The 72,089-nt window shown below is 42.9% G+C and overlaps 3 protein-coding genes across 3 annotated transcripts; all 3 read right to left on the bottom strand.

The window, feature by feature from the left end:
• Window positions 1-47,811: 47,811 nt before the first annotated feature.
• LOC311307609 (homeobox protein Hox-C4) lies at window positions 47,812-49,215 on the bottom strand (the record flags this gene model as incomplete). The annotated part of the gene is made up of 2 exons (XM_084436439.1): window positions 48,720-49,215; window positions 47,812-48,194 (listed from the first exon to the last, which is right to left on the bottom strand). Exons 1-2 carry the CDS (start codon window positions 49,153-49,155, stop codon window positions 47,812-47,814), a joined length of 819 nt encoding a protein of 272 aa, XP_084292565.1. The 5' UTR covers window positions 49,156-49,215.
• Window positions 49,216-60,253: 11,038 nt separating this feature from the next.
• On the bottom strand, window positions 60,254-61,878 carry hoxc5a (homeobox C5a; the record flags this gene model as incomplete). Its single annotated transcript, XM_084461982.1, has 2 exons — window positions 60,254-60,462; window positions 61,476-61,878. The coding sequence occupies 2 exons, from the start codon at window positions 61,876-61,878 to the stop codon at window positions 60,254-60,256; spliced, it is 612 nt and encodes a 203-aa protein (XP_084318108.1).
• Window positions 61,879-63,693: 1,815 nt separating this feature from the next.
• LOC311307103 (homeobox protein Hox-C6a) lies at window positions 63,694-64,935 on the bottom strand (the record flags this gene model as incomplete). The annotated part of the gene is made up of 2 exons (XM_084435865.1): window positions 63,694-63,998; window positions 64,539-64,935. The coding sequence occupies 2 exons, from the start codon at window positions 64,933-64,935 to the stop codon at window positions 63,694-63,696; spliced, it is 702 nt and encodes a 233-aa protein (XP_084291991.1).
• Window positions 64,936-72,089: the final 7,154 nt, after the last annotated feature.

The following is a 72,089-nucleotide window of genomic DNA, read 5'->3' as shown; positions in this document are numbered from 1 at the left end:
TTTAAAGTTAGAATAGAGAGTTGGAGTGGTTGGGAGAATTATTGATTCTATATGAAAACATTATATTTTTCTCTGTTTTGGCCTCCCATCCACACGAAAATGGTAGAAAACCTTCTAGGTCACTGAAAAAATGGAACTTTTGGAAAACACCTTCCAATTTCAACCAACGACAGCGTAGGGCGAGAGGTAATGTTTTTGGTGGTGTGTGTTTGTTTTTTGTTTGTACGTTTATTCATTCGCTTGTTAGCAGGAAACTCGGTGGAATAGCATGGTCCAACTTAGAAATCATAGAATTTTGGAGCAGATCCCAATCACGGGGCAGATCCAAAAATTTAAAAAGAACTTTGAGACAAGCGTGTGGGGGTGCTAGAGACACAATGTTTGGACTTGAGGTCAGGAGCGAAAAATTTGCCCCATTCATTGTCAATGGGGGGGGGGGGGTGGGGGGTTGAAACAGCTATATCGCCACGTGTGAAAGTCACAGAGACACGTGAGGAAAATGTGCACATGTGCGCGTGCACAGAGCCAAGACAAAACTTTGAGCAAAGCCAGCACCCCGTGTATGAAGAGCTAGAGACACTGGGTTTAGACTGGGGTGTGCGTGGCGTGGGGAGAGCTCAGAGTGCACCGAACTGCCCCCTGCCACCTTTGACTCGAGGCGGGCGCCACAGAACCGCCCAAACATGGCCGCCCATTCAACTCTATTCATTTTTACCTCAGCGACAGCGCAGGGTGATAGGTAATGTTTTCAGGCATGTGTGTTTGTTCATTTGTTTGTTTGTTAGCAGGATTATGCAAAAACTACTAGACCGATTTTCACAAAACTCAGTGGAAGGGTGTAGCATGGGTCAACTTAGAAACACTTACATTTCGGAATGGATCCAAATCACAGGGCAGGTCCATGGGCCGCTCAAACACGGCTGGCCATTCCCTCCATTAATTTGGACTTCATTGTCAATGGGGGTGATTGAAACAGCCATATATCGTGGGAAGGTCACAGAGACATGTGGTTTGAACTGTAATAAAGCTCTCGATTTAACGAATGCAGCAATCCCAAATGGTCATGGCTCTTCTCTGTCCTGGCCCTGCAGTGGTGGAACGAACTGCCCATTGACGTCAGGACAGTAGAGTCGCTGCCCATCTTTCGTCGCAAGCTCAAAACTCATCTCTTCAAGAAGTACTACTACGATCCTCCCTCTTAAGCACCTATTGGATTTTAGATTGCTATTCTTGCACTTTGTCTTCAGCACTAGATTATGCTCTTAGTAACTTGATTTAGAAAGGAGATGCAATTGTGATTGCTTTTCCTACGTTAAATGCAATTATAGTTAGTCGCTTTGGATAAAAGTGTCTGCTAAATGACTGTAATGTAATGTAATAATGTCTTGCTCGCACGCATGTGTACAGTATGTGCACAAAGCACAAAGCTTCTATTTTTATATGTATTGAGCATGCGCCAGGAACAGAGCAATGAGTTATATACTTGTTTATGGTTGTTTCATGTTACTCGGTTTAATTAACGTACTGTAGCTTTAATTAATCATTGCTTTCGCCATTGTTCCGTTTATTTTGCCAAGACTAAAAGCGCCGCTTGCTCAAGACGACGCTCAGTTCTTCTACTGTGTTTGATGTGACACTTTCGCCACAAACATGGACTGGCATGTTTATGTGAGTTTGAGTAAGTGTTTCAGTGCTTCAGGATTGGTTCACTGAATGCATCAGCATGTTTATATTGACCTCATTGACACACACACTCCATCACAAACTATAATTCTGCTCTGGAAACAGTACTGGATGATGCAGCCCCCCTGGTGAAACGCATTGTCTCTTTTCACAAATCTTCCCCCTGGTTCACTGAGGAGTTACACTCACTGAAAGTGACGGGGCGCCGTCTGGAGCGTCAATGTAAGGAAACCGGTCTAACGGTTCATGCACAGCTGTTTGAGCAGCATCAAAGAGTCTACAAAGATGCTCTGAACACTGCTCGGTCCTCCCACTACACCCATCTTATCAATAATGATGCTGGAAACTCACGTTCCCTGTTCTCCACTGTCAACAGGCTTCTCCAACCTGCTTTTTCTGTGGACTTGTCATCAACGGAACAGTGCAACAAATATTTGCACTTTTTCCAGAATAAAATCAACACCATAAATAATACAATCTTATCCCCCCCCCCCCCCCCCCCCCCCTCCCAAACTGTTGTGTCAACCGCACCTATACGACCAGTGGTTAGCCTCTCCACCTTCTCCACTGTTGATGCAGCAGGCGTGACAAAGTTGGTTGGCCAGATGAGGCCCACCAAATGCTCTCTTGACCCACTCCCAACGTCCCTGGTGAAGAGCTGCCTGCCTGCCCTGGTGCCATCCCTTATGGCTATAGTCAACAAGTCCCTCGCCACTGGACTCGCTCCACCTGAACTGAAACACGCTGCAGTTACACCAGTTCCTAAAAAACGGGGAGCAGATCTTGTGGAACTCAACAACCACCGGCCTATATCCAACCTTCCCTTCGGGGCCAAACTTCTTGAGCGTGCTGTGTCTAGCCAACTGCAACAACACCTTGCAAGAGAACAGCTGTTGGAGCCCTTCCAGTCTGGTTTCAGAGCTAGGCATAGCACTGAGACTGCGCTGGTCAGGGTCACAAACGACCTCCTGGTCTCCGCTGACTCTGGAGCTGCCAGTATCCTCATTCTCCTTGACCTAAGCGCCGCTTTTGACACGGTCAACCACGACATCCTCCTCAGCCGAATGGAAAACCTCATTGGCCTGTCAGGCCTGGTTCTGGAGTGGTTTCGTTCCTACCTTACTGGCCGCACTCACTTTGTGGCTATTGGGTCAAGCAAGTCGGACACGATGACGGTGCGCCAGGGAGTTCCTCAAGGATCGGTTCTGGGGCCACTGCTTTTCTGCATCTATATGCTACCACTCGGCAACATCATCCGAAAAAATGGGTTTGGATTTCACTTCTACGCTGATGACACCCAGCTGTACGTTTCCACCAAATGTGAGACCATAAATGCTGCCACCACCCTTCTCACAAGTTGCCTGACCCACATCAAAGCTTGGATGCAGCAGAGCTTTCTCCAGCTAAACTGGAAAAACAGTCATCCTGGTTGGCACCAAGGCCACCATCAATAATGCAAACACGTCAGCCTCACTATGGATGGTGTCACAGCCGTTCCCTCCAGTGAGGTCCGCAACCTTGGGGTGATATTGGATCACCCTGTCCTGCCCTATGCGCACCCTCCACTCCTCCAGCTCCATCATTCTCCAGCAGCCACCATACAGGCTCAAAACCATGGGAGCCAGGGCCTTCAGCTGTGCTGCTCCACGGCTGTGGAACACACTCCCAGACCCAATCAAAGAGGCAGAGACTCTCAAGACCTTTAAAACTCTCAAAACACACCTTTTCAGACTGACATTTAAAGACTTGTGTTGATCCCCCCCCCTCCTAGTCCCCCCCATACAGATTTAATTTTTCTTTGTATTTTATTATATTTCATGATCCTTTTTTATGTAAAGTGCTATGAGTTCGAGAATTGCGCTCAATAAAATCCATTTATTATTATTATTATTATTATTATTAAACATGTACACACACACACACACATGCACCCTGAAACCCCTCAGTAACTTAAAAACTGTTCACATTTCACATTTTTGAAGATAGCGCCCTATATGGGTGCTATGGTGCTTTGGCACGCACTGTTCTATTTTTTGGACCATGAAGCAGGCCAAGAAGATTGCAGACGACACCTCCCACCCCGGCCACAATCTCTTCGTGACACACCCCTCAGTCAGGAGGCTGCGGTCCATCAGGCCACAAATGCTCACCACAGAGGCAGCTTCTTCCCCACGGCCTCCAGCCTCATCAACGAGGCTGGTGTCCCTCTCTGAACCCCCCACTTCCCGCCAACCATCGGCCCCCGCCCCTGCACCCGGACCCTGCCACCGTTTAGAGACACTTGCACATGACCACTGAATGTAGTGCCTGAGCGTTTCCGAGTGTTGTGGAGGTGTGCATATGTGTATGTGTATTACTAGTTAAAGCATGTGTGTATGTATATATGTGTATTACTAGATATATCTATATGGCCTGGATGTATGTATGTATATATATGTATTTATATATGTGTACTCCTAGACATTCATATTTATACAGACTAGATGTATGTATGTATATATATTCTTTATTCTATTCTAAACAGTACACATGCAGTACATATGGATGTATACAGTCCCTGTTCCCCCCTCTTTTCTATTCTTACTACTCTGCATCTAGTGCTTTTCTTTTCTTTTTTCTTGTATTTTTTACATTTTAATTTCCATTGCTGAAATACCAAATTTCCCCCTTGGGGGATTAATAAAGTATCTATCTATCTATCTATCTATCTATCTATCTATCTATCTATCTATCTATCTATCTATCTATCTATCTATCTATCTATCTATCTATCTATCTATCTATCTATCTATCTATCTATCTATCTATCTATCTATCTATCTATCTATCTATCTATCTATCTATCTATCTATCTATCTATCTATCAAATGAAACTTTATTTGTATAACGCATTTCATTTCATGCACAGAGGCAACACAAGGCACTTTACAGAGAGCAATGGGGTGGGGTGGGGTAGGCATAGGTCCCACCCCTACATATTCCAGAGGGAAGCAAAAAACAGTTTCACCCGGGGGCCAGAAAAGTGAGCTGTAAAAATTCTTCCCTGACCTCTCTCAACGAGACGATCGAGGAAGCTCCTGGAAAATGTTTGTCTGTTGGCTTAGAACATATACAGAGCAGTAAACATGGGCTAAATACTTCATAAGAGAGACATGACTAACAGTAGAGTGCACAAATAGTTACAGAGAAGTTGTCTACATGGGAGGCCAATATGTGTTAGCTATCCCTGTAGTCTCTAATATGATATTTAGTTTTTCTCGATTGCTTTGGCTCATTTCTTGGAACAGAAATTATATTTTCAAAGCTCTAGATGCATATGGTTCAGCACAACACCATAGCTCAGCGGCAAAAGGTCATATCTCTCCCAAAACAGTTAATTCATGTGTCAAAACGAAATCCTTTTCTCATATACTGTATATACACATTACACTTTACACACTCACTGTATATACACTGACTGCACTTCCTGTCTTTGCGCTGTCCTGTCTCGTCCCTGCACCCTGTCCAATTTGTCTCCGTATTACTGTATGCACCATGACTGAAAGCAAATTCCTAGAATGTTGAAAAACAAAAATGGCAATAAAACAAATTCTGATTCTGATTTCACAAGAGCACACAAACAATAATAGATGCACAAGCTTTGGGAATCTCAATGACATACGTTTTCAGTCTCAGTTCAAGGATACAAGAAGCAGTGTCTCCTCCATATATGGCGCCTTTGTACCCAAGCTGTATAATAGCATCCTTAAGCAGTTGACACTTTAAAACCTTGGTAAGGAATGCCTCTTCCAGATTGTGATTGAACATACATCCTCCTTCTAAAATTATGACTTCTCTACTGTCTTCATCGACAACAACATCTGGTGTATAAGATGATATTTGAAAAGGCATCATATTCACTATTGCGCACACACACACACACACACACACACACACACACACACACACACTCACTCACCTACCTCAGTATTGGGTCCAAAGGTAGTTAGATCAGCAAAACAAATGAGTCAATGAGGTTTCAGAGGAGCTTTCCCAGGAGGCACATCCATCTCCGTGGTGACTGGCGGGTTTGTCGATGGGCGCCAAGACAGTAAAGCAATGGCATTTGGAGGGCAGGCTGTGTGTGTGTGTGTGTGTGTGTGTGTGTGTGTGTGTGTGTGTGTGTGTGTGTGTGAGTGTGTGTGTGCGTGTGTGTGTGTGTGTGTGCGTGCGCACAGAGGTCAGTGTGGGTGCGTGTGTGTGTGTAAAGTATGTGTGTGTATGAGTGTGTGTGTGTGCGTGCGCATAGACGTCAGCGTGGGTGTGTGTGTGTGTGTGTGTACAGTATGTGTGTGTGTGTGTGTGTGTGTGTGGGTAAGGGGTCAGTGTATGTTTAAGGAGGTCAGTGGATGGTTTTAAGGAAAAGGGGTTGTTGCTCCAGTCCGTCCTGAGGAGCCAGGATGATCATTATCATTAGAGCGTTCTGATCAGGACTCATACAGTACAGCCATAATCTGCTCCATCTCTAAAAGCCTGATTGATGGGCCCCTCATAGGCTATCTGGGAGAATGTGTCTCTCACTGCTCATAGACTACCACAGGTCTGGTACAGCAGGATGTCTCTGTCTCCCTGCTCATAGACTACCACAGGTCTGGTACAATCTGGACACTATACTCCTAGAAAAGGCTTAACAACCTTAAAGTCGCACTGAAATGAAAAAAGCATTCTGTCCCATTTTGGTTCACATAATTGGTCATAGTGTTCACCTATTCAACGATGTATCAAAATTCTACTTTTGTTGTAATATTATATCAAAGTATATAATTTCTTACTTCCTGGAAAAACGGTAGGTCACGTGCAATGACGACAACAGGTACCTTAGATTTTAGGCCAATAATCTCACGACATCCACCTGTCAATCAACGCTATCCTTCTATCGAATCTGTCTAAAGTTCTTAAAACCCGTCCACTTGTCAATGTTCCAATCAAATTCCTCTAAACATATGTCCCACCCTCATAGTCGGAAATACGTCAAACTAGGGAAGTTAGATGATCTCAAATGTCCGTTTCAGTGCGACTTTAAAGGGTTGTACTGTATTGTTGTCTGTGGGTGAGCCCACTGAAAAACCCTCTGAGAGCCTTTTTTAGCTCTCTATTTCATCAAGAAAATAATACAATCATTTCCAGAAACAAGAAATGGCTCTACCAGGTCCAAAAAAGGGTTCTCAAAGGGAACATTAAGAGTGATTCTCTAGTGTAGGCTCCTCATCAGGGGAAATAAGGCTTATCACATTTCGGACTAAACCAGACCTAAACCAGTCTTTAATCACAAAGAAAACTTCAGATATAGCCAGTGAAAGTATTCGTTCACATCTTCTCCCAGCACCCCCATCTCTGCTGTCTCATCCAGGAGCCCTGCAGGGAAACAGGGGGAAAGGGGGAGACTAGCCCAGACAGAGACGTTTGGGTGGTGTGTGTGTGTGGAGGGGGGGGGGGGGGGGGGGGCAACCTGCCAGCATCCTGCATTAGTGATGCCCTCTCTACCCTGCAGATCCACAGAGGGAGGGAGAGAGAGAGAGAGAGAGAGAGAGAGAGAAAGAGGCAAAGAGGGAGAGAGAAAGAGAGAGACTCATAGAGGGGCAGATATCGATAAAGACAGAGAGGGAGGCAAAGAGAGAGAGAGAGAGAGAGAGAGAGAGAGAAAGGGAGGGTGGGCAGACAGCCATGGTTGCAGCAAATCTGTTCTTAGTCCACATCACAGAGGCCCATTGTCACTAACACCTCTCATTGAGTTAGCTCTGTAATAAGGGCAGTAGGTGGAGACTGCCAGGCAGACGTAGAAATGGAACTGGGCCCACAGGAGTCACACAGAGAGGGAACCCAGCCAAAAAGGCCGGGTTGACAGGAATTAAAGGCCTACAGCCTTGTCGGTCCACAGGGTCCAGTCGGCTAGCGTATGCCCACTTATCATTCCACGTATCCACCTGTTTTTGGCGGGTCAGAGTTCACACATAAAATAAGGCTGTCAGACTATAGTCGTGCTGTACTGTACACCGCTCTGTCCGGGTCAAACCTGTTGCATTACCCCGTATGTTGGAGTCCCCGGGGGTGTGGGGGGGGGGGGGGGAAGGGGGGGCGCCGACAAAGGTACGCATACATACGGGGTGGATGGCGAGCGTTGAGTAATCGCCATGTGTGTATACACGCGCGCTGCCATTGATTTTTTTTTTTTTTTTTTTTTACTTCTTCTCTCAGCTCTCCCTCCCCCAATTAGCTCCTTCTTCTTCCCCAGCCTGTTGTTCTCGGGTCCCTGGGCTGTCAGGGGGGAGACTGGAGACCGGGGCTTCGGAGAGCTGTTTGTTTGCTCTGCTAATTGCTCCTGTTGTTTCCTTTCATTAGCCGGTGCTGAGCTATACTGCAGGCTGCCTCACCCGACAGCTCTCCTATACACGGCAACGTCTGGGCTCGCAGTAGCAGTTACTGTAAATATTAGCCGAATGTAGCGCTGCGCTAACATATGGCCGTGTACGCGGAGGCGGAGTAATAGGCCGAGGCCTGTGTATGCGCGGTTGTGGAGTTGTAAAACGTTTGTGTATGAAAGGCCCCTATGGGCTAATTCTTGTTCTTGTTGTTGTGACTGTTTGTTTTTTTATGTGGTCCAACCAGAACGAACACAGAGTTCTCATTCACTAACGAATGGGAGAGGCTGGTCTGTTCTGGATCTAAGGGACCTGACCTTTAGTCCCAGGCCCCCGTATGGGTGTGTGTTTGTTGTGTGTGTGTGTGTGTGTGTGTGTGTGTGTGTGTGTGTGTGTGTGTGTGTGTGTGTGTGCGTGCGTGCATGTGTGTGTCCATTGTAAATTCTACATCAGAGGGCTGTTTTATGAAGTGTGAGAGTGTGTACATGTGTGTGTGTGAGTGTGTGTGTGTGCGTGCTTGAATGTGTGTGTGTGCGAGTGTGTCTGCAGAGCCCCCCTTCCCGCTCCTACAGAAGCCCACAGCATCGCAGCACACACCACCGCGGCTCCTTAATGACTGCCATCCCTCTCTGTGCCATGTTATTAATTAGCTCAATGATCCTTGCCAATGGGACCTGCGCCTTGGATTAGAGCCCCCCAGCACCCAAGCCCCCGGCTGCTGTTTCCGACAAAGGTGAGGGGGGGACGATGGACCGGGGGTGGGGGGGGTGGGGTTAGGCTGCAGTGTGTCTGTGTGTGTGTGTATGTGTGTTGGGGGTGGGTGGGTAGTGTGTGTGTGTGTGTTTCTGTGAGGGGTTAGTATCTGCATGCTAGAGTGTGCATGTTTGTTCGTGAAGGAGGGGGGGGCGGGGGTAGGAGTGGGGGGGGGCGTACGAGAGTCTGGGGGATAAATCATGTGACCGGGGAGGGTAGGGTGGGCGCCACCTGGCCCGCCACGCAGCGCCCGGTGTTCGGCTCCCCTGTGCGCTACAAATCCCAACACCGCCGCGCTCAGCAAGTCACCGAGATTCATGGCGCGCCGCGCGCCCCGAACGGTGGCGCCGGGCCCTCCATTATGTACTGAGTTAATACACCCGCACGATCCATCTGAGAGAGACTCCGGTCCAGCAGTCCTCGCTCTCTGCTCCGTCCGGAGCTCACCGTCTGTGATTGCGGAGGTGGTTTTCCTCGTTTGTGTGAGTGTGTGTGTGCGTGTGTGTGTGTGTGTGTGTGTGTGTGTGTGTGTGCACTCTCCCCCCTGCTTTTTCCAAAAAAACAAAATACTCATCAAGGGCTTGACCAGTGTGCCGTGCAAATTTGCATTAATATGATTGTCAGACTGGAGAAAGGAGAGGGGGAGAAGGAGGAGTGACTTTCCAGATGCCTCTCCACGCCACTGAGTAAATGAACATAAATGTCACTGTCACAGTCAAATGAAGAGAAAGCGGGTTGGGGCGGGCGGCGGCGGCAAACGGCGCCGTTCGTAGGAGGAGGACGACTGGGACATGTTTTGCATACAAAGGGCTGAAAACAAAACTCAATGAGGAACGCCTGCAGTAACTGTAATAATATCGCTAGATTATGCTCTTAGTCACTCGCTTAGAAAGGAGATGCATTTGAGAGTTCTGGCGAGTAGTAGACTACACCAAACGCCATTACTGTAAGTCGCTTTGGATAAAAGCGTCTGCTAAATGGCTGTAATGTAAATGTAATATGCTGGGTCTGTGAAGTACGTACCTCACATTCGTCAACAGTCAACTGTCGTGACGACCAGCTCGTCCGGAATAATATGTTGTTCGAAGTGCTTCGTGAGACAAAGAGGCTCCCGGATTCGTACCGTTTCCCTCGGCCGTGTTAAACGCCGCACTCGTCCGCCCGGCGCGAGCACATTACCGCCGGCGCGTTTACATGAGAGCCGTCGCCGCCGCCTCCTAAGGAAGTGACACGGACAAGGAGTGAGGCGGCACCCGAGTGGGGAGAGATGGATCGACCCGGCATGGGGCATGCTGGCGGCGACGCCAAGGTGACGGCGGTGGGGAGGGGTGGGGGGTGAGGGGGGGAGGGGGCGTTGGGCGTGGGCCGGCGTGCCCGGGTGTGATTATTGACTGGCTGACCTGCCGTTGACCCTGGCGGCGCGCAGGCAAAGGGCAGGGAGTTAGCGCGCCGCGCGGCTAGCTTGTCACGCCTGTCAATACCGTGATGGATGAGGCTGGCAGTTATTAAAGCAGAATTAGAGCTGGGGGGGGAGGGGGAGGAGGAGAGAGGGATAAATGATGGCACAAATGGCGACGCGGGGGTGGAGGAGCGAGGGAGAGCCGGATGGCATGGCGGCGTGGGTGTCATCACTCTCTATTAGCCTCCAGGGAACTGTGGAAGGGGTAGGGGGGGGGGGGGTGGGCAGGGGCGGGGCGGGGGTGGATACAGAGAGCGGTCAGCGCCACGGACGCCCCCCTCCCCCACACCTCAGCCGCCACACCCGCACCCCACTGCACACCCCCGCTCTTTATCCCCCCCTGCTGGATAGATATGCACACCTCTCTCACACACACATGCGTACCCACACGCATACGCACGCACACACACACACACGCATGCACGCACGCACACGTACGCCTCTGTTTTCCGTCCCACCCCTCTCTCTTGGACTCCCCCATTCTCTCCGTGCTTCACTGCTTAACGCGTTCACCTCTCTCTCTCTCTCTCTCTCTCTCTCCTCTCCTTCTTCTCCTCCTCCTCCATTTTGCCTCTCTCCGAGGGAGTGGAGGACCCCCACCACCATCAATCATGGTGAAGTCACAGAGCACAGCGGCTCACTGAGGGCACCGAGCTGATAGGCTGCATGGGGAAGGGGAGGGGCCAGGAGCAACGCTAGAAGATGGGGTGTGTGTGTGTGGTGTGGGGGGGGGGGGGGGGGCACACCAGGTTCACAGCACAGTCAAAGAGTGTGCACGCTCACTGCTGGGGTGGGGTGGGTTAGGGGTACCGGGGTGGTCGAGGCCCCCCTGGCGAGCCCCCCCCGGCCGGACAGACAGAATGTTGGCTGCATGCAGATGTGACCGGAACAACCCTCCATTGATATTCTCCCCCTGCACTCCCTACTAGCCTCCCTCCTCTCTGCCTTCCTCTCTCCCTACCCCTCCCTATCTGCCTCTTTACCTCTCTCTCTGCCTCCATCCCCACCTCTCTCTCTACCTCCCTCTCTGCCTCCATCCCTCCCTCTCTCTCTACCTCCCTCTCTGTCTTCATCCCTCTCTGCTCTGTCCCTCCCTCCCTCTCTGCCTCCCTCCATCCCTCCCTCTCTCTCTTCCTCTCTGCTTCCATCCCTCCCTCCCTCTCTGCCTCCCTCCATCCCTCCCTCTCTACCTCCCTCCCTCCCTCTCTCTCTTCGTCTCTGCTTCCATCCCTCCCTCCCTCTCTGCCTCCCTCCATCCCTCCCTCCCTCTCTACCTCCCTCTCTCCCTCCCTCCCTCTCTCTCTACTTCCCTGCCTCCCTTCAAGTCAAGCTCCTTTTTTTCCTAATTAGTGGTTTATTTATTGATACCCCAGTTAATGTCCCTCCTAATTTCGCCGTAGTTCCGTCTCCATTACCCCGGGAGATTCATTTGCCGCAGTGTGGTGGAGTAGCGAGAGCAAGCGCCGCCCAGATTTACCCTCCGCCCAAAAACCGCAACTGCCCCCCATCTCCTCTCCTCTCCCCCAACAGCAGCCCACCCTGCTGTCTTTACCCTAGGACTGTTGTTTTTGTTTTTTTTGGTCAGAAATCTGCATCGACACTTTGTACTTTTGACATTCATTCTACTGGGGAAAATAAGCCCAGCGAGCGGGAAAAAAACCTCTTGTCATGTTTCAGTGTCCTGACAGCGCTGGACATCAATGGAGTCTTTTGTACAATTAGCAAAATAGTCATGAATACACACGCTTTTTTTTGTTTTGTTGTTGCCTCGTTTGGATTTGAAGCTGAACTGTCCAACATCAGGCTTGAGTGATTCCATGTTGAAGTTTAGTCTGTTGACAACTCAATCAAAAATAAACCAAAAATGGATATCGATTTCAGGTTGATTTCCGGTTAAAGTCATATCTTCGCCTGCCGGGGAAGTAACCCCAGTTTGTCAATACCATCCAATTGAATGCCTGCCGTACACACACATGTGTCATATACAGACATATAGGCCTGTGTGTGAACCCTCTACCTGTCAATACAACCCCAGACACTCATCCCTCTCCCCCTGCACGCTGACTGACTCGGCCGCATCGACGGACTCCTCAACTCCCATCTCCCCCAGCTGCTGCTCCAAGCCCAGGTGCTCTCACACTGACTACTCATGGATCACAATCAGCCCTCTCTTTCAGCCCTGCCTCATCCCGCTGTCATTCTCACTCTCTCTCTCTCTCTCCCTCTCTCTCTCAGTTTCTCAAGCATGTCTCCCCGGGACATGGTCTGAGCTCTCCTCAGCCAGCCTGGCTTGTCTGCAGCTGCCCTCTGCGTCACAGCTGGGATTGCGGTTTTCAGATGACCTCAGACTTCTGCTCTTTGCAGGCTTTAGGCTGCAGGGCTGACATTTTCTTGGGACTCAAGAGTCTCAAATGTGCATGTTTTGATATAGTAGCATGTGGTAACTACCTGAATATATTTGTACCATTAGTATAATTGATACAAGAGTCTACTGACTGAGAAAGATGTTTATAAGATATACAGGTAACAGCAGTCTAATTCATCATATACTGTAGGGTCCTTAAATCATCATTTTCTGAAGTTTGGCAAATGGGTGGAATAAGCTGGAATGAACTGTGATACACTGAGCTGTGATACGCTGAACTGTGATACGCTGAACTGTGATACGCTGAACTGTGATACGCTGAACTGTGATACGCTGAACTGTGATACGCTGAACTGTGATACGCTGAACTGTGATACACAGAACTGTGATACGCTGAACTGTGATACACTGAACTGTGATACACTGAACTGTGATACGCTAAACTGTGATACGCTGAACTGTGATACACTGAACTGTGATACGCTGAACTGTGATACGCTGAACTGTGATACACTGAACTGTGATACGCTAAACTGTGATACGCTGAACTGTGATACACTGAACTGTGATACACTGAACTGTGATACGCTGAACTGTGATACGCTGAACTGTGATACACTGAACTGTGATACACTGAACTGTGATACGCTGAACTGTGATACGCTAAACTGTGATACGCTGAACTGTGATACACTGAACTGTGATACACCGAACTGTGATACGCTGAACTGTGATACACTGAACTGTATTACGCTGAACTGTGATACACTGAACTGTGATACACTTCTTGCTGCACTGGCACTGATGAGTAAACTAATTATGGCATTAGTATGCGTGTGTGTGTGTGAACGCGTGTGTACGCATACATACATGCAAATGTGTGTGTGTGGGTATGTGCGTGTACAGTTTGTGTGTGCGCGCGTGTGCACGCGTGTCTCACAGGTGATCAGTCAAGGCCATCCACTCTGCAAGCCCCCCTCATTAAGGCCTTCCTATCTCCTCTGAACACCTGCAGCCCCCCTACCCGCACCTCCCACCTCTCTGCCTCCGCGCGCCTCCCCCCCTTTGTCCCCGCGTGGGACGAGGCCTGCCCATCACATCAATCCTCCACCTCGGTTTATATTTATGTACAGCAGGGAGGGTTACGGGAAGGGCCTCGCCGTACGGTTGGGTTTATTGACTAAGCATTAGGCGGACATTATCGGGCGATAGCCGTGTTATTTATGAGGGGGGGGGGGGGGGGCTGATAAAGGCTACGGGGCTGAGTTATGTGAGAACCAAGGATGGCAGGGCGCTCCGGATTCCGGCTCTGGATGAAAGGCCTTCATACGCCGAGGAGCCGGCGATATCCGACACCTGCCTCTCCCCAGCAGGCGGAGCGGGAGTCTCGGAGAGGCGCGCGGGGGGGGGTGTGGGGGTGGGGGCTGGGGCATCAAAACGGAGCCGAAACGCCTGAGGATTTATAGGGGCAGTGAATAATATGCTCCCCGTAAGGTCAAACGGCGTGGATGTTTATCTGGGTTTGAGCGCGGCTGTCCTCGCGGCGTTTCGCTCGCTGCAGGCTGGGAGGATTTTCATATTTGCCTCGCCGCCATACGGAGCATCAGGGAGGAAAGTGGGGACAGGATTTCCGGAGGTTCTGAATCCGATTGACCTTCTGACCCTGCTCTTGGGATGCTTGAGAGGGAACTCACAATTGGAGCCTCTATTTGACGGAACATGTTGATATGAATTATACATGAAGGAAAAAAACCAACAAGCATTCGATATTCTGATTTTGAATATCTCCACTGGTTGAAGGTATGCAGGCAGTTTTCAGTGCTGTGCTTGACCTTCCCTCAGGAAATATGTAACGTATATAGGAGCATGGATGACATGCTTTCAAGAAAAATGGGAGGCATCAAAATTTCACTTTTGAAGCTCTTCAACTACCCTCACACCCACTTTATCTGCAGGATGTGTATCCTGCAGACACATACATACTGTACTGTACATACTGTACATACACTCACACACACACACATACACACACACATGCACATACACTCACAGGCACGCACACTCACACACACACACACACACACACACACACACACACACACACACACACACACAAAGCACCTTCACTCACATCCTCAACACCGTCACCTTACACATACTGTACACAGCACCTAAAGCCATCCTTCTCTGCACCAAAGCAGGTCAACAAACAAAAAGCAATTATGTTGGGCAGCTGCCGCCTGGGACTGGGTAATTACAGCATGGTGTGGACAGCTTCATTCTAAACAGGTACTAAAAGCATCATCCATCATCCTCTCTCTGACGCCTCACCCCAGTCATGTGACGCGGGACCGGTGATGAGCTGGAGGGAGGGAAGGGGGGGGGCGGGCCGCAGAGAGAGGGAACAAGGACCCTGATTGGCTCCTTTCACAAGTCCTTTTTGAGGTCAGCCAGTGAGCGAAGGTGACCTGCCAGTGACCTTGTATCACTTGACCCCCGAAGGCCCTAGGGTCACACTCTCATATCAGGCGGAGAGCGGGCGAGGGGGGAGGGGGGGTTCGGCGAGGGGGGGGGGGGGGGGTGGAGCGAGGGAGAGAGAGGGAGTAAGGGAAGATGAATGACATGGAGGCGAACGAGAGGATGAGGAGAATGGTGTGAGGGGACTAGGGAGGCAGGGACAGAGGAGAGAGGGATGGGTAAGAGGGGATGGGGAGGGGCAAAGATAGATAATAAAACAGTAGGCGTGAGGTTTGATTGAGCACCTGGGGTTCCCTTTTTGCATAAAACGCTGGATGAAAAAAAGATTTTATAGCGTGGAGGCCAGCGGCTACAGTCCACACTTGTCCTCCCTCTCCTCCCTCTCCCGGGGCCATTCACACCTTCACCCACCTACGTTTGGTCCGCTCCAGTTGGTTTCAGTGTTAGTGTTGACTTATTGGTACAAAATTATTTGTAAAATTACATTTTATAAAAAAAAAAAATATTTATATAAATACTTAAATAAATTATATGTATATATATATATATATATATATATATATATATATTGAAAACTTTCATTATATAGATATATAGATATAGATATAAGAAAAGACCAATGTGTATGTGTTTCATTATAGCGATAGAAAGTGATGGGTTCATCTTTCTTTATGAATCTCTGTTGAAACCTTCGGCTCGTTTGAGCGCCTCCTGTGAGATACAGCGACGCGGGGGGCGTGGCGGTTTAGGAATCAATCCTGCCTCCCCGGAGAAAGGAGAGGCAAGATGGCGTCTGACACGGACTTGATTGAGAAAAGTTCATGAACTGGGCTCCTATTCATGCGAGGACGGCTGATTGACGAACGGAGCACAAAGACGTATGTGAAAGACAGACAGACAGCGTCCTCACACCCTGCCCACCCCTTCTCTTCCCCTCTCCTCTCTCTCTCTCTCTCCCCCTCTCCCTCCAGCCCCGCCCCGTCTCTCCTGCTCCCGTCTCTCCCCTCTCCATATGTCTATGAGTCCGTCGCTATGGCAACCTCACCCGGGGCATCGGCGTGAAAAAGAGGGGGGACGACTTCAGACAAATAAGCATCACAGGCCTCATTTATGCTGTTTTGTTGCGAATCTACAATACAGAGACGAGGTCAAAATCCATGCGCCTGTGTGTGCGTGTTTGTGCAGCGTGCGCGTGTCCCTCGGTCCCCTATCTGTTTTGCTAAAAACCACGAGAATGCAAACAAGCATTTGCATCCCTGCCACCTCTGACGTTTAATCCAATGGCATCGTGGGGGAAAAACAACAACGGCACAATTACCATACGCGCTGAGTGACATTTAGTCAAAGCGTCACTGAAATCACACAGCCTCCATGAGAGCATGTAGGGAAAGCAGAGGTGTGAGTATGTACCGCCTGTACTGAGATTGATGGCAGCTAGCGCAGAGATACACAGTGCAGTTAGTATCAGTAAACCAGGGGGTGATACCGGCGGTTTCATTAGGATCTGCTGGGGCTCCGGTGATTCCATATCAGCACCCTCAGCCCCACGTCTCACTGTTCTCTCCCTGCTCCTCACTTTGTGCTTGTCTGCAACTTTTAAAAGGGCAACCCATGCAGGGCCGGTAAACAGAGACGCAGCATGGAGGTCAGTGTGACTCTTGAAATGAAGGCCACCTTTGTTGTCCCCCACCCCCCCCGCCAACGCTGCACGATCTCACAGGAGATATCCGTCCTCGGCCCCGAGTATTGCTTAGCCAGGGATTCCCAGACAACACACATACACACACACACAGATACACACAACCTGGGGCTTATTGCATGTCCGAAGAAATTTCCTGGAATATTTTCCAAACACGCAACCACCTTGACACAGTTTCACCTCTATGTGCCCCCCTTCTCTCTCTCTCTCTCTCTCTCTCTCTCGCTCTCTCTCTCTCTCTCTCTCCCTCAGTCTACCACACATTGACTCACTGGGCCTTCCCTCCTCCCCCCTTTCCCCCTCCCTTCCCTCTCTCTCTCTCTCTCTCTCTGAAGAGCAAATTTTCCTTTGCAGCCAGAAGTGCTGAGTGCTGCTGTTTGCTCTGTACACAGAAATTCGCTGAGGCTGTAAGCTGTCCCCAAACATCTGCTCCCTGGAGTGTAGTCTGAGAGGGGAGGCATGGACTACCAAACCCTCTGCATGTTTTCTGCGTGTGCGCATGTCTCCTTGTGTCATGTAGAGATACCTAATGTGCATGTGGAACCTGTGTGTGTGTGTGTGTGTGTGCATGTTGTGTGTGTGTGTGTGTGTGTGTGTGTGTGTGTGTGTGTGTGTGTGTGTGTGTGTGCGCGCGCCGGTGCCTGTGAGTGTACAATTATTCAAATCTTTTTTATTTTTTTATTTTTTTTGTATTTTCATAGGTGCAGCTGGGTTTGTGTGTGTGTAAGTGTGTGCGTGCAATTATTCAAATGAGTGTTTCATTTGTACTGTATGTGCTTTAATGGTAGCACCTAACGATACAAAAAATGAATTTCCATAATTGTATGCATGCACATCTGGGGCACACACACTTGCTCATTCATATACACAAGAACACACACACACACACACTCAAACATGCACACAGATGGAGGGAGAAAGATATAGAGAAATGTAGAGTATTCACATATTTCATAATTACTACATAACAGCAGTCAGGCTATCCCGTAGTGCTTCATTGGGAGTTATGTAAGCCATGAGTTGACGCCTAAGTTGATCAATTGATTTAATTTCCCAGAGCACTGCTAAAGATATTACATGCATATTATGCATTAAGTTAATTCTAGGCCAACTAAGTATTCATTACAATAAGCCCAGTATAAAACCTACTTATTTATGTTAATGTAGAAGTAGTAGGATATGAGATAACACTTACACATAACTGCTGCTTGTGCTATTTTGCATAGACACACAGCAATAGCTAACTATAAGGACTATGAGGAGGAGCCACAGTATGTGATAGCTAAAACAAGCAGTTATGGTCTGTTTGTGGACCTTCAATCATAAAACAATCAGCCTGTTATCCATTTTGAAAGGGCTAATCATGTAGTCCTAGCTCACACCGGGGATGATAATATGTCGGAGACAAGTAGTGTCATTAACCTAGTACTAATATGAACGCTTAATAAATAGCATCTTCATTCCCTGACCACAAAACACACCTCCGTACTCCTTTAAACTATTTTTCTTGTGTATCATTCTGAAGAACCACTCACATGTTGACTAAAATACAAATCAACTTCTAGCATGTGAAACAATTAAATTCTTATTGGCAATATATCAAAAAGGATGATGAATTTCTTCATCTTCAGGTGAGAGAAAGTTGAAGCATTGTAGCTACCTGAATGGCCGCAATGAATTGTTTGCCAATCATTCTCCACTGTCTTATTGTTCAGAGATTATGTCTGTGTTTCACCACAGAGCTGTCATTCTCCACCAGGAGCTGTACATCTTCAGAGCTGAGGGACAGAAGAGCATGGATTCATCAGATCAGACAACCGGTCACACGTGGGTGCTTTCAAACTAGTCAGCTCCAAACAAACACCTCTTATGGAAGGGAAGGTGTCCTTGAAACCTGCCAAAGTTTTCAACTTTAAACAGGGAGCAGTTGGACCAAGCGCAGTGGTTTAGGAGACAGTGTGTGACAGCTTAGCAACATTTTGCATCCAGCATTGACCGTGGCAATAGACACGATGACCACACTAAAATTAACTTGAGAAAAGTTCATTTTACTGATGGTTTGAGGAGACGTTTTACCTTAGCCTATTTGGGTTTGAGAACTAATTTGGTTTTGAGAACTCAAATATTGTAATAGGCGAACATGCGCATATTCACGTACAGTGCATCATCTCTCATACTCTCTGGAGTGGACAGCGGACACAGCTACTCTCCCTAGCCTTTGTGCCCTTGTGTTCCTGCAAACCCTGTCATAACAGCAGCAGCTCTCTGTGATGCATATAGAAAGTAGTTATTTTGTGCATGAGAGGTGGTGACCATTGACACTGTTTATGCCCAGTATGGACAGTGTGTTACACTGGCTATTAAAATGATAATCATTATCTTCATCATACACACTGGATATCATCATCATCCTCATCATCATAGCAAGATAGGTGAGCACTGTGACTTTTGTCTGCCAAAATTTGAAGCCAGTTAATGTAATGGTGTTGTCAAGCTTCATAATCTGGTCATTATATTTTATGGGATTTGCAGGGAGGCAAATCTAATGGTGTGTTTTCCAGTTACTGTATCAAATTAAAATACATTGGGCTCAGTGCAGTCTTTTGCAATCATCTTTTTGATGTAACCAAGCTATCTCTCCAAACCATGAATCCCAGAGGATACTACCAGAAAAGTTATCATTAAAATCACTGAAGTCAGTCTGTGTATCCTGCAAAGGCTTGCATTTTACTGTATCAAATAGGCTATTGGCGTTGTTGAAAACCAGTCCCCCAGGTTAGAATGGAAAAGCTAGTAGATAATAGGATACAGTTGATATGGTTGTAATGGTTTTAAAGCAAATTAAAATGTATCTAATGTATGTAATCAAAATGTACGTATGATCCTTAATAAATGGCCCCTCTCTTCTGGTGACTTCAAATTAATTTCTTCAAGAAAAGTTCTGTTTAAATAGCTGGTAATGTTTTATTTTAAATATAAAATTGTCCATTGTACAGTACAGATATCAAAGGTGTATAGAAGTAAATAATTTAAAGCACCTAAAAAGTAGGGCATGTTTGGCATGAAAATAAATGTATTGATAACTGTACTGCTGTCATTTAGGCAACACAGACTAGGCTACAAAACTGCTTCTCTCCACACTTGTCCTATAGTTATCTTACTAAAATTATAATCGCTAACTATCATAAAGTGGAATTCTATTCAACTTCAGTCGTCTAAAAGCAGGATGAAATATTGTCTTGGACATTATCGAGAACAAAAGTGTTCAGAGTTTTTTGTTGAAAGAAAAAAAATACCATGAGACTCCGGGGTCACACAAATTAATGACGCATCTTTCTCTCCTCGAGCCACTGACCGGGTCACTGTTGTCCCTAGGCAGGACAGAGGTCAAGAGGTGAGAGGTGAACTAAGGAGTAACAGCATAATTATCTTGGCCTTGCTTCTGTGCATTTTACCCGTACAACGGTCACATTCAAAGCAGGCCTATATCATACCCTAAAATATCTGAGAAATATTTTGTTAAACAGGCCTACTCTAAATAGCTATTCCTGATAAGAATGTGACCAATAATACCAGTAAGCATTTTTGGCAGAAACAATAGCCCTAAGTCAGTCATTCTTTATTCTATATTTTACGGTTCATTTTCCAAATTGGCTTTTTGGGGGTGGGTGTATTTTAAGGTCACATAGGCCTATTTAATGGACAATAGCTTAAAAAGAAAAAACAAGAAAAAAACAAGTGGACTTTTACTAAAACTTGTGGACACTTCGAAAAACACTTGGGAAAAGATTGCCATATGCTCCTGTTAATAGTCTATTGCATTAATAGCCTACATTCACTGGATAGCCTGTTGCGCCATCCATAACCTTGTTTATGGGCAATGGGAGCGAATAGGGTTGAATATCAGAGTCACACTAGCAGGCTGCTGCCTGACATTTTATTGGATGATTTAGGCCTACAAGAAAAGAGGACGATTTAGCGAGCGTTTTATTGTCTAACGCATGAATGTGTTCAAGCTAAAGCATTAAAAAGAGGATTATCATTTTCCGGACGTACGCCTATAGGATATGTAATAAAGGGGAGCATTCTCTGCGTGTGGCGTCTATACAACATTCATTTGTAATTATACAGTTGCACTGAAATGCATGTGCAGAAATGCGATTCAAATAGACGGATCAACTTTGATCAATACCCTAAACCCTCTTGTCAATAAATCTATCACTCAATTATAGCATTAATCCTAGCTGCTCACGTAATTATGAAAACTGTTAGGACAAGGAGGTAAAGGAGATGGGGGGGGTTATCAAAAAACAATGTTAAAAAGAGCAGAGGAATAGGCTACAAGCAAGAATTAGGCAATTGAAATAGGCCTATATAGAAACCTATTCGTCTGTGGCTTGGAGTAGCCCAGAATGCTGTAGGCTTGCCTACATAGCCTAAGTGTTTTAATACGTGTAGGCATATGTTAAGGTATAGCAGTCTTCTTATAAACGCTCTTTCTGTGACCACATTTCTCAAGGTTCTCTCTTTGAGTGTTCATCGGTTTTGGAGACAGTATCGTGACAGATACAGCAAACTAACGTTTAGCGTCGTATTCGTGGCAAACTCTTGGACATTCGGCGTGTTACCTAAAGCTTATCTAAACCAACTAATAATTAGCCTATTGTATTTTAATGTCTTTAGAAACGTAGTTCAAATAGCTTTGGTATTAATAGTCCTATGTTTGATGGATTTCCATGGCCATTAAATAGGCTACACAATAGATGTACAAGCTAAACATTCTAATCTAGCCTATGCATTTCGCTATTTCAAAGAATGAGTCCGTCAAAACGTGCTTGTATACATCTTTAATTAATTCAATAGGTTGAAATAGGTCAATATTCACACAATAATAAGATAATAAATTAGATATTAATCACTTATTGAGTGCTGGAATTGTTTGCCTGGATCAAATTGTGACGCTCTATATAAATCCCCTCTGCTACTGTGAAGTGCGTTTTGAGTAGCATTGTCCGTCATTCTTTTATTATTTGAGCCGCGCGCGAAACTCAAATGCTTTGGTGGATGACAAGGATCATAAGAGGACCTTATATGAGCAACTGTAGGGGCCTACGCCATTCAGTACGCCATTCTTGAACGTTAAATGCTGACTTTGCATGAAGTCGATGGCGGAATAAGAGGCCTAATTCAAAATGATGTAGTCTTAAACTGTAAGCATCTGGAGGTCGGCGACACAGCAAGTATCACACACCTTCCCTTGTAAACGCAGGAGACAGGTCCTCTAGTTCAATGTTCTGGGGCGTGTGTTTTGGTGATGACTGTTTCGGCGAGGGGCAGGTGGTGTCCAGGCTACTGGAGCGTGCGCTCTCAGTGCAGATCGAAGATGCCGGAAGCCCGGGGAGCAAACCCTCTCGCTGTAATTTCTTCTGCTTCATGCGTCTGTTCTGGAACCAAATCTTCACCTGCGTCTCGCTGAGCTGGAGGGCGCCGGCTATCTCCACTCGCCTGGCCAGCGTCAGGTATTTGTTGAAGTGGAACTCTTTCTCTAGTTCCGTGAGCTGTTTGGTGGTAAAGCTGGTCCTTGGGACTCCGTTTACTGCGTGATGCCCGTCCACTGAGATGTGGTGGCCAGGTTGGTCAATACCGAGGCTCGGGCCAACTATACTCAACCCACAGGGCATGTGCATCTTAGCTGAAAAGAAGACAAGGCAAGAAAATTAATTGAAATAAATTAACTTCATAGCCTATTATAACTTGGGTTCTGGGCCTCTTAGGCCTATGAGATATGAGTCAGATATGATATTAGTTTTCACTTTACAAAATAGTATCCACATTCTCTGTAAAATATTTCCTTATGAATGTGCTATTTTATTTCATAAACAGAAAGAACATATTAGTCAATGTATACCTATTTATAAAGCTATAGGCCTGCAAAGCATAACACAGTCATGTTGAAAGCTTTACTACAAACAGTGAAACCACAACCACTGCTACCTAATGTATGAGTCATTTAAACAGTTTTAAACAGTTAAAAAAAACTTTATAAACAACTTAGAATATAATATAGTGCTTATAAATATATGTAAAAATAAAGTGGTTCGAGATATTCTTAGAAGTTGAGATTAAGGAGTCATACATCCTAGTTCCTGTCATGTTGTGAGTGATGGAGGTACTGACTGGTCCATGATATCTCTGCTCGGTCCTGATGTATAGTTGACTCTTGGCTGTGTGTCTTTCTAACCGAGCCAAGGTACTGATACTGTATCAACACACCAGATGTGGTATATCATCACTTACACCATTTACACCACAGTCACAGACAGTGGGAGGTTCAACAGCACCAGTGTTTGTGAAAAGCACAGTGGATACAAAGGTCAGCGGACACAGGATGAACATTGAGTTCTGTATGTTTCTATAGAGAACAAATATCGAGGTTACATCTAAGATCTATATAAGACCGTAGCCATTATCTCCAAAAAGCCAATACAGTAGAACCTGTGTGTAACTAAGCACTAGAGCTTTTAGGAGAGAAATTCACAAGCTCATTCTGATTAATGGCCACTAAGATAATAGAATTGATGCAGGCCAGAAGGCATAAAAGAATCAAACAAAATATTTGAGGAATGACTCGGCCGTTAGACATAGCTAGGCCGGCTAGCATTGGGAGTGAAGGAGGCCCTTCTCAGACATAGAGCAAAAGAAAGGGGGATAGATCGATACACATTGCTCCAGTCATCTGGGCATCCAGCCCACAGTAATTCAGGTGCTGTCAAAGCCTAATTGAAGAATGACGCACAGGGAGTATATATACTGGACCAGGAGATCAGGTTACCTAGGGCTTTGAGTAGCCTTTTATACATGAAAGAATACGCTCCACATTGTTTTGTGCCAAAACCAATACCCTGAAGACTAATGTTTTCACTAATAACGAACATTGTACAACTAATAACCTACTTCTACCAGTAAATCAGTTGTAGTTGGAAAAAAGAAAGAAAAGAAAATGTAGAAATATTTTATGAAAAGAGTAAAACAGATTGTTAGAGGTCATGGATACTGAATTTAACGAATTGCGTCCATGATCTTTCCATGAAGACCTCGAACAGGACATCCAACATGTCACCTTTCACCTTTCACCTTTAGAGCTGGTTATTATCTACAGATGGATGTAAGGTCAGCTATCATGGTGACACCTGACCCATATCACTACTCCAGGATCCTACCAGAACCAGATATAGGCATGGACATATATGCTCCATATGTAACCTACTGTGCTGCATCCAATCATCGAGCATCATCATTCATCCGTCTGATTGGACGGAACTGACTCTGTGAATCCTGTAAGACTGCAGGGGGACTAATCTTGGATTTAGACATGGTGATTATGGAGTACTAGCCTATATCCATAGTGTGTATATAGCAGTTGAGTATAGGCCAAACGTTACTTTCATGATTTGCAAACCTGAATCATTCACACCTCTCTGTCTCTCTCTCTCTTGCTTTCCCAAACACAAATTCATGTGAAGTCACATTGTGAAGTGATAGCCCTTTGGCCTGGTTTGGTTTGGCTCGGCGTGGCACAGACAGTAGCAAGGTGGGCATGATTTACTACCTCCGTCCTCCACCTTGCCCCTTCACCAAGGTGCAGCCAATGACACGCTTACAGCTCACATGACATTCCGTGGGGAAAGTCAAGAAACTCAACGCAGTCCTAGACATATAAATCACACATTATTGTGCATATGTGTGTGGTTTTCATATTGATAGTAGCACTTTTGGGAATATGTGTAGGGCCTACACTGGTCTTCGCAGCAAGGACTCATCAGTCAGTTGAGCGATGATGATCTGTGACAGCATTATGTTAAAGAGGTGGACACATGTAAAAGGTGCTTGGAACTGAGATCAATACACAAGGCTCTCATTACTAACAGACAGATAATCAATACTCTGGGAGCTACTTAAGTTCAGAAGACTTAAGTTTTGTTTAACTTAGCTGTGCCCCCATTAAGACAGTAGGCTACTGCATGATCAGACCTCCAAGAGAGGTAGGGTACACAGGCGAGTGTGTAAATAATCATCAATAAATTGTGTCCAAGAGTCACCTATGCAACAGAGCAGCTTCTCCCCTTCTGCAACATCATCGCTAGCTTTTTCTCAAAATAATTAGGTTAGATGATAAAGGAATGATCTACCATTATATGTGTTTTCTGTGGAATTGTTCAGGGAATAGCCTACGTGCATACAGTTCCAGATATCACGTATTATTGTACTTGGAAACTGTTATTATGTTTACATTTAAATATTTAATAGAACCACATGAGAATATACATTGAGAATGACACGTTCAATTTAGCTGGTCGAATGTGAGTGGTGCCAAACTTAAGTGGAACACGCGTCACGCCTTGTGCCCTGGGCGGGACAAGCCAACTTTTTCAAAGCGTTATCAAACTTTTAGGAAAACGGTTGATATGCTCTTTGTAAAATTACGATAAGAAATTAATGTCAATGCCATATGCTCCCATTTCACGCCGAAGGAAAAGTTCCCTTTATTCTTAATTGTTTACTTTTAGGCTTAAAACTATTTCTTAGATATAGGTATATAGCAAAAAGTTGGGGAAAACTGCCTTGTTTAGTCAATGATGCTGGTATTGATACTGATGGTACTGGGTAAAAACTTACCCGCCCGTTGACTTCTCTTCACTTTCATCCATTCAAAAGTTTTGCTCCGTTGATTGAGCTCCGCTATGTTACACTTGGGGTTCGACTGAGAGTTACTGTCCACAACTGCAAAGTGAATTTTAGGCCCATCCTGAGTGTATAGTTGGAAATGCCCGTTTAATGGCTCAAAGTCGCATCGCGTCCTATCCCCCGTGTGGTTTGTCGACGAAGAGTATCCAAGTCCAGCGAAGTCCTGCCCCTGAGCCCTGAGGCACGAGGAGGGTACACGGGGGTAGTGGAGGCAGGTCGCTGAGGGCGAGAAGCCCGGAGTCTGAGACAGAGGAGAGCTGCCCGATGTCGTGTAATTTAGAAGCTGAGACAAGGCGCCGGTGTCAGCACCCGGTGACAAGTTACGGTGCTGCGGTGAAAATTCCGAGCCAGCTTCCAAGTTATCCTCCTTGGCGGCCCTGAGTCCAGGACTTCTGTGGTCCAAGTCCTGTATTCTGACCTCCCTTGGTCGGTAGCCCCCGGCGAACAGAGGGCTATTCTCTCCCTCACTCCTTAACTCTTGATACGAATTCATTATCAATACCCCTGCATAGTCATTGGACATGGTGGCAATTCATTGCCCCGGCGTCTTTAGCACCTAGTAACGCATGGTCAGGTTCCTGGACGACCATGGACAGGCACATCCTAGCCGAGAAATTCGATCTGTGATTGATGGAGATGACGTGCCCTCTTGGTCTTGGCCAATAGCTGGACATCTCAGGCAGCTGCGGAGACAACATTGATTATTCAAGGCAAGCAAGTTTTAAACTCATTTGACGTGGCCCAATAGGTAGGCCTATTATGGTTATAGGCTATGGGCAATTGTAACAACACCCAGAGTATTCTATTTTGACTTTTGAATTGTGCAGTTAATATCGTACACTTTTAAAAGATTTACAAGTAAGATGGACGTCATGTTTCGGTAAGTAGAGGAGCAAGTGCCTCTGGTTTCCGAAGGTCTCGCACGCAGGTGACGTCAGGTAGGTCTATATCAATTATCTCTTGGTGCTGAGGGCCTAAGACGGCGAAACAAGTTTGCAACTTTCACATCAGTAGACCTAATAGGCCTAAAGCGTATGTTGTGAAAGTTCTGGGAAATTAGTAGCTGTTTTCAAGAAATGATTTGGATGTGTACAATATCCCTGAGTATCGATATTCAACATAGGCCTACTAGTCCTGATATGTCCTGTCGGTTAGTTGTTGACTATAGCCTACACAATATATGAAATTCAAGTGTTTCAATCATAATCGAAAACATAATATATCAATTCAAACTAGGCTCCTGTAGGAGTTTCCTGAAGGTGTTTCTTGAATATCAAAGACCCACTTCTGTGGAGGGCTTAGGTCATGTGATAGGCACACTTAACAGGTTCAAAGGTCGTGACAGCTGGTATTTAAGGGTTCAGCGGCAGCATATTTCTAATTAGCCTTTGAACAACGGCAAAATTGCTGAGAGGGAAAAATATGCAGGGACAAAGAAGAGGGCATGCATGTTATTCACTTTAAGTCAACTAGAAGTGGACATTGACTTCAGATTCAATGGGGAGTCGTTTTCCTCTGGTAAGTTTTATAGCTTGCCTCCAACCCAAATTAATGTAGCCTAATGGAAATACTTTATTCGTTCATATTATGATAATGTTTACTTCCAGCCTTAATTTAGTTATGTAGGATAAGTATAAATGACATTTCCCTCTAACGACACCGTCAGGCGAATATGCGAATGCCGGCATAAAGTGACAAGAGCAAAACATGTAACAAACTTACCCTTACAATCTAACAAGTTGGCCTAAATAACTTCCACAAGGTTCCAGGATGCACCTTCGGGAAATAAGAGTAAAATATTACTATTGAAACATATTTTGAGACTGAGCATAATTTGTTTACAAAATGTTATGTCTTCATAATAATGGAGATTATATTTGATAATAAGATATGGCAGTTAAACTCTCGCCTTAGTTATAGGCTAGGAGTAAGCTGTAAGATCTCAAATAGGCTAGTTTAGGCCTATACATTTATTGTTTAATACAAATCTAATTGATTCAAACGACAGGACATATTTCTGACTATCTATAGCCAGAGTTAAGTAATTAATGAATTACTTATAGCCTAACTTGATAACTTGTGTTAGCCTACTGATTTAACAGTATTTGGGTTCGATGTTTTTTCTACAGTAGGTAAATCATAATTGTATAAGTGAAATCCTCTCCGGCGTATTGCAGTGTAATGATCATTGCGCAGAAAACTGGGCATGTTCTGAAGAACTTTGGTGCTACTGCTATCCTTCGCGTTTTAGTACACCAACATGACTAGGCTACTAGGCCTACAGCTTGAGAGAATCCGGAGATAACTTTATTAACTTTATTACATATTCAAATTCATACATTATTCCACTTTTATGCAAAGTGTAACACAAACACCCTTCTTACACTAATCAAAACTCCGAAAACATTTGTTCATGCGGAAATAGATGAATCTGGACTTTTTCCGAAACTAATATCCAAACACAAACCTATCAAAAGCAAGCATACAAAGTCTGCAGATATATTCATTATAACTCATAACATAGTGTATTGAAGAGATTAATCTATGGTTCTATTCGCTACTTATTGATTAGATAATGTTATAACATTGTAATAATAGCAAAAATAACAATTATTAGTAGGCTAGTATGCATATTATTGTTGGAGTTGTATGAATATCCCATTGTTGTTATTGTATTAGCCTATTATTGGACGTAACAATAACAGCCTACATAGCGATAGCAATATTATCATGGTAACGCAATTTCCTATCAAGTCCCTTTTAACTCTCCAGTAATTACAAAATAATTTTGTATAATCAACAACTTCTAACAGCACTCTTACAACACAGAAATATGGCCCCAGCTGGATGAGTTAATGGAAGTCTACAGGCAGCGATGTGCTGAATGACCGAGTGCAATATATCCCTTCCCTCCATGCATTTGCATCGTACAGTTATCCATCTTCGTGTCAACTCGGAGGTTATACAGGGTTCACGTGCTAGCTTGTTTCTCTCCCTTACACTCAATAAATATATCTTTGCAGCTTTCTGTTTACCGCCTGAATATAAATTTGTATGCAGTCGATCGCAGACCTGTATGGAGGTATTAGAAATTGTATTTCTGTAATGGCTTTCAGCACAGGGAGGGAGGGAGGGGGCGAACAAGAGGGTGCAAAGGGGAAAAGGGAGATGAAAAAAAAACAGGTCTGAGCAATCTTTACTTTCCCCTTATGCAAACGATTGTATGCTTTTGTACAGTAAAAAACAAAAACAAATCACGTTTGGAATGAAACAGTCTTTGAAGGGAATAAGATTAACAGTTTTAAAGTTAATGTAAAACTTTCCTTAGAACAAGGACACATCTGTATTTGATTCTAACAATAAAGGAAATAATGAAAACTAGATGTTTCCCCTACTACCTCTTAGCAACAGAAGTGATGTTCGCCCTCAGAAAGTCATGTAATTTGGAGTTTGCTCCTTCCACTGGACATCCCATATCCCCTAAACACATCTGGCAGGGCTGATGATTAAACCTAGGTCTAGGTTCAGAGTAGAGAAAAATGAATAATCTGGCCATTTTGGGATGTAGACTAATGCAAACCTGCCATCATCATTGATTTCCCCCCAGGGACAATCCTTCCCAATATTTAGGTCTAATTAAAACTCAGAAATGTGTTTGATCAGCACATCACTTCACAGATCATGATCTTAAAACCATGAGGTTCTATCAGGAAAATGCATATCTGTGAGATATTGATCATCAACACTTTGTAACACCAGCTTCGTATATGTTCTCAGAGATATAACATTTCTGTATACAGCACAAGTGTGTTACACATAGTTAGGTTAGTTATTTGGACACTGACATCATTCGTTGTCAGTTCATCAGTTTCATCCTTTTGGCTCTGTACTGGATATAAAATGAAATATTCAATATATAAATAGATAGATTTTGTCCCTGGTGATGCTCTGCCAGGCATCTACAGTGCAACTGTCTTCAGTTCCTGCTTGTTCTTTGGGCGGTTTACCTTCAGTTTTGTCTTAAGCAAGTGAAATGCATGCTCACTTGGATTCAGGTCAGGTAATTGACTTGGCCATTGCAGAACATTCCACCTCTTTGCCTTGAAAAACTCTTTGGTTGCTTTCGCAGTGCTTCAGGTCATTGTCTATCTGTACTATGAAGCACCGTCCAAAGAGTTTTGAGGCAATTGGCTGAATATGAGCAGATAATATTGCCTGAAACACTTCAGAATTCATCCTGCTGTTTCTGTCAGCATTCACATTATCAATAAATACAAGGGAACCAGTTCCATTGGGAGCCATACATGCCCACACCATAACACTACCACCACCATGCTTCAGTGATGCGGTAGTATACTTTGGATCATGAGCAGTTGCTTCCCTTCTCCATACTTCTCTTCCCATCATTCTGGTACAAAGTTGATCTTTGTCTCATCTGTCCATAGGATGTTGTTCCAGAACTCTACAGGCTTTTTAGATGTGTTTTGGCAAACTCTAATCTGGTGTTGGAGCCATAAAAGTGGTTGAAAGTCACTTACTTCCTGTTTTTGAGGTTTACCAATGGTTTACATCTTGTGGTGAACCCTCTGTATTTACTCTGGTGTAGTTGTCTCTTGATTGTTGACTTTGACACAGATATGCTTACCTCCTGGGGAATGTCCTTGATCTGGTCAATTGTTGTGAAAGGGTCTTTCTTCACCAGGGAAATAATTCCTCTGTCATCCACCACAGTTGTTTTCTGTGGTCTTTTAGTGTTGCTGAGCTCACCAGTGCGTTCTTTCTTTTTAAGGATGTACAAAACAGTTGACTTGGCCACAACCAATGTTTTCGCTGTCTCTCTGATGGGTTTGTTTTGATTTTTCAGCCTAATGATGGCTTGCTTTACTGATAGTAACTCCTTGGATTTCATATTGAGAGTTGACAGCAACAGATTCCAAATGCAAGTACCACACTTGAAATTGACTCTAGACCTTTTATCTGCTCCTTGTAAATGAATTAACGAGGGACTAGCACACACAATGGAACGTGGCCATGGAACAGCTGAGCAGCCAATTGTTCAAATACTTTTGGTCCCTTAAAAAGGGAGGGGGGGCATGTATTAAATTGGTTTAAATTCCTACACCGTTCACCTGATTTGGATGAAAATACCCTCAAATTAAAGCTGAAAGTCTGCACTTGATTGTTTCATTTCAAATCTATTGTGGTGGTGTACAGGGCCAAAATACACACACACACACACACACACACACACACACAACCCCCCCATACACACACATGCACACACACACACACACACACACACCCGCACACACACACACATACACACACACACACACACACCTCTTCTTCTCTCTCTTTATGAACCTCCTCAGTCCCTCCATTATTTCCCGCTCATCATACATATGTTGTGTCTGTTTTTGGTGTGGACAGTAAGATAAACACAGTGTACAGCCTATACTTAAGTGGCAGCGATGTCACACCGTGCCAGGTGGAAGAGAATATTGATTCATGCTAATTTGTTTTCTCCCCTCTATGCTCTGCTCTGTGTCAATAGAGAACCAGGGGCCCAGGGACCACGGTGGCCACGCTGGGATTATCTCCTCGGGTTCGTATTGACCCCCTCGGCCTGCTGACCACGGTCTGTAATGACAGTGCCACCGCTGTCCAACCCGGAGAACACTGTCAGGCCTCGTTATTTGTCATCCCTCGACCCTTTCGGAGCTCTGGGAATTAACCAGCGTTGACAGATGACTGTCACCGCCGACCAGGGAGGTCACCTCCGCTTGCTAATGCAGCACGCGGGGGCCCCCCGTGTCTGACCGGAGCGGAGAAGCGGTTAAAGCTGGCCAATCATAAGAGGTCCGTTATGTAGTCTCAGGCGTCGGAGTGCCTGAGGAGTGCAATTATGACACCCAGACAGGTGGATCGTAGACGATGGAGAGGGAAAGACAGGCAGATGTGCAGACAGACAGGCAGTCACATATATAGTCACACAGACAGACAGTCACATAAATAGTCATGTGGACAGACAGCAAGGCTGGTATACAGACAGACAGACAGACGGACGGACGGACGGACGGACGGACGGACGGACGGACGGACGGACGGACGGACGGACGGACAGACAGGCTGATAGATTTTTTTTTAAGTCACACTGCAGTCACACATACAAGCACAGACAGAAGAGGCAAAAGAGACAGACAAAAATACACTGTAGTCACATAGATAGATAGATAGATAGATAGATAGATAGATAGATAGATAGATAGATAGATAGATAGATAGATAGATAGATAGATAGATAGATAGATAGATAGATAGATAGATAGATAGATAGACACATAAGAAAAAACAGTAATATACTGTAGTCACAGAGAGAGAGAGAGAGAGAGAGAGAGACAGGTAGTGTTCTTCATGTTCATGGTGTCATCTCTCCGTGACATGTCTTTCCTTCTAGGGATGATGTCACCGGAGGTTCAGCTGAGGCCCCCCTGTAGGAACCGCAACGGGTTAAAGAAGCCATGTGGGATTGATTCAAACAGCTGTTTTGTGGATGTTATATTCACCTTAAACGTATGCCCCAATAACTAACAAACACACTCATTACCAGGATGAAAATGCTGCCAAATGGGAAGGTACAGCACATTGCAAAATTACCCCCCCCTGCCCTCCATTCTCCCTCCTAGACCTGACAGTAAAGCAATACAGTGCTCGCCGTGGCGTGACGTTCGAAGAATATGTATGCCGTTGCTTCGCAGATCCTCTGAGCCAGGAGACTCTCAGCAGGCTGCATCCCAAACATGGTGACAACACCCCATCTGTCATCTCCACACTGGCTGCTGCGCACATTTCTGGGGTTTCCGGAGTTCTCTCTGTGGCAAAATGAGCAGGGTTAAACATGGAACGCAGGAAGAGAGGTTTCATCACGGCAGTGCATGCCATGCGCATGCCTCTTCATACGACAGAATAAGTGAAATAAACTCAAAACATTCGTTTTTAGAAGTCATGATTTTTTAATGATACAATATAAATGTATTACCCATTTGCTATGAGGGAAAAATAATACACAAATATTTGGCCCTATGTATGTATGTATGTATGTATGTATGTATGTATGTATGTATGTATGTATGTATGTATGTGCACTTATGCATCGCCATATGACATAACCCAATATGTGTTTGTGTATTCCAGGTGATGATTTTATTCATGATTCATACAAAACCTTAGAGGGCTTCTACACCTCGTCTACATCATATCACATAGGCAGGGATAGGCGGTCGCATCGTACCGATGGTGGTATTGATTGGGAGCAGTATGATAAAGCCATTGGGTGTTCCATCCTTCTTGAGCGATCGATGATGATCAACATGTGACATTTACACCGGTGATTGCAGTGATTACAACTCCATTCATTTGTCTGGTGGGTACGTGGTGCCAGCGGTACAGTAGACGACTACCTCCGTCCCTGCAGCGTTGGCGGCTGTGACACTTTCATCAACAACTTACCTCTTTTATTGTCACCGATCATCCTTAACTGGGATGCATTTAAAATGCCATTGATCTTGATAACGCCGTGCCGTAATATGACAGCAACAGTTGTACAGGATTCAGGAAGTCAAATTTCCAAGATGGATGACTTGTAGCAAGTGAGTTATAATCCATCTACCTGAGTGATGCGTGAGTTTCGTTCCACGCCAAGGAGCAGACAAATAAATAAAACCCATAAAGGTGACACAGGAAATTGATACTTAACAATCATGTTCTGCAGCAAGCACCTGGGAAGAGTCCTGGACAGAGGAATTACTGCCAAGGAGAGGGCAGAAGTAAAGGCTTCGAAGGTTAACAGTTATAAAATGGACAGGGTTTAAAAGCCCTCTGTAAAGTTCAGCCACTCGTTTATCGTCGGAGCAAAGCACAGTGCAGTGTGTGCTTACAATACTTGGACTAATCAAATTAACTGAAATCAGGTCCTCATTTTGTCATTGTAAATATAGAAGTCTCTATGTAGGACTTATGTGGAGTAAAAGAGCTTACAAGGTTACATCTAGGCAAACACGAGAAGAGCAAACAATCCATAAACTATACTCATAGTCACAAGCACATAATTCACTAGAATTCTGCCTGATGCTACACAGTGCACAGTGACAACCAATTAAGCCAACTTGATTGATGAGTTCATTAAGGTCACGTCAGGTGAACAGAAGCTACCTGTTCCTAAAATTGGTGTGGTCAAGTCATATCTCTACTACTAGTGTCAACTATGAGATCATCATTCTTCAATGTTTTTGGTTTCAGGGATCCTCTGGTTCTCTGGTCATTCTCAAGATTGGGTTCTCACATTCATTAATTGCACCATAAAAAAATAGTTACGTCATTATTTGGATTTATAATGCATTCATAGTCTTGTGGCTTCCTGGTTTTTGATGTGTTCACCCTGATGTGTAGGACGAGCAGGGGCTGAGTGTTCCCCTCACCCTGGTCTGATCCTGGGCCAGGCCTGTTCTAATGCACTGTATTGCGTCATAAATCAACTCTGCTTCACTCGCACACACAGGAATGTGAAGAATCCTGCCTGCAACCTGAATCCATTAATGCCTGCTTCTGCTCTCTGTTTCTCTCTCTTTGTAGAGTAACTATCTTTTCACAGTGGAACTTGGTAGCCTGCGGTGTCAATGGAGACTAGACAAGTCGTACTGTTCTTCACCATTCAGGGTGCAGCCTCTCCACTCTCTGGTGTACCGTGTGACCCTTTTCATGTGTAAGAACACTATCAGGCACTATCACTAGCATGTACATTATACCGTCACAGAGAACACGTGCTATATAGAGCCGTTTTCAACTATAGGGATACCCTCTGTAAATAGGTTCAAGATAGAACCCTTTTGCAGACAGAACCTTTTTGGGTTCCAAACAGCAAGCTTTATGTGTTCTATGTCAGGGAAAATGCTATTTAGAACCCCCAAACTTCGTAACTGGCATGAAAAGGGTCTTATCTAGATTTTTTTCTCCCCAGAAGTTCCCGTACAGTTACAAATTGTTCTATTCTACATGGTGCTCTATTTTTGAGGGTGTGTATAGTGACTGTCAAGGAGAACATAGGTGTGAGCATTGATAACATACTCATGTCATTCACTATGTGTCATTTGCCATATTGTGTGTACTGTTGATTGCCACTGACATTGCTTAACGTTTAAGAAATGTCAAAATCATTAAAGTGTAACACTTTACACAGTGTAAACTAAACCTCAAAAATCCAAATGATTGCTCTCTTGCTATTGCTTCTTATTCAATGCACCACAAAGATTAGAATGCATCTTAACAAGACAGTATACCTTATATGATCTGCGGGGCAGTGAGATTACTCCTTAACTGTGTAACCAAGTTGTCCTATTGAGAGAGAAAGGCTTGCCCCAACGTGCAGTGTTTGGGTTTTGCCTATTGAAAAGGAAAAGGGCTGAGAAGTAGGCAGCAAGAGACCTTGTCATGGCGCCCAGTGGGTTGAGAGGCTTGTGGTTGGACCGCTGGAAAGACTGCCTTGTCTAGATGATTAATGTCAGGGAACTTGGAGGCAGGAGCCGGGGAGAAGCTTACGGAGCGAGATTGTGTAACATGAATGCACAATATCACAGTGTTTTTTTCTCCCTTTGAATCTAGAGCATGGGTTAATTTGATTACTAAAGCTTTTTTGGGCCCAATCCAGGAGTCTTTAATCATACAATGCTGGTGGTAAAAAGAATGTAATTCTGATAAGAAATGAAAAGGATAAACATGACATCGTGGCAACACTCCACAAACACATTTATTAAGCCAAGTACTAAGACATTTCAATTCATCAAGAGCAGTATCAAAGATGTATTGCATTGGTTAATGCCTATAACAAAAATATAACATCCTTCAATATGAACATAAACCCTCTTTGTGTTTCACACTTTCAGAGCTTGGCCACACGAAAGATGGGCTATTTACACACATTCACAATGTAAAAATGAGGTCATACATGTGATGCTAATGAACCAGCAAACCCTTTCCCTCCGATCTATTTTAGCAAGCTGTAGAACAACCACGTCAATCATTTCAAACTTGGGGAAAAGAGAAAATTGCTAGGCTAGTATGTTGTAGTAAACATGCATAAAATCTACAAAAGGTCTTATTGCTCATGACATGATTATGTCATGCATAGACCACAAGATATATATTACTTGTACAAACCTGATGTAATGGTAATGACTTAAGGTATTTGAGTTAAAACAACAAGAGGCTGAATGACAAGCAGCTGCAACTTGAGCAGAGCTTGTAGGAATTAAGTAATCCTTAAACTTCCAAAGAGGAGGCATGCATGTAACAACAACAGAAACATTCTGAGCAGAATAGTACCAAGCAAACAGGTGCTGAAAGGTGTGTCATGCTGTTTTCACATATAAGTAAGTGTTGACTGGTCTGAAGGGTATCCACGACACTCGTAATGAGCATTTATGTCAACATAGGAAAAGTGTGTACTATCGGGGGTCGGGGTGTTTTTGGAGAGACCTGTGGACCAATGATTGCTCTCTGTGACAGTACAGGGCGGCTGTTGGCCTCCTGTAGCGGACGCAGCTACGCTAGTCAGATAGGGATCCTCTATGGGGTTAACACAAATGCACTGGCTGGTGCCGTCTTTACTGTGAGGACCAAGGGTTGAAGGATGACCATAATCTATGAGAAGCAGGTCAGGGGAGGCCGTCGGTCTGACCACACAGGCACTCCTGAGTCCGGAGTATGCACCGGAGGCGCTGTGGCTGAGGGAGGCGGAGCTCTGTGACGGCGGCCCCTCCCTCCCTCTGGCCTTGCAGTCTTTCTTGTGCTTCATGCGCCGGTTCTGGAACCAGATCTTGATCTGGTGGTCGGTGAGGTTCAGCCCGGCGGCCATCTCCAGCCTCCGGGGGCGGCCCAGGTAAGGGCTGAAGTGGAACTCCTTCTCCAGCTCCACCAGCTGGGTGCTGGTGAAAGATGTCCGCTCCCGCCTTCCTCCATCTCCGCCGCTTCGTGGAAGATGGGCCTTGCCTCCACCGCTGACTGGATATGAGAAAAGTAAGGTAGAATAGCTGTGTACACATCCAACCTGTCGTTGAGGCCATGTGCAGGATAAAAAATACTCATCTAAGAGGAAATTTCAATGAGCAACATTTTAACAACACTAGGTTTTCTTCATTTTACCTGAAGAAGACCATGTGTGGTCGAAACGTTGCTCATTGAATAAAGGATTGGGAGCTATTATCCATGGATATCATTTCCTCTTGGATATGAGAAAAGACATACAACGTGACAGTCCAAGCAACTGATGAACATAGGGTTAAACCTGTGTGTGAGGACTTAATTTGCAAAGAGTTTAGCCAATTAACGATTCTAGATCTTCAGCACCGTTACTAAGTCTAACATTAGCCTTGGATTAAACATGTCTTAAACCTTTTATGTGTTCAGTATATAGCTATCCACAATTGTTAGAGACACAAAAATGGTTTGTGTGAGACGACGGTGCTCAGGGAAAGTTTGCTCCTTTACAGGCCCAGTCTAGGGGAAACATCTGACGATGCCACCGCTGTCTGACAACACACATTAATCATAGCTACACATGGAAGCGGACCTGTCAAGTTCCCATCTCAGTCACTTAAAAGGTACCTTGGGACCCCCAGTGAAAACAACCACCCTCGGAGGTCCTCTGTTACTTGTGCATGTGCAATACCAGCCTTCTGTTAAGAACTGGTTCTGGGGGTATATCATATTGTGCATTTCTATTGAAAATGTAAACATTTTGAAACCAAATTCAGTTTAAACATTGTCACCACCTGGTCTTGTGTTGGTTTGATGTGATGGATTCATTCAATATTGAACAGTATATCATAATACTGACTGTTATTACAATTGTCACATGTGTCCCTGATTTGGGGCGGTTGGGGTTTGGGTTATCACTAAAGTCTACATCAAAAGATTTTAATATTATGGTAACTGGGCCAAAACAGGGTTTTAATGTAATCTGAAATTTGACAAAATTGCATAAAGTGTGACCTATTTAATCTTATTCTTAATCAATTCAATTTGGATTTTGGATTCTATTTTCACTTCTAAAAGGTCTTTATCCTGACCCACTGGTTTCTTGCTAAATGCCTTCCATAGCCCAAGAACTGAAAAACAGCACTAGATCCAACCAACCAACATGCATGGTCTAATTCTAAAGCCATATATAAGTCACTTCATTGATACAGTGGAGTATGAATAATTATATTAGTGGTAATGGCTCTGCACTCTACGTGTAGATAATAGACAATATAATATTTACCTATTTCGTTTGAGCCAGACGCTCTATGATCGTGACTATGTCGCCAATCTGTCATCCAGGGGAAGACTTGGCTGGATGAGAAGCAGGCGGTAGGTGGACAACAACTCTTCGGACGTCTAATAACCTCGTTGCCATTGCCAGGGCGGTTTTCCACGTGGTCCAGTGTGCTCCAGTACGGGTCAGTCTGATACGGCCTGACACCGGCACAGGTGACTTTTTTCTGGACAAGTTGGAGTTCTCGAAGTTCTGTCTCTTGGCCTCCATGGTTTCCCGCACTTACTTTGGGGACGTATCCAAGCTTGGTTGCAGTGCTGCTGCCCTGTAGATGACACCGGACAGAATGTCGGTGGTCCATTATAGCTGGCTGCAGTGAATCAGTTTGAGCTATCTGAAAGAATACAACTCGACTGTGCCCTGGATTTATTTAAATCTTTAAAGGTAGTTTTAATATTCAAGTTTTAAGTAGCTAATAAGGAAGAAAGAGGAGATGTATTGAAGAATCATATTTACAAGAAGGGTGCCGTAGTGTCACGTGGGGCCGTCCTCCAATAACCGCGTGCTGGAGTTGCAAACAGTCCGAACGCAACTTCATGGCTATGGCGACCGAGGTACCGTCTCCGAATCTCCAGACAGCTCAAGTGCATCTACGTTTTCACCTACGGATGAAAAGCAATTAGAATATGAATAGTGATAAACGAATAGCATTGTCTACTCGGTATGCAATTTTAAAGAGTGAGAAAGACGAGAGAGGGAGGGAGGGAGGGAGAGAGAGAGAGACAGGCAGAGAGGGTGGGTATAGAGACTTAATACATCATATGAAATTAGCCTACATGTTTTATTGCTTAATGTTTAAGCTGTCAATATGCTTCGTATGGGAAGATATTCTAAAACGGTGAATCCGACGCTTGAAAGTCACTTCGGTCCCCCAGTATGTGGTACGTTATCGATAGACTACAGCAATGCACCTGCCTATGGATTCGGTCTTTGAAGGACCTGTTTAAGATAACGTCGATGCCATAACCAAAAAACATGCATTGTAAGAAAAACGCTTTTCTGTCAATGTGGGATTTGAATATATGTATGCTGTTATGAAAAGTTATAACCATATTAAACGTGTTAAATGTCTTATTTTATGAATGGATTTATTACAACCATGTGTTCAAACTGGGCATGGGCGTAAAACGTCATCGCGTGTCTATTCATTTTCATCTTTTTTATTTATTTATAACTAATAACAAGTCAAGCGTGTCTACGGTGAGTAGCCTATGTGCACATTCAATTAATGTAAGACTTCTGGGTAGCAGGTTAGAGACTTATTTATCCAAATGCAAGACTTATCGCCTACGATTCAATGGGAGTGGTCAAACAAAGGATTTTGACAATCATTGGCACACAAAGACAATGAACACAGCACAAAAGAATCTTCTGGACACGAGCGCAGTGTTTTTGCATCGAATATTCAGCCTATTACTAACCGATTCAGTGTTTACGTGTCTCGTTTTGTTGACTCTGTCAACTAATATTCACGCAGGGTGATATTTTTCGATAGAAACCCCCCGTTTAATTATTCTAAGTCATGGCCAGACAACAAAGAGACAGAAATTACATTCTGGGAGCCCTGTTGGCACTTAATTGCAATGCATAACGGCATGAACCCCAATCACTTGTTAAAATTTTCATTTTGGGCATGGTAGTAGGGTACAGTAAAACAATATAAAAAAATTATAGCCAATATTTTTACGTAGGCCTACATTGCCTCCCATTTAGTAGCATGTGATATGATTAGCTCATCAAAACAGTACAGTCAAAATATGACATCATCGCCCATTCAAGTAGGCCTACACACGCCTACAATGTAGACTATAACTGTGGAAGGAAATAGCCCGTATAACCAACAACATTTTCCAAAAATTGCCTGCGCGTGCGTTTTGAAATGACAAACGCCAAATGTCCCTCCAGGAATGACGAGGCTTGTTGTACAACTGTTACTATTATATAAATATCTAGGCTAAAAATCCTAATACTATGAGTAGGCAGTACATTTCCACTGCTGTTTCAACAAACTAATGCAACAAAGCTGCTGGGAGAATCCTCCTTGGATGTGTCTCAACAGTGATGGATTATGCACTCTGGGTTGCACACGGCAGAGCTTCTCCCCGCGCACACACAGCCCTTATCCGTTCACTCTGCCGCCAAGCTTGGAGTGCTCCCTAGCCCCCTGTGCAATATTTAAGCAACTGCCTACGTTTATTTAACATATAGCCTAATGTCAATTGTAGGCTATTCTAGTTTAAAAACGTCACTACTTATAATATAATACTGAGGAATATGAGTTGCAAATACGAGTTCCACCCTCCAGCCTTGGTGTGCATTATGATCAAGATAGGCATGGACTCCACTTGAAGTAGTTCAAGTGGCTGGAAGCTGCCGAGGATAATGACAGCCTGAGAGTTTGCCAACCAAACTGCAGGTGTTTTCCAGGTGTTGTGTGGGACATTCCAAACTAATGGTCTTCGTTGTTCCACGACGAGGCCTATTGCACTGCATAACTGGTCAATAGCATGACACAAAGACCCTTCTATACTTTTTTCAAAGTGAATCAGAAATCGATCTTATCAATTATTTTTGTAGAGTTCTGTCAGAAAGCTATAGTTATTTAGTATAGTAGCCTATAGTTATTACTTACTTACTTAGTTAAATAGGCGTGAGGCCCATCACTAGACCAATGCATATTACAGGTGCGGCATGCCAATATGGTGCGATTGATATCACAATGTCAGTGTGGGTGTGAGTGTAGGCCTAACATTGCATGCCAGTCTATTCGTTGAAGGAATTACAACATTATTATTATTATTATTATTATTATTAGTAGTAGTAGTAGTAGTAGTAGTAGTAGTAGTAGCCTAGTAGTAGTAGTAGTAGTAGTAATAGTAGTAGCCTAGTATTGTTATCACTATTATTATTATTATTATTATTGTTATTATTATTATTAGGCTATTATTATTACCAGCTTACTATGTCATCATTGTAGCAGTTGTTTTCTGTAACCCTAACTTGTGTAGCCTATAGGCTACCTGTAGCATCATCAGACACTCCTTGAGGGAAATCAGAGAAAGTAATTAAATTCAGTTTGTTTTCCTTGCCTCAAACCGTTGAACACACTCGCTGTATTGGAGATAGAATCTATGATATACTAGCTCAGCAAGACCATAATTTAGCTCCTCCGCGCCTCCACCACAATTCTCCGTGAACTCTGTTTGAACCGCTTCGGTGGCAATAAATCATTTTTCTCTCTCACACAAAAGCGCGCCGGTCGCTCTGGGTGTCAACCCTTTTTCAATTCCTCCTCGCCTTCTGCGCTCCTTTTGGTTGCTGACACAAAAAGCTAAAGAAATCGTCGATAAAGTAGACAATTCTAAAAATCCTGTTGCTTTACCGATAGCCCTATGAGTAGGCTACTAATTTGCAATGAGAAGGGACATAGGCTACTCAAACCACAACCTTTCCACAGATTTGTCCTATTTTGGCATGCAAACCGGCCTCATTGCAGCCAATGATAATTCCTTAGTCTTTATTACAAAAAGCCTACAGGCTACATTTAGCTTTCCTCGACGAGAGCATGGATGTACTTGTACTTCTAGGGGACAAGAGGAGGCCAGATAAGAGGAGACTGAGTGAGCTGGGGAGAGGACGTTAATGTGCAGAGGATGTTGTCGGTTAAAACGGTGCATACAAATGGCCCTGTCTTGGCAGAGAAGGGAAAAGATTTATGGGCGCAGTGCCCTATATTGCTGTAAACAATGCAGAGTGAAATGAAAGGACCGTAGTTTGCAGACTGCACTTCATAAGTGAGGAAAAGACACAATTTCCCAATCGCATTTCTCGCCTTGACTTGAGCTTTTAAGCAGCCATACGCGCATTAACTTGGCATGTTATCTTTGGCTTGTAGCCTATACGTGGGTGGCTGCGTTTCTCCTGAATGAGATATTGTATGATAACATTGAGTCAGTCTTTTATAAAAATATTTTCAAACAATTTTCAAGTAGCTGACATCATTTTAGAGGATACGTGTTTTACAATAAATGTCCGCCATTTCTGTGATAAATCAGTTCTTTCAAACGTCTTAAAGCATTGCCAGAAAATAAATAATACCCTTTCGAGTGTTTCCTAAAATAACAAAACGTGTGTGACAGCTATTAGTTTGGTTGTAAAACTCTTTTAGATAGGCCTACAGGGATAATGCAGTTCCATGTTATTGGCGTTGGGTTTGTAGGTCTTCATGTCTAGCAAATTCATGTAGCCTACAAAAAACATCCTTTTGGTTCTACGTCTTAGGTAATCTAGTTTATTTATCATTATAGCCTATTCTTTATATGGTTGCATTCTTCCTCGTGTCCACATTTAACAGGCCTACGTGTATTCTCCATCATAAATGCATGTGGGGAAGATCAGGCTGAGACATGTAATGTAACTATTTGACATAGGCTACTCATTGTGTCTGTTCCAAGAAATCCCAAAGCTGATGTAGGCTAATCGAATTGCATGTTTGAACACACTCTTTTATTGGTCTAATTCTCTCCACATCATGCGCGGAACACCAAATAATTCACAGTAACAACTCTTGCGCTATGAACGAATCCATGTCTTCAACGTGTTGCAGAGTATCATCACGCTCACCAGCTATAAAGAAATTAAGCTAAGAGTTCACATGTATGCAACTGGTGGCCAAACAGGAAAACAAGCAGACTGAATTTCAACAGCAATCAAAACAGTTAATTTGTATTGAAGCTCCTTCAATATGGCCTTTAAAGGTAGGATATCAGTCTGCAAAACATTATAGATTTCTAATGCGTTGTGAACTGAACACATACTCACTCACAATCAGACAAACACACACACCACATTCACTCACTCACTCACTCACTCACTCACTCACTCACTCACTCACGCACGCACGCAAGCACACACACACACACACACACACGCACACACACACACACACACACACACACACACACACACACACACACACACACACACACACACATACATACACACCCAGAAGCAGACATGGTGCATCTGCTCCCTCGGGTTGAACGGATGGATGGGAGAGTAGATTTACGGATTTATGACACACCCACCTCTCTAGAGCTCGCCTGTCCCTGGAAAATAGCAGAGTGACCCCTGTTTCAACTCTACGTCTTTATACAGCTGCCACTGCTGTCTTTAAACAGACTAGCCACAACAATACTCTCATCACAGAGCTCTCGTTTCTAACCAAATTAGTTGAACAAGACACACCTGTGACAAAAGGTAAATGTTTAGACCTGGCTATAACCTATAAGCCAGAAACACAAGTTTATCCGTATTGGGTTGTGTCCAAACACAGTCATGGGAGTTTGAGGGAAGTTTTTTCCACTGTCAAAAGATATTTCTTGCCCAATGCTTGCTATAAATCAGTGTAAGTCTGAAGTGGAAAGTTTGCCAGAATAAAAGATTGTACAGTTAAGAAGAGTGTGAAGTCAAAATGACAAGGTTGCTTATACCCAATAAGAATATAATTGGAAGTAAATAAAATTATCTCAAACGTATCCCAGAGTAGGCATTAGCCTACACCACCTGAAATACACCAGCAGAATACTTTGTTGATCGAATATTAGAGGATCCTATCTGAAAAGTAACAAATTGGAGCGGGCTATGAATGCTGAGTACAAATATGAACTACACTATTGCATTACTGAGGCACACATATGCAAATATGTGTAGCCTAGGCTACTGTAATATGAACTTGCCTGGATCGTCATTTATTCTGCAATAATGGGCTCATAGGCTGTAAAGTGACTATCTATCTATCTATCTATCTATCTATCGGCGATATATTCTGCTTCGTGTTCTTAAGATGATATGTGTGTTGGTTGTTGAATAACAATTAATAGAAATACCCACATGTCAATAAACAATTTGTAAATTCTCAAATATCCTCGGCAGCATTAACTAGTAGCATTCCCCAAACCTGATGATGTTTGGGGAAGTTCACATGGACTGCAATTGCCCATGTTTAAGAGATTACGCATACAACATTTCGAGACATTGCATGTCAATATAGATATGACATCCCAAGTAGTAGGGGAAGTAATAAGCTCAAGATTTTTTTTTTTAAAGCTCAAGATAAGTGTTTTTTTGTTTTGTTTGTTTTTTTGTTTTTTTTTCAATTCACAAAATTACTTAAAAAACACATTAAATTATATAGGATGACACGCCTAGTTTTAATAAGTTATATCGATAATGATATAGCCTGTATATAGTTGAAATGACTTCGAGGGGGCTATGTTTCGAATTGCAAAACATGCAAGATAACTGCAGGTCAACGGAATGAGTTTACCTGTAGCCTTAGTGAAATATAGGCTAAGGCTTTGTTCTATTTGATGCTTTGTTTTATTACTGCCCTGTAGCTTTCCTCGATTTAGTTGTCTGACCTCTAGACGCTATAAACTGCAATATCCTTGCGATATTATCACAAAATATGAAAATGAACCAATGCATCGGCAAACCGAAGGCATCTGCTTAAGACGGCCACGTAACAACATAACTGTTGTATGTTACACCGTTACTTATAGGCTAATGCCTAAGGAATATGAGCTATCATGCAGTCATGACGTTTTTATTCTGACGCGAGGCACCACTTTAGAGTAGCCTACAAGACATGGAGTTAGGATCCAATTACGTAGGACAAGTCCCTCCTGTCATACAGACTTTTAGATTTTTGGTTGGGAGGGGGAAGATATAGCAACGAGTCATGTGATTTCGGCTTTCCTGGTCGAGTCTGTCTCTCATCAGCAACCATAATCACAACGTTTCATTCATGATCATCAAAGCCTTTTGCAATAATCTATTTTCGTAAATGCTGTTATAAAATTATTAATTATTTAGCTATACATAAAGGGAATTAAACAATTTGAATACACACAATCACACTGCCTCAATCTTTAATTATCTAACGCATCTTCAAATTAAATATGAATTCAAGAAAATGTATCCGCAATATTAGGCCTATGCTAAAACAATATCTTGGAGAAAGAAAACAATGTAGGCTACATTTCAAATTTCACCTCTCATGCCTACAGGCTAATTTTGCTTTAGGATATGATTTTACATGGTAACACTCACAGAACCAGCTCCCAAGGCCACCATTTGGAAGTCCCTCAAATTTGTAGGATGTCCTACAAGGGTTGCAGGGCGCGCAAAAGGAGAAAGTTGGCCGAAAGTTCACCGCTTTCTCGGGTCACCACGAAGACCAACAAAAGAGCAACACATTCAGAACTGCCCTTCCATGGACCCATCAATAGGACCATCGCAGAAAAACCCACAAAGAAAGTCAGAGGACTGGAGAGGCCAAGGGGGCACACACAGAAGGTACACGCATAGAGAGCCCGTCAGGTCACAGGGTTGGAAAGGTCGGCCATCCTGACTGAAATGAGCCTAATGGGACAGAAAATGTGTCCTCGGAGTGAACTCGGCCTTCTCGCGGCTCGCTCCTTAACTTCAATAAAGTACCTTTTCAGCCTCGCGACATGGAGGCGACAGGGCCTAGAAGGAGAGTGGAGGGATGCTGCGACGGTGGCATGCACATTAATTTCTCTCATCTGTCCGCGTACATAAAGGCCCTGGATTTGGTTCTCAGCGCCGTTTCAACGCCATCCCTACGCTATTCCAAAGTCATGTCCAAGTCAATCTTATTTAATTTTAATCATTAAACCCGATAACCCTACACTCTCATTGTTTTCGTAAAAACAACAACAAATAAAATCAGCTATAGCCTAATAGAAATGGGTCAAATTAATATTCAAACCCGAATCACTTTTACTCTGGCGCAAAAGATTGATGAACCAGAATACCTCTCCCCTTTGTCCCTCGCTGCCCCCCACCTAGACAGGCGTTTTATAATGTCCATTCAAGTCACACAGTTTCAATAATCTATCACATTCTTGCGCGTTTTTATGGCATGTTTTTACTTTGCAATCAACCGACCGATAATCGAGGATAGGTCCACACATTCAAATATAACGGAGGTCTGTGGGCCTGCTAACCTAAATACGAAATCTGAATGAGAAAACTGCATATCCGGGAGTTCCATACGGGACATATACATGGAAGCCAATTGGCCAGCCCCAAAGCTTGTTTCCTTGAGAGGAAATATAAATGTTTTCTTTTGGCCCTCGGCTACTCAGGCCTTGGCTACTTACCAAAAATAGAGGGGGGGATGACGTTGCTGGTCAACATTTTCGAGCGCCACTTTTTAAACATAGACTAGTCTTTCCCCTGACGCATGATATCTAGTCTATGTAAACAAATGTTATAAAACAGCCATTTCGATTACACCATAGTAAACATTATCATCAAAATCCACTGCATTAGCCAATATTACACATGCATAATGCACTTTTTTTCTGCCATCATCTTCCCCACAAATGGTATAAAATGGTTTAAATACTTCTCTTTGAACAAATGAGAATAAGTAGTAGCGTAATGTAAAAATATTGTTTACAACATTGCACGGTCATTCCAGAAGGCCTTTCCTGTATCACTTTCTTCACTGTCACTACCCAGTCCACGATGACACATTACGTTGAATAATGTGACACTTTTATTGCCTACATTTGTGAATTCAGCAGCATGGTTCCATAATATAGAAAAGCAGAAACCTCAAAACTATTGAATATGATGCAATGTATGACCAGCAATTGATCATAGAGTTCATTGAAAACATTGCTTTCCATGGCCTGTCTGCGGCTTTGGAGGGGGGTGGGGTGGTGGTGGGGGTAGTAAGCAAACAAAAACAGAAAAGAGCTCCAATCATGGCAGAGAGTCTGTTGAGGGTCTAAAAAAGAGCCCTTGAGAGTGACGAACATGCATGCGGCACAGACTAATAGTCTACAGACTATGCACTTGCATTTCAAGTTTTATTCAGAAAGAATTGAGAATTTTATACAGGCTATTGGTAGGGAGAATGGTTCAAAAACACACAGGCCAACTATAAACTGCATTGAATGTGCCTATAGGCCCGTTTAGAATATTTACACTCAGTTAACTATGGCTGAAATAGCTGCACGTCAAATTCCATAACATAAATACGCAGGCAAAATGAACAGTGTTTGACAATGATCTTCTTGGAAATTTAAAATAGTCTCACTTAGTCTCGCTATCAAAATAGTATAGCCCTAGGGCTATGTCCAGCTAGGGTATCTGGTATCTGAGCCAAAACAGTTAATAGTTGAGCCTCAGTTGGCCATGAATGAAAATTCAGCCAAACGTGTGTAAAACTAGTAGACACTCACTGATTTATTGACCAATATGATTATCACAAGTACACTAAAACTCCGTTTATTGCATTTCACAATAATCTGCTTTGAACGGCCTAAACACAACATCAACACCACACAACTAAATGGTAGCCTAATTCAAAATCCTGTATAGCCTATGCGAGGTAATTCACACATTGCCTAAACATAGTACACGTTCAAGATCAATGTGTTCCAGCTTTTTACCAAAAATAACCTATATAATAATGATATCCTTCCAGTGTTGTTGAAATAAATAGATTGTGCATTTCACCTTGTGTAGGGCAAAACAGTGGCCCACAATAACATTTTGATAAAATGTGTACATTTGTTTCCTTCATTCAAAACATTTTTCATAAAAAACATCATCTTATTTCTGTTTTAAATAAATTAAACCCTGTGTCACGTAAAAATAATCCATCGGTATTCGCATTAATCCATGCTATATAACATGCATTTTATATAACTTTGGACTAAAAGGAAACCGCACACGATACCTACGAAAACAAAATATAGGCTATCATGTTCTATAAATAACCAGTCATTTAGCAATCTTCCATCTTGAAGTGGTTCGCTCTTATAACCGTGTAATATCCTCGCCATGCTGTGCTCCGGTAAGTTCATCGGGTGAAGCCACAGCATTTGTGGCCGAAGCAGCGGCAACCGCGCCGGCTGCTGAGGCTGTGTTGGACCCGGAGGATATGCCCGCTGAAGAGGAGGAGGAAGAGGATCTGACTTTGGTGTTCGGAAGCCTATGGTCTTTTTTCCACTTCATCCTGCGATTCTGAAACCAGATTTTGATTTGCCGCTCTGAGAGAACCAGGGTATGAGCTATCTCGATGCGCCTTCGCCGAGTTAAATAACGGTTATAGTGGAATTCCTTCTCCAGTTCTAAGACCTGCTGCCGAGTGTATGCTGTCCTAGACCGCTTGGTTTCCGGTCCATTGTAATTCGGGTTCGCTGGAAAAGGAGAGGTAGAAAGGGAAATAGAAAAGAAGGAAAGTAAAGGAGAGGTAAACAAGAATGTCTTTAACCGAGATACTTATATTATGGGGCAGAGTCGTTTAATGTGATGATTGTTTTGGTGTTCGAATAATCTAAATGGGAAGTAAAGAACTTCTTCCTGCAACGAGAGGACACCCACATCCAATATGTGCTAAATTATTAATGTAAGATTACAAAGCCCTGTCCGTTTTTCTTATTCATCTCTCCCCCTCTCTCCATCGCGCAATACATAACAGCAGAAGCCACATGGTGATACGGCTGCCCTGAGTATACCTCGGCTATAAAATTTATGGTGGGTGTAATTACCAATGCCGAGTCGTAAATCCGCCTCAATTGTGCCATTTCAAAGGCTTCTCTGCTATCGTAGCAGGGGCTGGCAACGAGATGGGAGTAAGGGGGACTGATAAAGGAGAGGAAAGGGAGAGAGGAGTTAGGAGTGTTGGAGAGAGCGCAGAGAGATAAACACACAGAGTTGCCTACCAGTGCTGACGTGAATCTTCTTCATCCATGGGTATACAACGGGCTGCTTTGAGGAGGCTGCGCTGTTTGGATGCTCCGGTGTAGCTTGGTTGCAGGCGGAGGTCGCAGCCGGTGGGGTGGAAGGGGACATGGATAACTGTGGGGTCTCGCATGAGGCCGGTTGCCCTTTTCCTGCAAGTAGGTGCGTTGAATGGGGTAGTCCATGTCCTCTTGGCGTGTCAGGTTCAGGGATGCTTGGACAGTTATATTGGCGCTCTTGGTAGCTCGCCCGCGGAGGGTATAACTCCTGATGGTGATGCTGGTAGCCAGGGTCCCTTGCGCGGCTGTAATATTCGGGACTATGTTCTGGGATGTAGCTATTTTGCGAATATTCCTCGCATGGAGGAAATTTCGGATCAATGTAGTTAGAGTCCATCAAATACGAGCTCATGATCATTAATTTCAGGAGTGGAAAATAATTTTTCTAGCTTTGTCGTTTTTCTGCTCCATAAAGCCCTCCTACTTGCGAGCAGCCCTGTAAAGTTACTTTTACCACGTGACCTCAAGGCCCAATAGCAGAGGAAGAGGTAGTCCCCGGATAAGGAACCAGAGGTATCAAACATACCTACGGTCCCCATTGTGGAAATAATCTCTCTCTCTCTCTCTCTCTCTCTCTCTCTCTCTCTCTCTCTCTCTCTCTCTCTCTGGTTGTGTTAACTGCTTAAGCAGTTGATCTGTAGTAAAACATGCTGACTAAGCAGACACTGCGAACATGCACTAACGCATATTGATATAGTAGCATTACAATTATATTATTATCACGAAATTATTCAGGGAGATATATGGGTTCATCAATGGACTGTCTAATTGCAAAATGTGAAAAATGGCAGTAACTGGAATGAAAACATCATTAAGAATTAAATCAAAACAAGCCTTTACAAAACTTAACAAAAGCAAGAAAATATCCAAGTACTTCCAAAGACTGGCTTGATGTTGCTTTATCAAGCTCAATAGCCTATAGGCCTATTAATTTGGGATGCAGATTCTAATCAGGGAATCCACAAACAATTATCTAGCTAAGCCTATAACTTTTTATACACAAAAATGATCTAGCTAGGCCTATTAACTTTTTTCAAGTTTTGAATTTGGTGTGGATTTCCTCTTTAGAACCAGAGATTGGTTTTGATTTGCACCAAAGTTTGAACTGGGCGAGAATTCCAAAGCAAAGTCCATTGTATTGTCACAAAACAAGTGTTATCAAAGATTGAATGGAGCGAAAATTCCTGAACTCTGTTGCTTATGATATCTCAAACATAGTCATTGGAGCCTATTTGCATGGTCGTAGCCCATTGTGATGTCACAAAATGAATATGCTATTTTGCGCGAAAGTTTGAATTTGAACAGAATTCCATGGAACTGCGCCAATGATGTGACACATAAATGGTCAGCAGACATGCCATAGAAACATTGGCATTTGAGTAGGCTATAGGTCCACGACCACATTAGGCCCTGTTATTTGTGTTTTACAGTAGAAGGCTATCACTGTTGTAACAAGACCACTGAAATGTACTCCTCTCCACCCATTCATTCGGAAGGCATCTCTGAGTACCAAAGGTTGAACTAATGATTCATAGGCCTCTATGCACACTAATGACTCTGAGATAACTCACACGGGTACTCATCTTGAGCATAAGAGAAGCTGCAAGCAACAAAGAACACGCTGTCAAACCCAAAAGTGGAATTGAATGAAATGGAATGAAATGAAAACAGCAAATTAAATAGGCCTATATTAATATATTAAGAAAATGCTATTACTAGGCCTACTACTACGTCTTCTACTACTAGCCTACTATTTTGGCTCATAATAATAGTGTATTATGATTTATTATCATTATTATAGGCTATAATTAGCCTATTATATTAAAAAAATACTAGCCTGAAAATAACAAAGATGATAATAATATCAATAGGCTACTGTATATGTCTGGCAACATACTTTGCCAAAGGTATATTGCTAATCGTCTGTAATGGTGAAATAAAAGGGGATATGGTTTGTTTAGCTGTATGTAGAGCTCCTGTTATGACATTTCTATCACCTCTGGCAAGTATTTCTGAGGCGTTTTATAGAGCCATAAAAGCTGTGAATCAGTGGCTTTTAAACGACCTCGGGCTCCCTCAGTGTTTTAGGTCTGCCACTCTGGTAGCCACTTGCAGTCACTGATGGGTCTATTCACTTCCTTCACTGAACCCGAGACTGTCTACAGCCGTCCAGATGTATGGGTGCTATGATTAAGTTATTGCGCATGGACATAGTGGTTTAGGGGCCCTATGTCAGACCTGCATTCATTCAACATAGAAAAAACCTAGTAGACTGACAGTGGAAGCAGACGGTTCCGTGGGCTCTTCCGTGGTATTCCAGTTGCCCATGTATTCCTGTAGAGACGTATTTGCGATTGTTAGTGCTGAACACAAATTCGGTTCTACAGGGTACATATAGACAACTAATGTTGTAGAGTTGGGAGCAAAGGAGAGTTTCCAAGACCAAGTGGAAATCTATCTCGGTGAAGGAAATACGATGGCCTCCAAACACGTTCCATTAGACTAAATTACTTCACATGAAAGTCACCAGAGAAACGAGAACTAGGTTGTAATCCCATTAGATGAATCACAAATTGCCTGCATGCAAAGATTTTCCGTAGTCCTACAGTTCTAAAGACTGAAGTACAGGCATGTTACATAGAAAAAGAGGACAAGGGTCTGATTTGAAGACTGAATAGATTTGTTATTCTCATCTTTCCATGACTGCAAATAAGTACACGCATACACACATACGTACACACACACGTGTACACACACACACACACACACACACGGAAAGGCCGGGTGAGGTCTCCGTCTTGTGATTCTCTCGTGATCAGTTTGATGTCTTTGAGGTGGCTTTTATATGAATATTCAGTCACAAACACGGTGGATACAAAGCGACAGCGTGACAGCACAGATGAAAAATAAGTTTCTATTGTCCCCAACGATTTCTTGTGCTTGCCATTACCATACTGACCGCACGGCAACCTTTCTGCCTGCCATTCTAAGCAGTTAATGAGAAAAGCCAGATGAAAAATGTTATATCAGACATGTGAGGTGTTTCAACATTATTAAAAGGAGCAAACACACGGAATTTGGGAATAGATTATATTAAACTAGCATGGAAATGCTTTTTAAAATTCCTATGTGCAGTCAAAATAAGAAATGGCAAATCTATTTCAAGAACTGGTTGGATGATAGGCTATTTTTATTGATTTCTTTTCCATACTGAGAATCAAAGCCTACCCGCGAAGCAAGCTGCCTCTGTAAACAACGAAGAAATAGGCTAGCCAAAGCGAAATGTAGGCTACGGCAAACTTCCATACACGTTGTAGGTACTATGCACGTCTACGAGACGGTTTTTTGTTCACCCCCCACCAACAGCCTCAAAGAAGGCCTACCACGCCCCCACTCCCCTCGCGCCCCATGCTCGCGCATTTTAATATTAGTTAGACAGCCTGACCTGCGTTTCACCTCTCGCGTTTGACTGCTTCCAATAGTTCACTGCCACGGGTTATTGATGGGGAAACAGCAATGAATTCTTTCTCGCCCACAAATGGCTTTCAGATTTTGCACCTAGTTCAATAACTAGTTATAATGTAGAAGTGCAAAAAATGAGGCCCCCGGGCGAACTAATTTGATGTCCCATTTCTTCGTTAGAAAAAGTGTTAACCTTAACCCTTTCCTGCATGTAAGAACACACAGAAGCATGTTCACACACACACACACACACACATTAATTTAGGTTATACAAAAAATAGTAGGCTACAACATTAATGCTTGGTTGATGTAAATGAGAGTTTGTTGCACTGTCAATGCCTGTTCTACTTTAGATTGGGTTCCCTAATTACGATTTAGAGGGTATACTGAGAAGTAGGCTATGGATTCAATATGATGAAACATTTGAGTGATATACCTTTCACGTGTCCTATTAGATTCACATTTTACTATAATTTAAAAGTGATGGAACTGGTTGCTATGAAAGGATAATCATCACGACCAAAAGTTCAAAGGAAACTGAGACACACCCACCAATTAATGTAGCCTATAGACTGCTTTTTATGATATCAATTTGACCAATCCCATCTATTTTGTTCCATGATCTAGAAATATATTTGATCTGATTCAAATATACCTATGCCAGCAAGGTGCACATCACCACTGTACACTTAACTAATATTCTCAGTTTAGCGTGGGTATTGAAAGAGCCCTGAGATAAACAGGAAGTTCCAAACACGACAACAGTTGTTTTTCTCCCACTCTGCTGGATGAATTGGGCCTATAGTTGTTTGCTGTGATGGGGAATTGAATACTAACAGCATCATAGTCATAGCTGTTTGTTTGATAGTTTCTCGACATTGGGTTCCATGGCCTCTCCGGCCAGCATCCGGGAACAGTGCCTTTTGTGCAGCTCTGAAGTCAATTAGTACAGTGGTCTACAGTAGCATAAAGCATGCGGCGTTGCACTTACTGACAAGGCTAGGTCCCACTCATCTCACCTCCACGAATCACCTGTAAACCCGAACATAAAGCAGGGATTAGAGGGGTATTAGTTGGACCCATTTAAGTTCAATAGGCTATAAACATTCACTCAAATGCCACTTCCCAAACACAAAATGACGACTACTGAGAAGAATATTAGCTACTTTATGGTCTCGTATTAGCCTATTATGTTTGTGAATCCGGATGAAACGGCTATTTACGTTAAGTATTTTCAGGTTTTCATTATTAAAATAACATAGCGACCTTAAATATCATTGCTTCAGTTTCGAAATGAAATAATACAGTGATTTCAGAGAGTTCATATTATTCCATTAAGATATGCATAATGAAAATAAGAAGGAGATGTTCCCTAATCCAAATGCACACGAATTGGGCTACCAGGTTTAGAAAATAATCATGAAGAAATGAACACACGATGAATTGAAATCGAAAATCAATCGCCACAAATCATTCAGCGACACATTCCCATTCAATCTCTGGGAAGACTATCTTAACTTTCCAGAAGAGAATAACTATTCTGTTGCATCATTTGTTTCTTTAATCATCAGTCTGTGCCCTTCCATGCCTCTCAGAGAAGCCAGGCGTCCTAGAAAGAAGCAGTAATATCCCACCAGAACTGACTGGGGAGAGATATTTTGGACAGGTCATTTTTAAGACCCTTAACAGAATTCATTAAGCATTTCGTATTTCCTTAGGCAAATTAATAGAAATTCCTCGAATTAGGACAATCTGGCCTACTTAACATTGAAATGTAATTCAGACATCATGTTCAAAAAGTGCTATGGAAATTCAGATATTTTGGGGGACTGCAGATCTGTGCAGACTAAATGCTGGCCTACAGGACATTGTTCAGGAAATGGTATATTAAACGAATTAACCAAGCAACACATTTAATTGCAATATTACATTATTTGATCTCTAATGATACCATTACATAGTAGCCACTTTTAATTGAAAGTAGATACCCCCATGCTGAATAAACTTTCAAAGTAATTCTATTGATAGCAACACCAAGCATAATCTAGACCAGTTATAGTGGGGGCATTGCTGTTCCAATGTTTCTAATAGTATTTTCGTTTTGCATATGACATAATTTCTTGTAGGTCTATTTAGGAGTTTCTTTCCTACAACTGTCACTAAGGTTCTACAGGTCTATGTGTCCAAACCTGGTGATAAAACGAACAGAGTTCAGTCGAGAAGCGTACTGCGACACATTGAGCTGAAAGGAAAAAAATATATAACTCATAGTTGCACTGTAATAGAGCATTCCTCTTAACGGAGGAGTGTTACACAGCGCCCCCTATTGATCCACCACTACATCTGACATGACAGTTGACACTGAACACCATATCATAAATAACTGACTGAACCAAGACAACGGAAATGGGGCATCTGGCCAACATTTCTTTCTCTTGAGAAAGTAAATAGATGACATAACCACTGATATTACACCCGTTTAAGATGAGATATGTAGGGGTAGGAGTGGATAAAGATCATAATCCTTAACCAATCACCACAAGCCTATTTGAAATGTGCTATATAAATAAAGATTGATTTGATATTTCTCAGACACAGATTAAGCCCATAGTCCTGAGCAGAGCAGCTCCATTTACAACTAGGCTTAAACAGTCAGTCACTGATTCATGTACAGTTTGTCACTCATATATGTCACTCAGTTTCTCCACTTGAAAACCTCTCACAAGCAGCAATACAGGCTTTTTATATCAAGTGTTGATATGCTTTATTGGGAGTCAAAGATATGTTAGTGCTGCACTCTTCAACCCACTGGGCCTGACAGGATTGCACATGAGGACACACACACTTTAGTGTAGCCTACTGATGGACAGGATTACAGTCAATGGGACTTCATGCACGCGCGCGCACACACACACACACACACACACAAAGTACACTAATCAGTCTTAAAATTTACTGTATCCGATGTTCATCAATATATCCATCTCCAGCTGGAATTCCAAACAAGCCATTTTTTATTTTATTGCCAAAAGTAACAACACATGCACACATCAAGCAAACCTCTCCAATAATGTCTTTGTCATTAAAAAGCCCAATTTCCACTCATCAATAATGTAAAAGTTTAGTTAAAGCAACAACAAAGAGTTTTCAGTTTGTGTTGATTTTAGCGGCACTTGTGGACAAAAGCAGTAGTGTCCTGTAAAGACAACTGCATTTTCCCCTGAGCACCACCGCTTCCTGTCGTAAAGATCTCTGCCTAGCATCAGCCACCAGCATTCGTTTTGGAAGCCAGCAAAAGAAAGACACTACTTTACACTACTTGTCTGTATGACTAGTGACAAGGTAAATAAATCGTTTTGTCCTTTCTGGACAACCCAACTAGCTGACCAGATATCAATAGAATAACTACATAGAAACAGCCAATCTTTTCACTGATTGCTGCATTTGCCAATGTAGAGGCATCCGTATTAAAATAAAATTGAGTTTTATAACCAGTCAAAAACTCAAAGTTGCTTAAAAATGGCCAGTCGGCAGAAAAATATTTATTTTTATTTTTGTTAAGATAATGTCATAAACAAGCCAGAAAAAGAAAAACAGCATTGGTTCTTCGGCCGCAAACAGCACTGAGGCATGTTACTGTAGTTCAGATGCTAGCTGGATGCCTGAAGAAATTACTAACAACATTCCCCCAGCCTCCTCTGCTACGCTACGGCATAGCGTGGCAACCTGGTCTCACCCGGCAGACATCAGAATTTGACGTTTGTCCATCGCCTCCAAACATCATATATAGACGCCATCATACGTCGAATTCTGACATCTGCCGGGTGAGACCAGGTTCTAGACGATATCATATAAATTATGCAAATAACGTATATGCGTGGAGGCGCTCGGGCAGCGAGCATTGAGCAAGTATTGCGATATGCGGAGTGCGCCCACTAAGCGCCATCCAAGTAGCTCCACTCCTGGGTCCAGTTTCGTAAATTTGCCTGATCCCTGTGTCCACGTTAGAACACGAGCTATAAGAACAGTAGCTAATGCTAGCTAATAATAATGACAGTAAGAATGTGAGCTAGTTAATAATAATGACAGTAAGAATGTTTGCTAGTTGCTTGTAAAACGATGTTCTTGTTTGCTAGTTTTGCATTTGGTGTTGTCTCACCAAAGTTGTTTGACCCACCAACCCACCCTCATATGCGATCGCAAATTTATACCCCTCTTCCATCACGTGTTCCAATGTGAACAACCAATCACAAAACTCTGACAACAACCTATCAAAAACTTAGGGCTATCCCACGTCGTCTGCCGACGTTTATAACTGTATGATGCCGTCTATATATGACGTTTGGAGGCGATGGACAAACGTCGAATTCTGACGTCTGCCGGGTGAGACCAGGTTGAGCGTGGACAAGCGTGTATTTTGCAGGGTGTTAAAGGGGCACAGTCACGCTTTTGTTTCAGTTGATATTATTTGGATTAAAAGCTTAAATTTTGTGTGTATGCCTTTTTAAAATCACTGCAGTGTAGTCGTCAGTGTAGCCATATCCGAAGGGACTTCAAAGGGTGACGTCACTGGATGCGTTTGCCTTTTGAAGTATTGCAGCGATTTTGCAGCAGTATTTCCCATACAGAATTTAATCCAAATAATGTCAACTGAAACAAGCGTAACTGTGCCCCTTTAATTTCTGAGGACGACAGGTCGACAGCAGCCAACCAACACAAAATATGCATGGTACCCCTCTTGTGTAAGCAAATGTGTAGTTAAAAGCAAGTATATTACAGCCTTTAGGGATTACAATCTAAACTACAAACGTTACATTATGCAATTGAAATTACTGGTTATAGTAAACCAATGTAAGTTAGTCTAAATCTAGCACCTTTCACAGAGCAGGGTCACAAAGTGCTTCACATATACAAAATAGTAAACACAAAAATGGTAAGAACAATAACTCAAAAAACAAGGACATAAAAGCAGAGTTACAGACACAAGAGGCTATACAAGAGCCTGTCTGAACAAATGAGTTTTAAGATGCATTCTAAATGTGTCAACAGAGACCACAGATCTTATGTCCAGTAGAAAAGCGTTCCACAGCTTAGGAGTAACAATTGCAAAGGCTCGATCACCTTAGTCTTGAGCCCTGAGAGGGAGACAACCAATGAGCCCTGGTCAGATGACCTGAGTGACCTGCTGGTGATGTAGGGATGGAGCAGGTCACAGATGCATGCAGGTGCCTGATCATGCAGAGCTCTAAAAATGTATGACAAGAACCTTAAACTGAATCCTAAATTTGATGGGGAGGCAGTGTTAGGAGGATAAGATGGGAGTATTGTGACAGGTCTGGCTGGACCTATAGTCAACAGCCTTGCAGCAGCATTCTGGACCATTTGTAGCCTAGATGGTCCAGGGATGAATTGCTGATGCAGGTGAAAAGGGAATTACAATAGTCCAGGCAAGATGATACAAATGCATGAATAGTAATTTCCAGCTCAGATTGGGACACAACAGCCGGTGATGTTAAATAATAAGCAATGGCAATGATATGACACCCCTTCTAACTTGGAGCTACTCCGGCACACATTATGAATGTTGTTGATAATGTTAGCCTATACAGTTTATATATTTATAGTTTTTGTAATACAATAGCTATGTAGTTTCTTACTGCGATTATTTTATGTTTACTTGTGTGTGTGTGTGTGTGTGTGTGTGTGTGTGTGTGTGTGTGTGTGTGTGTGTGTGTGTGTGCAACCTGGTCTCACCCTGGTGTGTGTGTGTGTGTGTGTGTGTGTGTGTGTGTGTGTGTGTGTGTGTGTGTGTGTGTGTGTGTGTGTGCGTGCGTGTGTGCGTGTGTGTTGTGTGTTCCAGGATATAATTTCCAATTCATCATAATCTTGTGCAGGCCTCTCTTTTCCACAAAATAAAACTAACACATGGATTGACAAAGTTAAACACCTAGATGGGACTGAGGACAATTTATGCAGAATAAATATCTTAAATATTCGACTTAGCAACAATTGCTAAATACAATCTCCCTTCTCGGATTATTGAGCAACCACATGTAAGTGCCACGAGACATGGAGTTTAGCTGCATTAAAAGTAGCCTATTGATGACAAAATATACCATTCGTACACGCTATCAATGCAAAATACATTGAATTCAGAGCAGCAATCTCAACGTGGGACACCAAATAAACTTTAATAAAATGCAAATTGGTCCAGGCTGCATACTATTATTTTAGGCCTTGGCTTCGGTTACGATGGGCCTATATTACATAAATTGCAACTAATTGTATGTCGAAATAAAGCAACATACGAAACCCGTAGGCTACGTAGGCTAATTTCACTGATAACAAGGTTAAAAAAAATAACTTACAACGCTTCAGGATCCGTATGTGGACGCCCGACGCTATTCAGTGCGACCAGAGTCCAGGAAAGGTGATGGCTACAAAGCCTCTTTCTTTCTGCCTCTAGATAAGAGAAGCCAGCAGCTGGGATTCCCGGACAGTTCAGATTATATATGATGTGTATATATCGAAGGTTTGTCAGCTCTTCCAGGCCATAAAACCCACTTTAATGACACCACGTGCTTCCTATGCACCATTCACAGACCCTGCTTGAGGCAATTGGCATAAATAACCTTCAAAACTTTAAAATACGCTAAAAGAGAAAAAAGGAATTCAATACATTGTCAACGAGGTGGGGTTAGGCCCAACAGTGCCTAGACTCGCAGAGAAAGTAGACTAGCACTAAAGCAAAGGAATGAGAGGACTATGGTTTGCAAGGTGAGTTAACTTTTTTCTTCATGTGGGGCTAGATAAAGCGTTAGTAAAATATTAGGCTAGTTAAAATATTAGACAATCAACGTAAGGATGGTAAGTCTATAAAGAAGCCTACAATAGGCTATTAATGCACATGTGCTCTCTGCTCTGACATCAGATGCATAGGCTTATTGTTGATGTTGCTCTCACAACAGCTACACAATCAGAATATTTGGCCGGTGGACAAAGCCTAACATCAAAGTTGAGGTTAGCCATAATGGCCGCATAGTGATGGTAACCTTTACGTCCTTTTCCACAGGAAGCTAAAGTTTTAACTTGGTGTTATTAACTAGAAACAATATTATCGCAGCAACAGGCTATGCTCCTCCACGTCCAGTTCAACGGGAAACGCCTCGCTATCTGTGCTGGAGTATAATAAAGTTTTATTGGGGCTTTAAAGTTGTGCGTTTGTCTGTCACCGGAAACGACTTGACAGAGTAGCCTAAGCTCGATAGATGTCATACCTACTAAACAGCATCACCTTCATTGAAAGAACATTTATGGACTAAAAATCTGAAATAAGAAATAGGAACACGAACATCAAGGTATTAAGGTATAGGAAATGTCTTTATTTATTTAAATGCAGTCTGTCTACCATAACAGAAGAACAAACGTCCAGGGATGACAGAACTCAGAACGACTGAACATTATCAATTCAGCATTAGTCAAATAACACGCAGCCCTTGCGAGCCACAAGGCGAATAACATGGATGCCGTTTTCATGTTAGTCCAAACAGGCAATGCATCGAAGATAGCCTACACAAAAATCACCAATCTCCTTATGATCGTGAATGCATCCTAGAATTGGGCCATTTATTAACAATTTAATCAATTTAGCCCGCAAGAGAGGACATGCATTGTCTATATTATGTATCTGAAAAGTAGGCCTATTGCACCGAATAGTAAGAGGGAGTGGCCTCGCAGTCCACGGCCCCACCCATTGTGGCACGCAAGACAAATAATCATCACATTTCTTTACATTAGACCATTGCACTTTCAAAAGTAGCCAAAAACCATTAGAAATAAATTCTACATGTTAAGTTTTGAAACAGCACAGCAAAATAGGCATAGCCCGTGACACCACATTGTTTGTGAAGCACCTTACAGGTTTCATGACCCCAAGCTAATTGCTCTTAATTCATCTCGAGATCAGGCATCAATCAATGCAAAGCGTACTCCTTTTACTCCTTTACTTTCAACCTTGAGTCCTTCTTCCACTTCATGCGTCGATTCTGGAACCAAATTTTAATTTGTCTCTCATTCAAGCAGAGGTTATTGGCGATCTCAATGCGCCTGCGGCGTGTGAGGTACCGGTTGAAGTGAAATTCTTTCTCCAACTCCAGTGTCTGGTAGCGGGTGTAAGTGGTCCGTGACCTTTTACCGTCCGGTTCTGAAGTGGTATTAGAAAAATGCGTTAAGCTTTGAAAGATCCAGAATAATTGAGTTGAATATACAATTTCAAATGTTTAATCTACCTTGAAATGAAGGTCAGTAGGCCTATATGTTTTGATGAGGTGAGTATGAGGAAATAGGCTACTGTAGGCTTATGGTTGTTGAACTCACTGAGGTGAAATGCGTGAGAACTCAAAGTGAAATGTTTGAAGGAAAGAGTTAGCTTTACAGAATACAAATCAAGTAGAACAATATATAGCCTATGCTATGATATAGCCTAATGTAATAATATATATTTAATAGTGAGATTACCCAACGTTAATCTAGCCCTATATCTCTATTATAAGTACCCTAATCTCGTTCTTGCACTTTTGGACAAATTGATAATATGACTTATTTTCATGCTAAAGGGATTACGATTATATAGATCTTGAAATTTTAACATTAGTCTAATAATTGTAAGATTATAGGTAAAATCACATCCCTATAAATCTAAACAGTGAAAAATAATAGCAAGTAGGCCGTTGGCTCATTTTCAGTATAGCCCATGTCTAATACAGGCAACTAGTGTTTCATGCATGCGAATAATACAAGGTGAAAAGTTCATTATTAGGTCAGGACACTGGCGTCCCCCGCAAGGGTTCAACCGCAGGCTACCCATCTTCAATATAGCCAGTGATTATCTATCACAAGGCTAAGAGTACAGGCTTTGGTTCAACTAAAAATACAATAAAACATGAATCTCTAATATGTACTCCTTCTATACCATTTTTGTTTCTCTTATCCAATTATACAATCATAAATCTCTCCGCAGATCACCTCTTCTCGGTAACAGAACAGGTTTACGAGCAATAGATGCCTTTGTCATAAAATTTATGACCGCGAGTTTTATTATTTCCTGAATTTGGCCTATAAAACTCGAGAGGAAAATGTGAATGGGCAAAAGGAAGTATTGGGAGGAGAGAGTGAATGAGCAATAGAGCGCAGTCGTACATTAGAAAATAACTTTACCGTGGTTCATATGCAGTTTTTTCATCCAGGGATAAATCTGAGGCTGCTGTTCACTGTCCTGTTGCTGGTGGCTCACATTCTTTTTTCTTTTGACAGTGTGCATAGTTTCGACTTTCATCTCGCCCTCTTCAGATTTGCCGCTGGATTTTTCGGTCAGCTCCGTGCCCCTGTCAAACCTTTCGCCTAGCAGCCCATCGCAGCAGTAGTTCAGCCCGTTCGCGTCCACGGAGCTACTGGAGACCTCTGTCAGCTGTGGTCGTGTCGGCAGAGCACTATCCGTATTGCCACGCAGGCTAGTTCTCATCTCCTCCCGTTCAAGAGAGTTCACGGGGACACGAGAAGTGAACGTTTCGTTGAGTTTCAGACCATTATAACCGTGTTTAGATTGATGAAGCTCTGACATGGAGCTATAGTTTTCAAAACTCAGCATATTTTCATGAGATGCCTCGTACGTTTGCTTAAAAACGGTGTTGACTACGCAAGAGCTCTTTTTTCCCATCAAATTACAAAAAAAGAACGCAGCTTCAGAAAGCAGCCTAGCTGCCTTGCAAAACGTCAGCTGCCGGCTTGTTATATTGTTTGGCAGTTGTATTGTTTAGTTGCATTTCTGCTGATTGGAAATTCAGGGTTGTCTTACCCTAAATATAATCCAGGATTTATAGGTGGAGGGTATCTAATCTTTTTTCTTCTCTTTTTTTACATGATACGACGCGCATTGCCCAAATATGGGGTAATTGTAGCGGATCACGTGCAAATGTTGGCCAGTCATAAATTGGCTTGATACTCCGGGGGATATTGATGAATAGGGGAACGTGTCCAGCTAACTTTGGGCTTTTCGTTGCTGGAGATTGTGGCGAAAAAGGGCGAGTCAGTAAGACAAGAGCGTCATCTTGCGTCTGGTATGGGGCAGGGCGGTCATCCCTGCCCACCCAGTCTAGCCATACACCACACACCGCCTGCACCACCTCTTCCGTGAGGGTGAGTGCCCCACAGAGGCGATACGAAGACAACCGCAATAACTGAGCAACACTGAATCTTAAGCAATAGGCCTACTAACGAAGCTAATAATAATAACAATAAAAATAATAACAACAATAATAATAACAATAATAACAATGACAATAATAAAGATGATGATAATACTAGACTCATAATAATAATAATAATAATAATAATGATAATAACAACAAACTAATTATAATAGCCTAATATAGGCCTATGTTAGCCTATATTAATGTCTTGTTTTTTTCTGGGTTATATTCAGCAAAGGCCTAAGTAATAGTGCTTAAATGTCAACGTAGGCTACAGAACTTGAATTTCCAGTAGCTTCAGTTTGCTTTTCCTAATCCAATTACTTCTATAGGCTACTCATCTTATTTACATGACCTAAAGGTAGCTATACATTCAGGTGATGCAAGGTGTGGTGGTAACTCGTGGACTGTGATTCTCTCTCTTGGCTCATAATGATGAGCTGAGTATTTAGCGAGACAAGGACGGATCTTTTGAAAACATTTTATTCCATGGTACACAATTATGACAAAACATGACTTCAAAACACGAAACAAAAGTGTTTGATTGTTTAGGCTACATAACTCTTCCTCTAGGCAGTTGTGTCAGTTGATCGAAAAGGGCTTAGTGCAATGTTGTGAGAGCGTATGGCCTATACAAAGCGGCAGAATGCATAAGCCCCCAAAAGATAAGGAATTAGGCTACAATGAATATACAGGTAGGCTATCTGAATTGAGTAGCCTATCCCGTGCAGCTTATAGGGAAGCTTCTGCGATGTACAGTACGCTTTCTGGGAACCTCTCGTAACAAAGGAGGCTAGGTGTATTAACAATGCCCTGTGGTTTTAGGATAACACTGTGATTCAAGTGATATTTGTAAATATTGCGTGGACGTAGGCCTAAATGTGTGAATAAGAGTAGCCTACGATTTAATGGTGAAATTAAAACGTTTCATTTCACAACACAAATAACAGGACACAATCATTCTAAGAAGGTAGTTTACACTAACACTAGACATTATAGGCTCTGTGTCAATAGGCCTTATTTCCCCCAAAATAATCTAGATTTCTTGCTGGTTGAGAACTCGTGAAGCCTGTGTGTTTTTGTGAGAGGGACAAGCGGTACAGTTGCCTATATCATGCAATTAAGTCTCTGGTCCTTGGAACTTAGGTAGTTACGTTGGAGTTTAACGTGGTTTGGTTAAGTGTCATTCATTCTTTCTTCTTTTCCTCTTCTTTCTCTTCCTCTGCGCCATTGCGTTCCTCTTCCACAGAGGCTCCTGTCGACTCACTTCCTTTTACAGTCGAAGTCAGGTTGCTCTCCTTTTTCCATTTCATGCGGCGGTTTTGGAACCAGATTTTTATTTGGCGTTCCGTTAAGCAAAGAGCGTTTGCTATTTCGATACGTCGGCGTCTGGTCAAATAGCGGTTGAAATGGAATTCCTTCTCGAGCTCAAGTGTTTGGTAGCGAGAGTAAATTTGACGCCCTCTGCGTCTGTCTGATCCATACCCGACTCCTGTGCAAAGAAAACAAATAAAATATTGGGAAGTCATGGATTAATTCCTCCATATAGCCTAGTCTACCACTATCACCCGGGGCTGATACAAACAACGTGTTGCTTTCACTGTGTAATTTGAATAGCCTACAGTCACCTCTACAAAGACACTGTCAAATAGAGGTTAATCACACTCAGTTTGAATTATTATGAAAAGCTGAGAGAGAAAGCATCCATGCGTGGGCTATTGATTAAGGGGAAATAGATACATTCAATTTCTAATGTAAACAAGCGTATGCTCAATGTGTGTTTGCCTATATCTAAGTAGCATAGGCTATTTTTTATATGCATGTAGGCAATCGTTTTATCAAAGTTCAGGCCTAGCCTAACACAACTTTGACAACTAAGAAGAACATTTGTTTGTCGCACTACAGGCCTTTCTGCAAGGCGAGGCGATTCCGTAATGTTTTATGGGGGTCATAAAAAGGAACGTACTCTGTTGTTAAGCCATATCGTAAAACTAGCCCATTTCGTTAATTTATTTATCGTAGTAAAACTCACCGCTGTGTGAGTTCATTCGCTGCATCCACGGGTAGATTTGGACGTTGCCTTTCTGCTCTTGCGTTCCTGTTCTGGCTTGATCCAAGCTGTACTCTTGAGCAATGTGGCTTTGTGAATTGAGTCCCATGCTTGTCTGTCTGCAACTGGGGAGCACCTCCTTGTCTTGAAGAAATAAATTTGATCCATATTCATATGGCGCCCTGCTCGTCCCAAAAACCACATTATCTTGGGGAGAATAGAACGGTGCGTATATCCGATTTTGGGTCACAGCTGCACCGTAGGACGAGAAGTGTCTGACTGTGTCATAAGTGGTAGAATTTAGTGGCACGTTGGGCAAAACATCTTGACCACCCGATAAATGGCAAGAGAGCGACGGATTTGCGAAATACGAATTCATACCTTGCACCGTATACCTCTCTTAAACTCTCCCACTTCTTTTTCGATCTGTTCCAGTCCCCTTCTGAGTCACTCCCTCTCTCTCTTTATCCTTGCTCTCCAAAACAAACACCCCTTTTCCCCCTTCTATCCTCTTCTTATTTCAATTGAAGTATTTTGATGTTTCAATATTATTATTTTCCAATCTCCTGTTAAGACGCACAATCCCGAGTGTTATAGCTGAGGCTTGACTCTGAGAGAGACAATATGACAATGTCAGCTGACCGTTCTCCACCAATTGAGAGCAAGGAGTTGAGAAGAAACTGTAGCGTTTAGCTCTGGAGCTACTATTAGTGCTAAAAACGCAGCTACAATGCAGCATGCACGCTCGACATGCAGAGGAGGCCATGAAGAAAACAAAACAGTAGAAAATATGCTATATTATATGAGATATTATAATAGCCTACATAACATGACTATGACTGCCAGTTCTATCTGGAGTTCCGAAGCATGTTTGTTAACAGTGTTGTGCAGACTTCTCAATATCCTTATTTTCATATAGACCAACTTTTGGAAGACACTTAATGGCACACCTGCGAGAGATTGACGCAGTGTGTGTGCGCGGGTGAGTGTGTGTGTGTGTGTCTGTGTGCGTGCGTGCATGACTATGAGGATGTGCGTGTGTGTGTGTGTGTGTGCGTGTGTGAGTGAGAGCGTGTGTATGTGCGCGCGCGCATGCGTGCGTCTGTGTATGTGTGTGTATTTGCATTTCTTTATGGAATAACACTATACTCATCATGATTTTGCTATATGAGCAATCAATTTGAAAGCTCTTTCCTCCGTGCACTATAATGTGTTTGTTTGTCGGTTGTTTATTCGCTGGCTGCTCTAACTGCACTCGCCTGCGGCAGAGACGAATTTCTGACATTCTTGCAATGTTTTACACGCTATATGAAATGCATTACATGACATGTAGGTAATTATCGTGCCTCTGTGCTGAACTGCATGGGGGAAGGGTGGAAGTGGTAAGAATGCGTTTAGGGTCGACTCTGTTAAGGCCATAAAACTAGTGAGGTTACCCAGCTCACTGACAATAGCAACCCTGCGCATGGTCCTGGCTATGGGAACATTCACAAGATTCTTATACGAAGGAGTAAGACTGCACAGAGAAGTAGATTTTAAAAAAAAAAGCCAAATATAGTGTTTGTATTGGTTCATCAAGTTACTGGTCGAAGTGGTAAATAGTTTCTGCCATCCTCTTGAAAAAATGAGATCCACAGAGCGCGACCATCATCGCTACAGATGCAGACCGTCCTTCTTATTCATTACACGGAGGCTATTACTTCAGCCTACCTAACCAGACTAACCGCAGGTAGCCTATACTAGATCAATGGTTAAAAGGAGTTCTGGTAAACTAGGCCTAAGCCTAATTGCGCGTGGCTTCAAAAAATACTTCAGTGAATCATTTTTCGGGACTTGACAGCAGGTTACCACTGACGTTTATCATGTCATGGTCAAAGGTGATAGGAGAGGGTCAGCTGCCGATGAACTAATTATCTTACATGTGTGTGATGTTCAAAAGCCCAAAGTAATTTTTTTATTAGCTATTGGGTTGTTTTGGTTAAAAAATACGTCAACCTTGCAGTAGCCATCGACTTGTTCCATGTGATATTTGAGAAGCCATGCTCGCCAAACCATTATTCTGTTCATGATGTTTTTCTTTGGACTAAAATTGACCTTGTGCTACTTTAATATTATGTAGCCTAGGCCTACACCTTACTTGTAGATTAAAAAATGAATCAATGGATGCACTCCACACCAGAACAAAAATGTTTCCTAAATGGTAAACTAGAAAACTTCAACTTAAAATTTTACATGCACATTACTGTTTATCTTTTCAATACAATTAATGCAATAATACCTACCTATTTTATAGTCATATTTTAAGCTAGCCTACTGTATATGCCATGAGTTTACATATGTCTATATCACCACAACAAAACACATTCAAATGTTGAAATAGGCTACTTATAAGATAAGATAATATAGGGCCTACCTAAAAGATAGTTTTCACTTTTTGAAACCAGTTAAATAAGCAGCTTTACATCAAATTTGTTCCAGAATTGCAGTGTTTCATTTAGACTGTCTTTGCAGTCTGCAGGTCTACAGTGTTTATATTGATTTTACAGCCATATTGAAATACATTTAAATAGAGGATTTGAAGCTGGGAAGGTTGGCGAACTCAAACTTTCCTATAGATACATTTCTTGGAGTAGAAAGCATCTTTATAACGTGGCGCAGACGTGTTGGCCTCTTGTTTTCTGAATAGGCAATAAAACAGAAGGCAACAAAGAGACGGAAGTAACTGGTGTAAAAGAAAGCTTTCCTAGCCGCAGTTTCGCGGTCCTATGTGAAATTTTTATGGCACGGACAGTAATAGCCTATATCTAAGGTTGGGTTTAGAGACAGCCTAATTCGTTGTTTCGTATAATTATTTAACAAAATACCGTTTGGTTTAAAGTGTGTCACTTAGGTTATTCATTAGGCTATTTAAATTGGCTTCCATTTGATGATCATCCGATTGTTTTGATAAGTCGTGTTTATCATGGTTGTTTTCTATTTAAGAAGACTCATTTTGGACATATGTCTACTCTCATACTATACCTATAGCCTACTTCATGTCTGCATTTATTTTACTGGATAGGTCACATACAGTCCCGCAACGAGCAGTCTGATACCCATAACCTATCGCCATCATTTAGCCTATACATAAGCGTGTTGACAACGCTGAGGGATGAGATGAGAGTGCGTAGGGGGAGTTTGGTACAGCAACATCAAAGACTGGACGTGCATCTCTCTCTCTCTCTCTCTCTCTCTCTCTCTCTCTCTCTCTCTCTCTCTCTCTCTCTCTCTCTCTCTCTCTCTCTCTCTCTATCTATCTATCTATCTATCTCTATCTCTCACACTCTTTCTTCCTCTCGTGCATACCTGGTTTATATATGTAGGCTATTTTAAGAACATCTTTATCTTATTTTGCCAAATCACAAGATACGTCTGAATTGGTGGAAAAAGTCTTACTGATGTATCAGTTTTTAGTGTTTTATTGCAGCCCCTGATTCAGCTCAGCTTTAGAAGCAGAGGACATAGTCAATTTGGCCCGTAATGTGTATATATAGAGCTGAAACCCTTTCCTTAGACAATATTTCCCATACCTTATCACCAATAACAGTTTAGACCAATTACAAAATAGTAGAACCTAATCTAAAACCTAATAATGATACTAATACTAATACTACTACTACTACTACTACTACTACTAATAATAATAATAATAATAATAATACCAATGTAGCTATCATACTCATCCTAATAATAGCAACGGTATTCATAGCCTAGATATTAATGATAGGCTACATTTTGTAATAAGCCACGAATGATATGTAGCCTATATATCTTGCGTTTTTTCTTGATGGACAACTCCTAAGTTTCTTCGATGCTAAAGTTGGTCTAGGTAAAATATAATGGTCATTCATGAGATGACTATCCGTCACCATTTTAACTAGGCCTACTTGTCTGACTGACTGCCATGTGCTGGATCCCACTTCCCGACTTCAAAGCGTGTGAGGATTATAATAGGTCGTCCTCGACGTGTTGAGTTTTAGCTCATTATTCTAGAAGCATGTAACAAATAAAGTGCCCCATTTTCTAGACCAGATATCAACCGACCGTCAAACCTATCCTCTGACGAATCTGTATTATAAGGAATAAATGCACATTATGGGCAAACTCACCTTTTCCGACTAGCAAAATGAATGCCCGGATGTGTAGCCTATATGGTTTTAATGCTCGTTATACATTGTGCACATTGTTGCCAACGAGCACAAGTCGTTAAACACATCGTAAAATACGACCCTCAGAAAAAACGCCTTGTTAAAACATAGTAGTTTAGGTTCCTAATAGGCCTCAGTATAATTAAGATTTATGAATGTTCAAGGTATTGCAGGCCCACAGCCCATAGCACTGTGATTGAAGGCAGAGAACAGGCACAGCCTATGCCCGCCCGAAAAAGGCCACTAAGCAATCGTTGTTAGGCTACATCATGCTTGTAACTGATCAGCGTATTCACAAACAGTAGCCTAGTAATATAAAATGGTTTAACTTTCTTTCTTCCTCTCTTTCTCCCTCTATCCCTCCCCCCTCTCTCAGACCCCCTATCCCCCCGCCCTCTCTCGCTCTCTCTCTCACACACACACACAGGAGGAATACATTGGAATAAGAAGCCCGTAGGAAAGCTCATGCGAGAGATCTACTGAAGACTCCTGAAATTACATTTGAATGTGATGTGCATGCATTTTTCACCAAATAAAGTTTTTTTTGTGGGGACCGAATGTAGTCTATTACACTTGCTCACACATATGCAACACACACACACACACACACACACACACACACAGGATCACTTGTTTGCAAACACACTATACACAAACACACACACAGAGGCAAATGTGTGTTGTGGAATCAAACACACACACAGGATCACTTGTTTGCAATCATACAATACACAAACACACACAGAGGCAAATGTATGTTGTGGAATCAAACACACAACACACACCATTCAAAAGCAAGCAAGCGTGCATACAAAGAAACACAGCCTACACACACAGAAGAGCACTTCTTTTGAAACATCTCACAGCTGATGTCATTTAATAACTTATTACTTGCTGTTGATGATGATGATGATGATGGTCGATGATGATGCAGATTAGTAGATGTGTACATATATCTATAGGCCTAACTGAAATGTTTTGGTAGCTACTGCCAATAAAGACAGTGCTGACGTTGAATCCATCTTGAGTCTAGCCTATACTCATTATTACACATGAGCCAACGCATGGGGGAGGATCACTCAGCCAGTCCCAAGTCCCAATCAGGTTAAATTTGCTCATTTCAATGGTTTGTCAGGTCTGTTATGGACTAATGAACAACACCCGCCCACCTCTGCCTATGATACGAGCACAAGGGGGCACTGCAGTGAACTACAGTGTATGCTGTGTGTGTGTGTGTGTGTGTGTGTGTGTGTGTGTGTGTGTGTGTGTGTGTGTGTGTGTGTGTGTGTGTGTGTGTGTGTGTGTGTGTGTGTGTGTGTGTGAGAGAGAGAGAGAGAGAGAGAGAGAGAGAGAGAGAGAGAGAGAGAAAGAGTGTGTGTGTGTGTGTCGCCATAACTTGAGTGCGAGTAAGGTAAAGGTTAAAATTGCATTGGGGTTCTTATTTCTGCCACATTTCTACAACAACAAACAACTTAGGCTGTTTCCAAGTTATAATCTAGATGAATACAAAACTTGAAACGCACGACGCGCGCGGTCATCCACCGGGTTCAATAGGCAATAATCTTCAACTTGTCCTCCTTGGACCAGGCAACATCCTCCTAATAAACCAACTAGACTATGTTTATCAGGCATTGCCAAAAGCGCACGTAGCGGCTTGCATGAGAATATAGGGATAACATGCACCCTGCAGGTCAGGTCACTAACTAACATAGGATACAAGCCTAGAATATCAGTGGCACTTGGCGCACCAATCGCCCTCGCACCAAAATACCTCAAAGCTTAAAACATGTGGGTTGCCTGTGACGCATATCACCCCAAACACACATGAAGGAAAAACACACGAAGGAAAAAATATATTATCATGGCTCTCTTACTTGCGTCTGTATTCCCTGCGCTGTCTGCATCGCACGTTTGGTCCAGCAAAGATGGGAGATTCCAGATTGTGGTGTGCCGGTGGCGCAGGGAAGGCTTCTTACATTTCACATATCACCAAAGCTTGCATCGTGTTGAACGGCAGAACGCAGTTGATTTCCACAGGCTGCGCTCTCTTTCTCTCTAGCCGTCCTATCGTATATCCCCTGGGGGATACCCATGGCTAGCGGAGGCGCGGCAACTGTCGTGATGGCGTGTCTGACTGCGAGACCGGAGGACGTCTGAGACGCGGAGTGCATCACGGCCGTGTTGCATCGCAGGTTCAAAAGCCAAGTGTGATGCTGCCAAGTTGGGAATTTTTCAAACTGTAAAATGACATTTCTGTGCCACTACTGAGACTGCTGCTGTTGTAGCGCTAGGTCCACAGAATAGACAACAGCATAAAGTTCATGTTCATGGAGCGTGTGCCACGTGGCTTGCTGCGACCAATCCCAGAATGGATCCAGTCGTAAACTTTTATTACTCAGCTGTAAATTTCTCTTTTTAACAACTAGGAATGTTTGCACCCATCTCTTTCTTTTGCCTCTTCTTCTCATGACAATAATGCAGCTAACTCTAAAATGATATGCAACCCATTATACGTATTTTCCAAGAATACACCTGTCTCACCTCAGATAGGCTACCATTTTGCCAATAAGACACCTTTAATATAATAAGACAATAATGATCACCATTATTCTTGATTTAACAGAAACAAGTAAACACATAGACATATAGCCTACACGTACACACAAACACACACACACACTAACAGAAACAAGTAAACACATAGACATATACACGTACACACAAACACACACACACACACACACACACACACAAGCTATCACTATTGAGTCAGGGCTATGTTTCTTTACTTTAACGCCTAGCCTATATAATATTTAGTCCATTCTGTGTGTAGGTCTACATGTAGGCTACCAACAACACAGAAGAAATGTTGAATATCCCATCCTTAGCGAGAAATGTATAGGAAGACGCCTTCAAGCATTCTACGTAGCCACCCAAAGGGACCAGGTGATCCGCAAAAACAATTTAGAGAAGGAAAAATGCATACGCAAATCAAACAGCATTATTTTTGTGCAAATCCCAAGAGATAACACTAGGCTAGAAAATACAGAATAGAGAAGCCTGTATGTGGCCGCTATGACCTCAACGAGGGCCTACATCTTCAGTAGTCCGAGGATTTCATTTATCAGACTAAAAATCAACTAAAAAATCGTCTCATATCATCATCGTTTTCATATTTTTATTAGGCAATTTTGTTATTGCACTCTAGCCTATAGCCACAACAAATATATTAAGCTACACAACTTAATACACACAATACTATCACTATAACAGTACACTACTACACTAACAGCTGCATGAAAAACCTTCAGTCTCATTTGCCAGTCTCTAACAAAGCACAGCTATT

Source organism: Borostomias antarcticus (assembly GCF_949987555.1).
Source record: "Borostomias antarcticus genome assembly, chromosome: 3".
NCBI lineage: Eukaryota > Metazoa > Chordata > Actinopteri > Stomiiformes > Stomiidae > Borostomias > Borostomias antarcticus.
Note: the sequence above shows the minus strand (reverse complement) of the source record. Positions and strands in the feature narration are given on the sequence as shown.